Raw genomic sequence first — 71,864 nt, forward strand, 5'->3', positions numbered from 1 at the left:
TTGAGTTCTTGCCGAGCAACTTGAATAAATAGATTTGTTTGAAGGAGATGTTTAGAAGGCAATATAAAATAGAAATTAGAGAGCGAATTTTGCTTTTCAAACAAAGCAAGTATGTAAATCAAATTTTTTAAAAGCACTATTGATGTAAATAAAGGACAACATTTAGAATGTTGGGCATTTAACACCGACTTTGGTTCCAGCGCGGTGCTGAAAAGAAGTTGGCCAGTAAGCCAATCAAATTGTAAAACAGAAAAAAATTGTCATCTGCAAGTGAGAAAAAAAACTGAACAATCACAGTTGTATCTCTACCGATTACAAGACAGAGGGAACATACAGCAATCTGACAACTTTGAAAGTCAAGTGGTATGAACTTGGCTTTACTGGGAGACTTAATGGCACGGAGCCATCATTATGTTATTAACTTCACCTGGACTGTTCCTTCGATGACAAAAAAGCACACCACATTGACTTTAGCATTATCAGCATTGAGATATGAGATATATATATATATATATATATATATATATATATATATATATATATATATATCATAGCTGACTCTTTGCATTCATCATTGTGCAAAAAGGAAAGCAAAATCTCTAACCATACTGTTAACAACAAACAAAGATTGATATCGTCTTGTATGTATCTTACACAGCATTTGAACCTAACAAAAGAGCTGCCTACATAATAATGGACTTCTGTTCTCACTGGAGGGTGAGACAAAGATTTATAGTTCAACATTAGCCAGCACTGTCAGCAGCATAAAGATGTGCATAATCGGTTTCCCCCTGCATAACCAACAAGTGTAAATACTGCAAAGCAGACAAGACTAGAAGTAAATAAATCTTCTAAAAGGGCACCAATATTTGAATTTATGGCCACCAAGTACCTGCACCTGACCTGTATCTGCAGGGGCAAAACCCCGGCACAAAGCAGCCATTTACAAAAGATAAAACATTTATCCAAGTGGTGCAAAAAAACAGCTAACACGTGGCCTTGAGAGGGCTGTGTTAGCTTGTATCCATAAGCTAACGTTAACCACAGGGCCGTTAGCTTAGCTGGTTTATACATTTAGCCGAGGCACCGTGTTTCAAGACACACAAACCGTGTGGTATGTTTAATAAAAATGCCAAAAGCACACAGAACTAAATAGGCTTTGGTGTCCGCGTGTCTCACGTGAGCATAGCCCACAGCAGGAAGCTCGTAGCTAACGTTTTAGCATGCTAATTAACGTTAGCTAGCTAGCGTTAGCTATGTGTTAATGTCCCAAATAAACACATTAACAGTTACATTAATTATGATATTGTTAAACGTCACCCCCGGACATTGACAGAACAGGGACAAGTTCACTAACTACTGAAATATGCCAAATGCCCGGTAGGCAAACTGCTCACCTGTCTCTTCCTGCGCTCCCGGGCTGCCTCCGCTCCGCCGCACCTGCGCTGCGCCAACCTGGGATAGGTTACGTCATCCGTTTCGGGAATACTTGGCACACGTTTAAACCCACAGAAACACTCGCCACAGCTCGGAAGACGTTTCCAGAATCCGCTCGGGGTTCAACAATCCCTCCGCTGCACGTAAAAACGTTTAGTTTTGTCGATATTTCTCTAATTATGTCTGCTAATTAAAAACAAAGACCGTGACCGGAAGTGTCATCATATTACTGATTTGTGAACGTGAACTTTACGCGTTGTCGTATCTGATGCGTTTCAATACATTTACGATATCTTTAATTAAATTACTTTTGAATAAATATGTTATACGTTAATGTTTTCATATTTAATCTAACATGCATTCAGCCTTGGTCCTGTTCCCGGACCTTACTTATCATGCAGCTAGGGACAAGGCCAAATGGAAGGAGCAGACCATTAATACCGGAGATGTCACTCATCCAAGTACAGTGATTACCGATGAAGCTGTGGGGTTTATTATCGACTCAGAGAATAGTACGTTGACTACTAAACAATCTCAATTGTTGACCTTGAGTTGGATTTTAGTTTTGTTTTCAAAATAATGACCTTATTTAAAATGAATTAGCAGACAAAGGATGGTTATCAAAAGAGGAGAATTATCCTGCAATCATTTAGACAGCTATAGCTAATTATACTATTGTATAATTGACATGGTTGTATAAATACTTTTATAAATCCTGCAAAACAAAAGATCATTTTATCGTATTCATTATTTGGACACAGCCTGGCAACAGTGGATACTTCTATTTTCAATGGAAGTATAATTATTGCAGATCACAACCATGTATGTGTGTATTTCCTGCAAAGAATGGATTATAATTTGGCATTTCAAAGCATTATCGTGGCTATTACATTTCATTATGTATCTGTTCCCAGTCATTTCCTGTGATTTGCTCAAAACAGCTTGTCTGTCTCAGGTCCCAACTCGACTTTTAAAGGCGCCAGGTGTGAATATCTTCTGTTTGAGTGGAGATAGGTCACTCGAGTTTCACTGTTAACCCTTTCTGTGACCTGGCTGTGTCTCCCGGCTGTGTCTCACTGGTGTGTCCCTGTCTTCCCCTCTCGTCCCGTGTCTTCCATATTCCCGGTTTGCCTGTCTGTGTGTGTGAGAGCCTCGTTCCCATCTTGCCACTTCACCTGGACCAGCACACCTGGCCACCTGGCAATCGGCTCATGAACCCACAGCAAAACACGGCAAGAAAAGTATAGAGCCAGACAGAAAAGAAAAGTTGACCGTTGACTGATCTCAAATATTGGAATGCAGAAGCTGCAAAGCTAAAACAATGTAGCAAAGAAACTGAAGTTTAGCAATAAAAAGCAATGACTTGACTGAATGATAAGCCTCGAGATTCCCTGCGAGGCTGCGTCATGTCTGTCGCGCTGAAGTTTATAGCTGAGCCAGTTTTAACAGATGGCCAAATGGAGAGCTGCGTACACTCGATTGTGCACACAACTTAAAACACTCAGTGCATCTCCGATCGCCCCGTTCCATGAGAAGCAAGGAGGATTTTCCCCATTGTAGGAGCATACAAGCATTGACCAGGCCTCGAGGGAGTTGACATTCATCCAGGGTAATTTCACTGATTCGTTGTCCCTCCCGGGGTCAAGGTATGTTAATCACTGAAATCACCCGTGGTGAGCCTAAAAGATCAAAAAGAAACAAAGCATTCCTCTTTTCTTCTGTGACGTCAAAACTGATGCCGCTCACTTTGTGGCTCTGCAGCGGAAGAGAAAACGTTTCATAATGTTTTCATAATCATAATTATTCTATATTATTTTGTGACAGTGGAACGAGCTGAAAACATTGACATATTGTCAACTCATGAAGTTAAGTTTGCTTGCTTACACATATACATGATTTATATTAAACCTTTTGATTTGTAAGAGAATGCAAAGGAGGACATTTTCTCTAGAGACATTAACATTCATACGGAGTCATGTGGAAACTTCACAAGTCCAAAATTCACTCTGCTTTTATGTCCGTTTTGATCTCTGTTAGGCCCCCAAGGAAAATATCTGGCCCCTCAGCTGGTCGTATGTCTGCCTGCTGATTGCTACTGGGCGAGTATAAACAGTGGGTTCACGGGGCAAGCACCACAACAATGAGCTAAAAGAGGAAAACAAGCTCCATTAAACCGAGGCAAACTTCTCAGTGAGTCCACCAGGGACGTAAACTCGGGTTACGACACTTACAACGGGCCCAGGTCTCCACATGCCTTCCTCTGTAGCCCGTCTCCTCTCCTCTTGGCCTGTACCTTGTGGGGAAAGAAGTGTGGCACTGATGGTGAGGACAAGATGCCCTCCATCGCAGACAGCAAGACCCCAACGATGCAATTCAGTATTCCCAAGTTCTCAAAGTTATTCAAAGCCAAGTGTTGTGTCTCTCAACCCTCTCTGTATTGCAGACACGACTGACTCTGACTCTCCATATATGCTTTGAATATCTTTTAATTGCCATCCATCGCATGTGCGCGTTCATTTGCACGCTATACATGCTGTCAATAAAGTATTTAGTGAACTTTCAGCCAGGCAGAATGTTGAGCTAATTAGACACCCGCCCACATGGGAATTGAACAGAGGGCACACTCGCTAATGCCAGACTTGATGAGTCCTTGGAAGACGTGTAGGATTATATATCACTGAGAAAGAAATTGGCTCAAACGTCATGACGAGACTCACATGTTTGCACAACATTCCCCTGATAGGCACCCCGCTCAGGACTTCATTCCCACAATGCAACAGAGTGAATGTATCCGGTGATGCCTTCACAAGATATAGGCTACACGTCTGGAACCGGAGGGTGACTCTGCAGTTGCATGCTCTGTGTTTAGAGGGCTCAGCGGATTTGCTGCTGCTGAATGAGATCCTGCAGTTGCTTCAGCAGAAAGCCGTTCCTAATGTGACTGGGTTCTGTGTGTGTGTGTGTGTGTGTGTCTGTGTGTGAACCACACACTCACAGGCCAGGTAGCCAGTTCCCCTGTTCAACCAGCCACGAGTACCAACACTTATCCCCGTGTCATGTTTCGCCACAGTTCACTCGCTGGCCACGGTGCAGGATAGGCAATCATGGAGAATTTCTCGGCTGTCGGTGACACCGGTCCCCATGAGCCGCGGTGGAGGGAGGTCTGCCTTGAACAGTCGCAGGCTGAAACGCTGTCATGTGCCTTACTGGAACAAGAGTGTGAAATGTCTTGAAGAGGATCATACATTATAAAAGGGGAGAATTAGAGGGGCGTGGATGAATATAATTTATTGTCCCTTGTGTGTACTGGTTTCAAGCTTTAATGTTGCTAAAAATTATTTCTTGTAGCATAATCCTCTCTGGACTGCAGGGATCTGTGACGTCTCTGCTCTCTGCAGTGCGTTTTCAGAAAAAATCTCATCGTCATCTCGCAAAATGGCTGTGACATTTGACATTCAACATTATGAAATGACTGACATGGGAACACTGTATATGTGCACTTCAACATTGGAGTGCATAGCCTTTTCTGAAATATGGTGCACAGAGCGATATCTATACTTGGCACAGGGAGGCTTACAGGAAACATTTATCTTAAGCATCTCAGATGACTTTTCTCAGACGTCTGACAGCATATTAGAGAGGAAACAGGGGTTTCCTCCCTCCGAGACGGACTTACAGATATCTACTGTAATGTTGCGGAGTGATGGATATCAGAAATATTCAAGCATTAATGCAGAAGGCTGCTCTGTATGCCCGCAGGAGGAATCTTCTTTGAGATCCCTCTCTGCCACGACCCTTTTCAGGCAATGTAGAATAATTGAAAATGCAATAATATGATAACGAGGAGTACTGTCTGCATACGGAAAAACATACAGCAATATATGTGCTGGTAGTGTTATATGAGCAGAGAAGACAACACTGCAGATATTTGAATCATATGAAAGAGGTAGAAATAGATAATCCACGTTGTGTGCCGAGTTCTTTGTCTGGTGGCCTCTTTCTTGGTTTTCAAAGTGGACAGTAAAAAACATATTCATATTTTTTTTAAACTACAGTCAAAAGCTTTCAAACCCTAAGTGAGAATATAAAAAAAAACAAGAAACAAGGATTGAATGTTGAGATTGTGATAAGAAATAAAGGCCTCTTTCTCTTTGCTATGCTGGATGCTCTCCTCCTGTTAGTCACATGGAGCACTTCATCCACACTGATGATGAGAAGCCGACCGCTGAAATCAGTCACTGTTACGACTTCAAAGCAAGGGGGCAGCGCTGTGGGATGATGCCAGAAAACAAAGGTCAGCGCGGCCTCGTTTATGCAGTCAAACGTCTTCTTGTGTAACGATGGGAGCAGAAATACAAAATCAGCTGTTACTGTATTTCAAACAAGTTGCTTATTCAAGGCAGTCTGTATTTCTAACGCAATCTAACTCGTCTTGAATGAATCTCCTTCTTTAAGTGCACGCTTATGCCGTTCCTCGCCAAGAGTTAGATGAGAGGGCCGACCCTATGACGTCATTGTGGGATAAATACGAAGCCGGAAGCCACGAGACACGCTTAGCTTAGCTTAGCTTAGCTCAGTGCAAAGACAGGAGATAAAAGGGGGCAAAGCTATGGCTCCGTCCAAAAAGTAAAATAATCTGCCTTTAAAAACAATTAACACATTATATTGTGTTTGCTTCATCCTGTGCACACAAAAAACAACGAAAACTCCTGGAAGTCATCAATTCCAACCAGGAACACATGACACTCAGGGGGATGAGTGGTCGTCCCGAAACCGCAAGGTACCCGGTTCGATCCCCAGTCCCCCCATAGCTCACATGTCGAAGTGTCCCTGAGCAAGACACCGAACCCCCACCTGCTCCCCGGGCGCCTCAAAGGGCTGCCCACTGCTCCCTAACCAGGGATGGGTCAAATGCAGAGAAGAATTTCCCCAAGGGGACTAATAAAGTGCATGTTTCTTATCTTTTTTCTTAAAAACCGCGACTTTCGTTTCGGACAGAGCCTTGCTAGCTAGTATCTTCTCATCTGACTCTTACCAAGAAAGAGAAGAAGCGGGTTTCCTATGCTCATGATTATAAATGAGTCAGTTGATTTAATCAAACAGAGTCCAAGTCAAAGTGTAGTTTCCATTCGGTCGGTGCGAAAGAACTTTGTTGGATAAAGTACACGTGGAGATCTCTTGTCACTTCATAAATTATGTGTGCGCGTTTTGGTTCCAGTTGCTTTTTTTGGTGCGTGAATAAAGTGGCAAACATCCATGGCGTGTGATTTCAAAACTACACTTTCTATGTAAACGACACTTTCCCGCACTTCGCTGAATCAGTGGAAGGAGTCCCAGACGTTTCACATGAGCAAAAAATGATAGACATCAAAAGATGTGGGGAGTAAAAGGGCCCATTACATTGAATGACATTTGTAATGGAAATTGTCAGTCAAGTCACGGCAATATTCTTTATACAGCCCTATATTACAAATCGCTGCCTCTGTCCCTTTTGACCCCCAACTGCTCGGGAAAAAAAGGGGATAAAACTCCTTCCAATGAAATGTTTGACTGGGGGGAAGAAATGGAAGAAACCACAGGAAGAGCCACTGAGGAGGGCTTCCTCTCCCACCAGGACGGACTGACCTGCAATAGATGCCGTGTAGTAAAAGGACATAGAATGTGAAACACAATATAAAGAGGATGGATCAGGTGGGAAGTCAAGCGGCGCCCAGGTGTCGCCTAACTGCCACGGCCCGAGCCTCAGCTCCTCCTCTGCTGTCCAGCAGTCAGCCTCCTCAGAAAGGACACGACACTTCCACATCCACCGGCACATCCTGTTTGCCTTTGTGCGCCAAAAATGACACACACACACACACACACACACACACACACACACGTAATAACTCTATGTCAACAAACATCCTTCCTTTTGCATGTCTCATAAACTTGTTATCTTCTCTCTTTCAGTCAATCACACACACACACACACACACACACACACACACACACACACACACACACACACACACACACACACACACACACACAACATTGTGTATAACATTTTTTTATTGATGTTACACTGATTACTGTGGATCAATAAATTAATTATAAAGCAAATGCTTTTTAATCTTGTTTGTTGTGTGTGTGTGTGTGTGTGTGTGTGTGTGTGTGTGTGTGTGTGTGTGTGTGTGTGCGTGTGCCCATGTGACAGCATGTGTGGCCGCGTATGGTATGTGTGTGTGTGCTGACTTTCATAAGCATAATCTGTTTGTGCAGTTGAGTGTTAGTCATATGTTTCTCTATTTTGAGTTTGTATGTGTGTGTGTGTGTGTGCTCTGACTTTGTTGTGTGTGTGTGTGTGTGTGCTCTGACTTTGTTATGTGTGTGTGTGTGTGTGTGTGCTCTGACTTTGTTATTTGTTTGTGTTTGCCTTGCCTCAGTGAGTGTACGAAGAGTATGTGCGTGCATGTATGTGTGTCAAAATGAACTTTAGGACCTTTCCATGATGGCCGGGCTAAATAAAGACACATCCCCCCCCCCACTCTTTTCAAATTGGGCGACCTTGCTTGTGAGTCTTACAATACTTCACATAATCTCCTCGGTTGGGTGTCGATCCGTCAGCGCATCAGCTGTGAGTTTTATGGCCGTTTCTCAGCCAGCATGAGCACACTTCAATCAGATGATTCAGCTCTGATTTGGATTCCCGCCAGAGTTCTGGCTAAGCTTTTGCTTCTTTTTCCGAAGAAACACTAATGGAGTTATTACAGCTGGGCCTGATGCTCCCCATGATAATAATGTGACAATTTGGCCTCGCCATTCTTGTCCCTTACCAACACCAGGAGGCACAATAACGCATCAGTGTTTATGTCTTATGGAAAAACATGAAAGTAATTGTGTCCATAGGGAAAGCAGAAATGAGCTTCATTCCCAATTCAGTGGCAAGGCAACGCAAGAAAATGTGTCTGAACGTCACACCACACTTCCAGCTGCGGAAGATGAACGGACTGGCTTTTATTTTGACACGTCTTTTCTTCCTCAATTACTTTTATTTTGTGTTTTCTTTTGTAATCCGGTTTGGTCAAACCCACACAAGTGAGGACTCTCATGGTAGCAATGCTCTCTCTCAGGCATACAAACGGTCATGTGTGGAGCCTGACATACTTTACACCTTTGATTTCATTTGATGCAAAGTTCATGTTTGGAGAAATTTGCGATATTGTAACTCTGGCAGTTCAATTCAATACAACTAGTCATCCCTGCAGGGGCTCCATTACATTAAAACAAACTTCTTTTGGCATTGAAATGATGACCTGGTATGTTATCAGCTAAAGCCGGAAGGAATCCCCCCCCCCACACACACACACACACACACACTGTTAGTCAGAAAAGAAAAACATTCAAAGGCTAAACAACGTTATGAATAATATGAATATGAAATTATATTTAAACAGGCAGCAATGATGCAGGCAGGAAGGTTAAATATGTATGATTTACTGTAGTTTACACACCTGTGCAAATTATTATTATTATTATACTTGCCATGCAGGGTAACAGCTACGGGGGGGGGGGGGTTGTGGGTTAATAACTTAACCCACAACTCTTTAAACACACACACACACACACACACACACACACACACACACACACACACACACACACACACTAGTACCACTCCTAAAGCGATTCTAATCATAATCGCCCCCCTTTTTCCACACACACACACACACACACACCCCAAAATGGTGTTTTTATCGCGCACAGCGCAAAGTGCATTTTATAATGCCTCCACCTTTATGCGCGCCGCTCTCTCGTTTCTCATCCTGCCTCTTGGGCGTTATTCAACAGCCAAATTACAGAGAGAAGAAATCTATCCGCCGTCAAAACGTAACCAGGAGATTGGAAATTGGGAAGCGCTCCACGCTGGAACGCCCTCCAAACACATCCATATTCATACTGCAGAATGCCACATCCATCAAACATTCCAAAACAGAGCTCTACTGTGCGTCTTGTTTGTTGTTCTGCGTGTGTGTGTGTGTGTGTGTGTGTACCCATTCTTTTGCGTCGGAGCCGTGTGTGTGCGGTTTCTTCCCAGAGGCTACTGTACCGCATGGAAATAAAAGCCTAATGAGTTTATGTTGCGCCTCGTGCCGACTCTCCGGAGGGTCCAGTGCCACCGGTCCGGCCTGCTTTGTATTCCAGCTGAGGCTGTGGAGAAGGAGCAGCGCGTGGGGCCTCTGGGCTGTGAGCACACACACACACACACACACACACACACACACACACACACACACATCGCCTTGGCCATGATGAGTTATCTATTTGCCTCCTCGCGCACCTTGAACCACCCACTTATGGAAATGGTAATGAAACCGCAGGGAAGGTGGGGCATCACTTTGCGTGTGTGTGTGTGTGTGTGTGTGTGTGTGTGTGTGTGTGTGGGGAGGGAGGGAGCTAGATTCAGTGCTTAAAAACCCCTAGAGTAGCCTAACCATCAACATAAATCAATTACAATTCACCATAGGCCTGCTGACCTCAAATATAACAAGCTGTCACTATGTGTATGTGTGTGTGTGGATTGAGTCTGTTTCATGACTTGAATACAGTATGACACTTGGTGCAGAAGGAGATAGTCAACGTGTGTGTGTGTGTGTGTGTTTGTGTGTGTGTGTGTGCATATGTGATATTTGGCAACATGCTCCAACCCCTCATGGACTTCCTCTTGTGTTTGTTGGCAGCCGGCGACATCGCTGCCGCTAGCCTACTTCTCATGTGTCCCACTGTGGTCGGACATTTTCCAACGACATCTTGAACTGCCATCAGCGCCCGATGTCGCGGGCTATTTTCCCGTGAAGTCGCGTTGCCGTTCGCTGGCTGGGGATTGCCTTGTGTCCGTGAAGACTCTCGTGACACCTACTTGTTTGTTAATTCTCCTCCACGGTCTCGATGTCGTGCCGCGTGGAAACACGCATGAAATAAACAAGCCTGGGAAAACGACTCATGCTTTTTCAAGTTGCTTTATTTGTCTGAACTGGAGAGGGTTTGATGTCAGAATGGAGAGGGGGGGGGGGGAGGGGGGAGGGGACACTGTAAAGCTCGGACCATGCAGTGTGGTCCAAACGCAGCAGGAGAAGAGACAACACAGGCAGTTTCAGAGGACGGCGACCGAGAGGCGGATTACTGCGTCTGCCGCCTGTAAGCCATAAGTCATTCTTAATATAATAAACAAAGCAGCAGTCTCAACACATAAAGCCATGGCAAGGGAGGCGTGGGGGGCAGGGGGGGTCGAGCAGCGTTGCATCTCGGATTTATTGGAAACGGCCGTGAATCGATGGCCTCTGTAGCGTCGCTGTAGCTGTTGGGAGAAAACAACCAGTTGTAGTCGGGGCTCTCGCTCTCAGCCATTTTGTTTCAGCCGGGTTATTTGAGTCTCCGAGCATCTCCTGCGCGGTGGTATGGATCGTAGCCTCGATGTCCCGCAAATCATCCGACTGAAACTGGCTACGGGTCCGCTGTTGGCACTGTTCCCGTTCGATTACTTCTCCAGGAAAAAGTTTCCACAACAGTGCCGAGGAGAGACTTTTTCCTGCTGCGGTGTGCTCGATATAGATTGTACATCCACGAATGTGCTTGTGTCTCTGATTGAACCCTTTTTTCTCCTTCTTTTTTTTTTAACCGCGCTACAACTAGATGAAACAAAACAGAGAAATCGTTGCATTGTAGTTTCTGCATTATGCACATAACTCAAACATTCACGTTCCTGCGGGTTCAACACAAATGCGGCTCAAATACAGCTCAACCTCTGCAAAGCAAGAGCTCCGTGGAGTCCATTTTGTTCTTATATTCAAGGGGTTGTGCAAACATCTGTACAGTGTTCTCGCTCTTTGATATCTGTTTTTACTTCACTTTCAGAATAAAAGCACAATGTAACTGAACAATAAATAGGTAACCGGACAGAAAACACACAAAATAAACCTCTTTTTGAAATAAATAATACAGAGTTTTCAATCTTTGCCTCCCGCCACAGGTCACAGGTCACACCCGAAAAACACAAAGTGACACGAAGCGGACACGGAGCCCCGCGTCACTGAGTCGGGCCGGTGTCCCGCGAGGCGGTCGCTGAACGGACTCTCGGTTCAGCGACATCTGTCCGTCAAGTAGAGACATTCACAAAGTGACGCCTGCACCAGGAAATGACTCCATTCTTATATTCTTATATCAATATTACAGTATCTGTAGCACACACAGCAGCCGGAGGAGGCAATGACACTCTCTACAGGAAAACACCAAAGTCAACACACTCACACACACGCATACGCCCACACACACACACACGCACACACACCCACTCATACAGGTCAGCAGTATTAGACATTTAGTAAATTGAAGTGTCTCTGCTGACAGCCCTTGTCCCATTGAGTCGATAAGCCTGTGTGCTGTTCACATTCACAGACACATTTTTCTTCTTCTTCTTCATTTTTTTCCTTAGGGCGAGGAAACCGGCAGAGAGCCTCGGTCTCATGGCGAGAAAAAAAATGAAGAAACGTACAATTCATATACTCTCGCCCCTCAGCTATAAACCCACTGCGCCATGTGGAGGCCCACTGCAGGCGGTGGTGAAGAGTGACTCAGCCATGCGGCTTTCGCAGTAACCCCTGTGTAGGCGTAATTAGGACTAACATTACACATCCGTAATTGCATTGTTCGTCCGTCCTTTACAGGCAATGTAAATGTCCACCTGCTTCATCAGGTTTCCGGAAATCAATGTGGAATAAGAAGAGTTGTTTTTTGTTCCAGCGGACGCATCTCCCGTTGGATTTAACCATGGAGCTCTTTCAAGAAGCTCAGAAACAGCTTGGGATGTCTCTTAAATGTCCATTTAAGAAACAAGAGAAAGGTTCCGTCCAGTCCAGTGTGTGTGTGATAGTCCGGGTGTAGTGTCTTTCATTAAAAGGCCGAAAAGCTAAGAGTGTCATTACAAACAACCTGAGTTGACGCCCGCCAAAAGGCTGACGTGTGCCAGCCCTCCTCATGAAAGTCCCACGAGTTCAGCTGTTCACTTTTTTTTTCTTCTTTTTCCTACACTGTCACATTTGTTAATCGTCAAGAAACCTTGTTTGGTTAAAAATAGAGGGAACACATGTTTGCCACGCGGCGAGTGCAGACGTGAGAAATCGCCGCTAACTTTGTGCTCTTGTATTGATGAATAAGGTCACTTTTCCTTCTCTGTACTTGTTTTCTTCCCGCATTGGTCCACAGCTAAAAGAAAAAACCCCTCTTCATATATCATACATTGAACTGTGTTCTCGTTCAGGAGTTCATTCTCAGGGGGTTTCTGTCATCGTTCTGCACATAGTCAGCATTATCTGTGGTCAAATGTGATCTGGAGATCAAACTATGCAATCAAAAGAGTTAAGTGCTGAGCAATCTCTGACTCCAAGTCATGTTGTCCCCGCACAACCTGTAAACAAGTATGTGTGTGTGTGTGTGAGTGTGTGTGTGAGTGTGTGTGTGTGTGTGTGTGTGTGCTGCAAGCTGCCATTTCAGTCAAAGTTGCCTGTTTCGTACACACTGTGGCTTGTAAAAAAAAAAAAAAAAAAAAGAGTCTCTCAGTACAGCCCTTTGAGTTTTCCGCAAAAAAATAATGTATTTTTTACATGCCTCAAAAATTGCATTTCGTTCCTCTGTGTGTCCACGCGCGTCCGCGTGCGCGCTAAAAGAAAGTCCCCTTGGTGGTGCTGCACAGAATCTTTTTGAAGGCCTTTCTGAAGTCTTTGTTGAAGATGGTGTAGATCACCGGGTTGAGGCACGAGTTGCAGTAGCCGATCCAGAAGAAAAACGTGAAGAGCGCCTTGGGGATGGCGCACGTCTCCGGGCACACCGCGCCCAGCGAGTAGGAGAAGAAGAACGGGAACCAGCACACCACGAACACGCCGATGACCACCGCCAGCACGAACGTGAACCGCTTCTCCCGGTTCACCATCGCTTTGCGCCTCGCCGCCCCGGGGTTGCTGTCCGCCGGGTGGGACTTCCTCCCGGGCACCAGCCGAGTCCCCTTCGAGGTGGCGATCATGTCCCGGTAGCGCTTGACCGAGGCCGGGGAGTGGACCCCTCCCGGTGACCCCGGCATGCTGCCGCTGCCTCGGCCTCCTCTCCCGTTGCTGTGCTCCATGTCGCTCTCCGTGCTCGAGCTGTCGCCGTTGTTGTTGTCGGCCTTTTTCCACTCCTTGCCCTTCTTCCCCTTCTTCCCCTTCTCCTTAGCCTTGGAGGAGGAGGGGGGCCCGCGGGGGGAGGCGTCCAGGGAGGTCGCGACAGAGCTCACGGCTAGAGAAGGAGGGTGCAGCAGGTTGTTGGAGGTGGCACTCGGGGTGGACTGAGCGTCTCCTATGTGAGGGGACGGGGTGATGGCGAGGCTGGGGGGTCTGGCGTTGGAGGTCTTGTTGGATGAAGGGGGCGTGCTCTCCTCGTCGTCCTTCCCGTTGGCCTCCACGCGTCGCGGGGGCTGGCTCGGCGTGGCGCTGCCCACCCCGTCCTTGCGCGGCTCTCCCGGCGGGCAGCGCGTCCTCTGCTTGGCGATCTGGTAGATCCTCACGTAGACCAGGATCATGATGAGGCACGGCGCGAAGAAGGAGCCGATGGTGGAGTAGAGGATGTACCAGCGCTCCTCGTTCAGCGCGCACAGGGGGCCCCTGTTGCTGCCCTCCTCCATGGCCTCGCTTTTGTTCAGCGAGAGCAAGGGCGGGAAGGAGATGATGGCCGCGATGAGCCACACCACCACGATGGCCCCCTTGATGCGTTTGGGGGTCCGCTGGCGCCCGTACGTCACCCGGGAGATGGACAGGTAGCGGTCCAGCGAGATGGCGCACAGGTGCACGATGGAGGAGGTGCAGAACAGCACGTCCAGCGCCAGGTAGATCTCGCACCACCGGGATTTGAAGTACCAGTAGCCCAGCAGCTCGTTGGCCAGGGAGAAGGGGATGATGAGTGTGGCCACCAGAATGTCCGCGGCGGCCAGAGACACCAGGAAGAGGTTCTGCGGGCCCCGGAGAGCCCGGCTGGTCAGCACCGCGATGATGACCATGATGTTGCCCACGATGGTGAAGAGGATCATCAGGGTGATGGCGGTGGCGAAGGCCGCCGTGGCTTCCGGGGAGTACGGGGCGGGCTTCGGGAGGCTCTGGTTGCAGGGCACGGAGGCTCCGGCGCTGCTCGCGCTGCTGCTGTTCCAGCCGCTCAGCTCCATGGAGCAGCTGCTCTCCAGAGCCGAGGCCATGCTGCGAGGAGAGGCTTTCCCAGGAGTCTTTACAGGATGAAGACAAACACACATGTTCTGTCTGAATAAAATGTGGCATTAAAATGTATTTCCCCTGTTGTTTTTATTATAATAAGTGTGTCATGAGATTAGTTTTATTGTGCACAATCCATGAGATTATCACACATGGATGTGATAATCTCATAGAGTGTGCACAATAAAACAAATGATTTGCATTTTTTAATGAATATCATTGCTCATAATGAGGTATAGTGTGGTATTTACCTCAGTTGCTCTGGTTTTGTCCCTGTGTCGTCTCCAAACAGAAGCTCTCTTGCATCCTCCACGGCAGCTCTTTCAAGTCCATTTTAAGCCCATGAAGCAGTCCTGGGTGATGCCTCAAGACAAGGATCACTATTTTTCCATTTAAAAAAGAATGACACCTCGTAGAACAGACGCCCCTCCACCCAAAAACAAGTATGTCTGTGTGTGACGCTGCCTGCTGTGGAGTAAAAACAATAAAAAGCCAGACAAACAACTTCTTTTGCGCACGAAGTTTGGTCCTCTTTCCTTCCCTCCGCAGTGGATAGACTGCTGTCCTAAAGGTGGGGAGACTCAGTTCATAATGGTGGAAGTCTGGGTCATGTACAGCGGAGCGACAATGAATACAAGAGACCGGATGAGAGGAAATAATCTCGACCCCCGTGCGATCGCCGTGCGTCCGCGTTTGGAGACGCGCGCTTAACCCACAGTCTCATCTGAACAGCGAACGCAGGGGCGGCTCGGATGAAGTGAAATAAAGTCTCTGTGCGGTTCACTGATGAACAGGCGCTGGTGTCCGCCCCCCCCCCCCCCCTCCCCCCCCACACACACACCCTGCGAAGGGCGGTCAGACCCAGTCCACCAAAACAGAAAGCCCGAAGTTAAAAAAAACCTCGAGCTCTCCGGCTCTGCGCGCGGGGAGACGGGAGTCCAAAACGCGCTGTGTTTTTTCCTCCGGCGTGGACACGAGCCTCGCGGGAGCAGCTTTCAGTCCGCGCGTCTCGGGAGCTGTCTCCCGGTCTACTCAGAAGTTAGATACCAACAAAAAAACTGCTGCTCCGTCGGCGCACAAGCCCAGGCGTCCTCTAAGAGGCGCAGCATCACCTTCACTCTGGACGGGACCTCCCCATCTGCCTCTTGCGCTTCTCTTTTAGACCCGGTGATGTCACCGTGGAGCTGTGGGCGTCATGGGATCCGTATCCTCCCCCATATCTCCCTCCTTACTGCTAACATTAACATTAATGCATACCCAACGTTCGATTAATTAACTCCACGGGTGTCAGCTGAGTGCTGAGACAATGCCATCTGCTTTGCAGGAAACATCCCAGGGACTCCACTGCACATGTATAATACTGGGTCATCATCATCATCATCATCATCATCATCATCATCCCCATCATCATCATCATCATCATCATCATCATCGTCCTCTTCGATATGGGGCACAGCACACTTGGCTGATCAATGGGTTCCAATCTGTGCAGTATTCGTGCCCATTCTGCAGAGTTGTGATGTTTGCTTCCAGACTATTGGACAGAAAAGATCCAAAATACACATTTAAGTGTTTTTTTTTACTGCTTTTTATCTTTGTGTCTGTTGAGTCCTCCTATAAGTTAGCATTAGATAATGCCTCATTTGCTTATTTAAACACAAAACGTGTCATAGATAACAGTAGTGATGGCATGAGGATATTTATTAGCCCCCCAATTCACATGTAGTCCTCAAAGTGGAGGGGATTGTACAATCAATCCAAGGCCGATGTCTCAACCTCTGAGCCAGAACTCTCCACTTCAACTGTGCAGCTTCATCTATATATATATGTGTTTGTGTGTGTGTGTGTGTGTGTGTGTGTGTGTGTGTGTGTGTGTGTGTGTGTGTGCCAAAGGTTTTTACAGAGGGTTCAAGGTAACATTCATTGTCATTGTGCAACACAACGAAAAACATCTTATTTTACTGCAAAACATGAACAAAAAACTCATAACCTGCTTTATGGAACATTTATTCCCCACAAACATATCAAGCAAACAATTGATTATTTATGACAGTGTTTATTTATTTATTGAAGGGATGCAGAGAGATATCCACAGTCCCCTCGGTTAAAACCCACTGACTCAAACGTGTCAACAAAATACAACATGAACTTTGAACCACGGCTTTATCCAATGTTCAGACTGATGTGCATCATCACTTGACTTCCATTTAACTCCCCCCGCCCCCCCAAAAAGGAGCACAGACATCCCGCTGCGATGATTATTGTCGCCTACCTGAGATCAAGTGCTCGATTGTTCAATTACCAAGTGGCAGCCTGCGTCACGCTGCTGCCTCCATGCGCCATGAACCTCCGCGCGCAGTCAGTTTGAAGGCGGGTGGGTGGGCTCTCCGCGCTGCAAACTCACAACAAAACAAACACAAACACACACACACTCGCCAGCCTACACATGCACGCACACACTCTCATGAATGGCGTGTGGGTGGGTGGTCCTGTTTACTTGTATGTTTTGTGCCCCCGCTTTAATGAGAGGCGCCGCCCCGTGGCATTACATCTGCGTGACCCCAAGCAGCGGCAGCCAATAATGTTCCGCTCCACGGTACACATTCTAAATATATATTAAAAAACGAGGGGGGAAAATAGAGAATAAAGCTTTTAGCGGGAGAGTGCACTCCAATCAAGTGTCTTTAGTGACGCGCTGCTAAATGCATTCTGGGGGAGAGGGGTGTGTCCCGGATGCTGAGGTGATGGAGACCCGCGCGCCGCTCTCCCGAAGTGCTTGTTGCGTAAGAAGAGAGAACACGTGGTATGCACACGCGCATGGATCACGCACGGTACTGCTATAGTGGGCATTTAACACCGGGTCTGCTTTGACGTGGCAGAGAGGAGAAGATGAATTGTCTTTAAAACAAAAGTTTCCCAAGCGGGAGGCGGGTAAGTGCTGGTCAGCACTCTGTGGTGGGAGCGTATGCATTATGGTCCAGGTCCAAATCAATTATCGCACACAACTGCCCCCATTTAGATGCGTTCAAGTAATATATATTTATGAGTTATTGGCTTATGCCTCCTGTTTGTTTTCTGTGCTTGTTTTGTGGGAGTTTGGGGGAAATTCGGGTCAGCAAAGATTTTATTTCGGGGTTAAAATGTGAATAAAAGTTGAGGAAAAGTGAAGTTGCTGGTTGGGGTTCTGGGATGTTTTGGTTGGGGTTGAACACAGAGGCAGCTGCTCACAGCCTGTTTGGGCCTTCATAAAAGAATTAATACCAACATGCAACCGTTTGTCACAAGTTGCAGTTGCGAGCGGCGCCACCTAACAGTGATGTTCTCTTGTCAGTTGTCAGGTCCAGTATTTGAAGGTTAGAGAGGCCTTCACAAAGTAACAGTATAAAAAGTCTGTATATATTTTATCTTATGTTTCCACTGGATTGATTGGAGTGCATTATATCAGTGAAGGTCCTCAGAGGCATAGTACAGCAAGTGTGTGCGTGCGTGCGTGTGTGTGTGTGTGTGTGTGTGTGTGTGTGTGTGTGTGTGTGTGTGTGTGTGTGTGTGTGTAGCCGGCAAACAATTACAGCGATCTCTCCCACATGGTCACACTGTCATCTTCCTGACTGCGTTTGCAATGATGACAACTGCCGCTTGTGTGTGTGCATGCAGGGCCAGCACGCGTGTGTGTGTGTGTGTGTGTGTGTGTGTGTGTGTGTGTGTGTGTGTGTGTGTGTGTTATATCACCACATTGTAATTCCCCTGCTAACAATATCACACATATTGCTCATTTGAGCTGTTGGCAGTGTTCTGCGACTGGGATTTCTTGTGTTTGAGTGACACAGTCTTCAGCTGTGAATAGCAAACACCCTATGTATGCATGCACACACACACACACACACACACACACACACACACACACACACACACACACACACACACACACACACACACACACACAGCCTAATGTAATGTGATCGATTCTGACACCCAACGGTTCGAGTCGGTTTTCATCAGCCGGGCCGACAGAAGAGGAAATTAATGCAACAAACGAGATGAGAGAGACGTTTAAATGAAAGGAGGTGGAAGAGTCTGCTTCCAGTGATAAATAAATGAGAGAGTGATATGATGTATGTGTGTGTGTGTGTGTGTGTGTGTGTGTGTGTGTGTGTGTGTGTGTGTGTGTGTGTGTGTGTGTGTGTGTGAGAGAGAGAGATGTGGCTTCTCTGTGTTATCTGTCACAAAAGGCCCTCACAGTTAACAGTCTGCTGGCGTCCTCTGCTGGATACTTTGGAATCATCTCGGTTTCTGGTCGTTCCCCAAAGCCGCCACTAGAGAGCGCTGTCTGACTAAAAACCAAGGTCCAGTACATCGTAGCAGCGTTTTTATTGAAACTACCTGCAGTGTTGTAAGAAATACACGGTAAAAATACACAATAACGAGAAAACTGTATGTATTCCTGTCAAAAACCTACGTAATATGGAAAAACAGAGGAATTATGAGCTGAGTTAAAGTAAAATAACTCATATATGATGATATATGACTTCATTAGATTGTTAATTGTGATGCATGAATGTAGCATTTCACTGTTGGAGCTGGTTGGGTGGAGCTAATTGTGTAAAGTCTGTACTGGAAATACATTTCGGTCCACTGGTTCCCACCAGAGGGTTTGAGCCTTTCCAAAGGTCACAAGATAAATCTGTGTTAGAAGTTTTTTATAAACGTGTTTCTAATCTTTTATTATTTTGTGAAAATATTGGAGGAATTTACCACTTCTGGTACATCTATTTGTCATTCATTGTATTTTAATAAAAATGAATCATACATACAAGTAAAGTACAAATATCTCAAAATTGTACTGTAAAAATGTACATTTTGTTACTTTTCACCACACGTACAGTCTGATAACATGCACTAAAACCGGCCTATAATATTATATTCTCCCTTTCCTTGTCATTTTTATTTCATGACTTTTATGGAAAATGAAAATGTACTGAAAGGTTTCCCTATACGAAACATATTTATAGTGGAAATGTTTGCATAGTGTGACGTACAGTAGATATATCACAGACTAGACGGTGTAGGTGTATTTTCCTATACACTGAATCTTAGCCCCCTCCAAAACCTTTATATAATTGAACAGGTTTCTCTCTCTCTCTCTCTCTCTCTCTCTATATATATATATATATATATAGAGAGAAAGATTTATATTCTGGGCCTTCATCAAAACATGGAAACCCCAAGGTGCATTTCTCTGCTGTGCGACTGGGAAGCTGTGGGTAATGGAAGGAAGAAGTCGGGTGAATACCAGATATGCTTGTGTACATTTTAGGCAATGGATACTTGCAAATAAGAGGAAGTGGATTGTTTGAGCTGGCAGGAGCGTGGGAGGCACCATTAGCATCGGGGATGAGGTATAGTGGTGGCAGCTGGTCTCTAATGCGGTGTGTCATCACTGCTTTTACACTGTTCATCATAAAAGATAAGTCAACCATACAAAATGGTGGGACTCCAGTGGAAATTAATGACGTGAGATTGGTGAACCGTCTCTGATGTTGGTGTTAGTTCATGGACCAACAAGAAAATATGAGGAAGCAGTGTTTGGTCAATGTAAAACCGCGTGAGACAAGAATGCGTCGTATTCTTTGTTTGACTTTCCAAACTTCCCGACTACAAAAACGACCTTTAGGGCTTTCTGCTCTCTTCTTCAGTAAAAAAAACAAAAAACAACCCTCCTTGTAACCATTACCCAAAGTTGTTATCGCAACTCGAGCGAGTGGATGTGAAATGTAATGCCGCTGGTTGTTGAGGTCAAAAGCACTGAAACCCATTCTCTGTGGATAATCTCCCTAAAAACACTCACAGCAACGCAGCACTTAAAAACCCTCCGGTTCAGCAACAGTGCACTGCAAGGTCAGTGTGTGACCTTGATCATTTGTAATGAGGACTACGTGTGGGCTGTGTATGAAAGAAGGGAAATGCGTAGCACAACACGTACGGAACGAGCACATTATACAGAGTAAACAGACCCCGTGTGTGTTTTCCAGCATGTTTTTATTTTGGTGGTTAAAAAAAACAAAACCACAGCAGGAAATCAGCCAAACCTTAAAGTGCAGTAACAGACAGTAATAATGCTCACAATGTCATAACCGATGTTGAATTAATAAATACATTAAAAAAATATATATTTACATAATAAAAAATACTTTCCAGCTTGAGTGTGATCCATCTCAGGATACAGAATGACACGGCACCCATTAGTGGGTGAGATACCACCAGTATTGCTTTAAGAGGAGAACACAGTGGTGTCTCCTCTGCGTCATGTCACAGTGGTTCGGGAATTTAAAAAAAAAAGAAAAACATCTAGAACAGCCCTTGTGAAAGATCAGGCACGTAAGGCAGACAAAGAGACACACACTGATATATAAAATGACAGGGAAAGGAGTTCATAGCTGCTCCAACTTGCTGGATTGAGAACAAATTGTATAAAAATCAGCAACTGTTTGTCCGTTTCTCCGGGAAAAGCAGAAGCAGATCCACCGGTCATGCGATGCCAGCAGCACATAGCCGGTATTTTTTCACGAAGAATACATTTGATTGTGCCAGTTTCTACAGTGCAAACCGTCCGTTTGAATGAGTCCCGACAGGAAGATGGATCCGTGAGCACGGTCATGTGAACGTGGGGGGGGGTTCCTCACCCCCGGCAGAGAACGTCGGTCTCGAACTGCAGCAGCTGGCCCATGAAGGCCAGGTTGGGGGAGATGACCTGCCGCCGGCGCTTCACGAAGTCGAAGGCCTCGTCCAGCTTGACGCGCTGCGTGTGCATGAGGTAGGCCAGGCAGATGGTGGCGGAGCGGGAGATACCTGCCTGGCAGTGCACCAGCACCCGACCGCCGCTCTGCTTCACCGAGTCTGTGGGCGGAGACGGAAAAGAGAGATCAGCACGCTGCACGGTCCGTTTAACACGCCACGTTCTGTGACGTCAGAGTGGGCTTTTGAGAGCAGAAATGCATGGAACGTTTTAAAATTGAGTCCAGCCAGCAATTAAAATGCAGGCATGTATTGCCATTAGTTAAGTCAGTTCTCATGAAGCAAACTTTACAAGGTTAAAGAGGTCAAAACGAGCAGCTTAATCCATCTGTTTTGTAATCAGAAGATTACACTGTTGGAACACAAGTCCAGGCTGAAGAATGGATTACGCTGTACAAGCTGCTTAGAAATAAATGTTTTGGATATTTCACATTTCATTGAGTGTAAAAAGCTTAGCTGAGACTAGACTAATTGGCTGTGGGTTCACTGGCGCCCCCCCACTGGCCTTTCACCTCACGGGGTCGGGAGAAGAGACTCACCGATGAAGGCGATGGCCGTGGAGAAGCAGGCTCGGATGTCAGCAGCCAGGCTGTCCTCCACGGTGAGCCGCAGGTACTGAAAGTCTCCCTCGTAAAAGTTCGGGCACGTGGAGGAGACGTTGAGCACGGCGGTGATGCCCGCCGCTGCCAGGGTCTCTCTGCGGGCGGAGTGGACGGCGCTGCCCAGAAACAGGAAGGGCAGCAGCTCCACGGGACCACCCTGGAATTTACACACAGCAAGAATAAGCACGATGCAGTTTGGCCAATATATATTTGTAATCACATAAAGAGCCTTTTTTGTTGTTGTATTCTGTATTGTCTTTTGGTGTATTGCTTACCTGATCATATGCCGGTGTCATCCGACCGGTCACCACTGGCTCTGGCTCCACTGCAGAGAGGTGGTTGCTGGCTGAGATGTAACAGAGCTCTGGATAGGCCTCGGTAAAGCCCTCAAAGCCACCTAAAAGGAGGTCACATGTTAGCTGAGCCCAAAGCTTTCACCAAAGTCCTCCTTAAAAATGCATTTGTATGAACAATAACTGATATGTGTGTGTGTGTATATATATACATACATACACATATATACATACACACATGGTTCTTACAGTCATGGAAAACCTAGAAAAGTCATCGAAATATGCTATATTCATGTCGTTCATTTACGCTGAGTTTGAAATAATTAATATACTTTAAAAAGAAAGACGCTCAAAATGTGAGCAGGCATCTACATAAATGTTTATTCTCTTAATCAAACTATTGTCTCATTCATTTGTGTCATTTAAGGTTTACTGTATGCTTTGGAATTCTCATTGTTAGTTTAAATACTACATTTACTCACTTTTTTTTTTATGTATACACCGAGATTTCACAAAATGTTTGGTCATGGAAATTTGGTTAAAAGTCATGGAAATTTGGTTAAAAGTCATGGAAATCCATTGGTCAAAATGTGCATGAAACACACACACACACACACACACACACACACACACACACACACACACACACACACACACGAGAAAATGTAGTATTTAAACTAACAATGAGAATTTCAAAGCATAAGAGAAGATTAAGAGAATACACATTTATGTAGATGCCTGCTCATATTTTGAGCGTCTTTCTTTTAAAAGCATTAATTATTTCAAACTCAGCGTAAATGAACGACATAAGCATATGAATATAACACATTTCTATGACTTTTCCAGGTTTTCCATGAGCGTAAGAACCATGAAAATTAAGCTAAAAGTCTCGTTACCTTGAAGGAAGCAGGTCTGCGTCTGCACCTCGTTCTGCAGGGCGCTGAGCAGCATTTGGCCCACGCTCTCCGCCTTCAGCTCGGCCACGGAGCGGCTGCCCTCGTCCAGCACCACCACCGGGGAGAAGTCTCCGCGCCGCAGCCGGGCCAGGAGGGCCTTGTCCGGGACGAGCCACTCCAGGGCCGCCACCGCGCCCTTGGACCTGCGGCGCATCACCGAGTTCCAGTTCACGTTATAAGACTCGCGGATGTGCGCGAAAGTAAAATCGAGGAAGGGTCTGCAGTCCAGCACCACGTGCCCGGCGGAGGCGTACTGGTCTCGGGGAGTCCGGAGGATGTGGACCAGCTCGTTGCCGGCTATCTCCAAAGGCGCACTGCTTGAAGTCATGGCGGAAAATACTTAAAAGTAATAAATAATAAAAAAAAAACAGCTAAAATAAAAATATAGTGTTAAGTGGGTTTTTCCAGTACAGTAGGCTCCGCGTGGAGATGACTTTAACCTACTGTAGCCTGCTTGTTTAGAGTAAAAGTTCCACTTGTTCATTGATAACAGCCGTGAGAGTGGGCGTGGTCACGGCGGCCCCGCCTTCTTCTTCTCTTTTTTTTTTTTCCACAGAAGGAACAGCGTCACGAGCGGAACAACCATATATGGCCCGGACGTCACTCCTCATATGGACATTGACGTCAAGTCTGACTTTCCTCCCCTGCGCACGTGGTGGTTTGGGGTTACCCCGTGTTTATGTGATTGGATGACGTGTGTGCATCTGTAGCTTTCTTCTTCTTTGAGACGTTGTCGCCTATGTCACTTTGCCAAATCATCACATCTCTGCCTCAAAGAACACACTGTGCGCTGTGCTGCAGATACACAGATTGTTTCTGCTAAGGCCTGTGTTAGTTATGGATCACATTTCATTTTGCACAATGCAAAGTCATTTATTATTATTTTTTTCCATCATTGTAACAGAAAAACTTTTATTTCCGACACTCAAAATAAGGTTGTTGATGCTCTCTGTTTATGTCATTGTGAGCAAATCTTATGAAAGAACCAGAACCAACAATAAATACAAGGATAGGTAGTCTTTAAGCAAACGTTACTCAAACAGTGCATTAGTTTGGGACTATTTTCAGCTGCGGACACTCAACATAAACCACGGCGTACTCCTGGTGCACCACAATGTGGCTCATCGACGTAGTTTCCGGACAATAAAGTGGGATTGTTTACAACAAGAGAAACATATAATATGTTTAGGAGTAAAGATTACACGTCGCAATTGGTGTTTGTAAAACAATAATGAACGCAGAGATGGTTTGCAGGGTGTTTTCCTCATTGAAGTTACAGCTGCCATGTTGTGACCTTAAAAAGCCCTGAAAACCTGTTTCTCTTTCTAAAGGTACTGATACAGCTCCAACAGTCATTTTTCACAAGTGATTTCTATATCATTCCTGAGTGTTAAACTCTTAATAAACAATAACAGCGGATGTGTTTAATAGTCTTGAAAGACTTGAAGTGTTAAAGCCTTTTTTGTGCTTATTCCTTGGAGTCATTTTCACCACCCATTGTCTCAAATCGACACGGTAACATTCAAGTCCAGTGCTTCTATTGGAGTAGATTGTAGACGTCTCATTGTCCTGGAACCCGCAGACACACACAATACTTCATGTGCAGTGCGGGAGAGTTTAAATCTACATGTGATCTGACGTCTTTGCCTTCATTTCCTCACGACCCCACTGTTCAAATTAGTCTTCCTTCCCACGTACGTCTCCCACTCAAACCTCTGACTCCACTTTCGTCTTGTTCCCACTTCCCCTCCCTCGCCGCTGCCGGCCGGCCCCTCAGCAGCGTTCCCACTTTGTCATGCTCTCCCACTGCTGAGGCGCCGTTTACACACACACACACACACACACACACACACACACACACACACACACACACACACACACACACACACACACACACACGGTGTATAAACCCACGGTGAAGAGATGAGTCGAGCTAGAAGACTTCTCCCCCTCAACCTTCGCCCCCGTCTCGGCAGCCCGGCAGGAAACGACACCGCACACGCATCCTGTCGTCATGCATGCAGGTCTCGACGTTCACACACACACACACACACACACACACGCCCCCTCGCAAGCTGTGTTACGCATGCAAGGCTCACGACCCAAACTGACCCCCCCCTCCCCGTGCCCTGAAGTACCTGATCAATGATTAATGAAGCCTTAGCAGCCTGGTTCCAGGAAGCGGTGACTCGTACGTTAAACGATCGATCACTCGCTCTAGTTTTAGTTTTAGTTTGGTGCGGGTGTTTCCTCATCTGTCCTACGCTGCGCATCAGAGCGTTTTTGGGGGTAATGCCGAAAGGTGAGAAAGAGGTGACAACGTGACAGGCGTGTCGACGAGGAAGGGGGTGGAGGTCATGACAGTGTGAATATAGGCCGACTATTTGACATTTTTCCAATCAGCTGCGCGTCATCAAAGTGTACAGAGGGCGAATGGAAGCAGAGGTAGAAGAAGTGGGGACTTCAGGATGATGAGATCATTATCGGCAGTGTGATGAAGAAACACACCGGTGAATAAAACATGAGCGGAAACCCTCATGAGAACGTCTGCTAGCTTTTTACCCGTCCACGTCCCTCCCCCGCTCCTCCCACTAGGAGATTATCCAGGATTAATTGGATGGCTGGGGCTATTAATCTCTGAAAACCCTCCACTGTAATCCAAGAGATTGACCTCATCCCTGATTCCTCTCATAAACGCCCACGTGACAACGCCAACACTCCACTCAAGGGGAACGTGACCCACGGGGTCAGATCGCTGGTGCTTAACATTACGGAAAGTTGAGCGCTTTCTGGGGGATTTTCTGTGTGTGTGTGTGTCTGTGTGTGTGTGTGTGTGTGTGTGTGTGTGTGTGCTGTACGCTCTGCTTCCATTACACCACAAACCTTCGCTTTTATTGGTGAGATCTGGGTGTTTGATTCACATGCACGGCTCTCGGTTGGTTGTTGAGGACAAACAATATGTATTGATCAGAAGTGTTTTCTCACTTCTGTGCATGACCTAGACTCTGTACAGTGTTCTTCATCACACCGGGTTTCGTGTGGCTCCGCCTCCTCCTCCTCCTCCTCCTCCTCCTCTTCCTCCTCCTCTTCCTCCTCCTCGGCTGCTCCTCTGTCTCATCATCATTCTATGAAGATACAAAACAAAAAAAGTATTTATCATTTTAAGTCGCAGCTGAACACAAACATATAAGAGGAAAACCCCGTCCATCACCTGTTGATTTTTGTGCTGTCACTTCCTGGAAAAAGTGACGGTATTTTCAGGGAAAACAGCTCAATGAGGTGATCGGCTCAATTGTGAACAATGAATGTATTTATACATTTATTGCAGCTTCATCTGACATATATATAAACCCCATAAATCATGATTCCCTCCTCTATGTGCGACTACACAACCACTTCCTTCATCTTTTCTTTCCACTGTCATGCTCCGCGTCACCTCTTTAACATCCACCTCTTCCCGCTGTCTCTCGCTCTCTCTCACCTCAGGACGACCATGAGGCCTACGCTCGCCGTCAGACTCAAAGCCGTAACCAGGGCGACGACCGGCACCAGCAGGATGTCGGTGAGTTGAAGAGGCAGGGAGGGCGGAGCGATGACGGGCGGGCGAGTCTCGTCAGGCGAAAGGGCGACTGTGAAGGAAGGAATGAAAACAGCGGCGAGAGATGAGCTCATGGAGTTGTTGTTGTTGCCAGGCCAAGTTAATAGTTTAAAAAGCATATTTTAACCCTGTGATCTTTGTATCAAAAGCCATGCAGCAACAAGTAACATGTACGGAAGAATAAGCGTCATAAAATAAAAGAAAGCCCACACAGCGACATAATAGAGAGGAAAGAAAAAACCCACTTATTAAAGAAATTTGACACACCCTACATCCGTCCTCACAGAGGCAAACCACAAACACCCACACATATATATATATATATATATATATATATATATATATATATATATATATATGCAGGAACTAATTCTAAGTCTTTGGTTTACCTTTTGAACATGCATTCATTGATCTCCTTTAACAACCCCATGGCCCCGAGGAGAATGATTTAAGTAGCGCTTGTATTACAAAACCAAGAACCAGAGACGTTTGATCGTCAAGTGTTTCATTTACTGAGTTGACATCATGTTTATTGGGGTGTTTGTGGCAACCGTTAAAAAGTGCCAAATTAACTCAGATGCGGTGTCGCCGTGTGAGTTCAATTATCTGACAGTTTTTCTTCTTCTGTGATGTCACGCCTCAGGGCGTTACTCTTACCAGCGAGAGGGAAAGTGACCCGGCAGAAGACGGTTCCATCGTGGCCCTGCAGAGAGCAGCGGTACGTCCCTTGTTCGTCCGGGCGTATCTGATTTAGGACCACGGATGCGTCTTCTGTCACCACCAAGGCTTTGAAATCACTCTCGTTGAGCTGCGCGCACACACACAGACACACACAAAGGACGTGATGGTGAGCTTTTCAAGAGTCACGATGACACCGTGCAGCTAAATAAGGGACAGAATCGAACACGTGGGAATCACGGGAAGTATGCAAAGTGGTTTTAAAGTGCTGTGATATGACTTCGGTTTCCGTTTTGAGCGCACGTCTGAGGTTGAGACCTGTTTGGTGCCTGGTGCGCCGCGGGCCCAGGAGTAGTGGTACTCTGGCCTATCCAACAGAAGACGATGCCATGGGAAGAAACAGTTCAGCACGGCCTGGCCTCCCTCCTCGGCCTGCAGTGGGAGCTCTGGAGAAAGAAAAAGAAGAGAGACGCTTCATTCATTTGCGTCTAGATTACTTGAATAATCGTTTTCATTAGCCGCGCACATGCCTGGCTTAGGGACACATTCACACACTCGTGACAGCACGCGATCCGTGTAGTCTGAAGAATGGTGCGCTCCCAGTTCACCAGCTTCACAAGCAACACGCACACAAACAATTAAATATATAAGTATATCAGTAAATATTAATATACCACCGCAGTCCTCACGGCCAAAGGGAGTGTGACAGAAGAACACCTTGTAACGGCAGGACAAGCAATTCATCACTCGCCGCTTCAAAAGCCCTGCACACACACACACCAAACACACACACACACACACCAAACACACACACGTGCAGTGAATACATTGCAGGTACACATTGTGCCTCTTCGAGGATTCACACAGCGACAGAGGGAAGGATCACACGGAACAGACTTACCACACTTGTTGGGGCACAATCCTAAGGGAGAGAATAAGAAGTCATCTGTAACTAATGCCTCTTTTACGCGACGGGGATTGACACAAAGTGCCCCGCCTCACACTGTGCAGACCACTCGCTGGTATTCATGCCAATTACCGTCACGGATAAACGTGTCCAAGTGTTTTTCTAAGATCTTCCTGCCCTTCTCCATGATCTGAATGGCCTCATGTGTGAAAGAACCTGAACAAAAAACGAACAAAAAAAGAGCAGGATTTGGCTTAAAATCCGGCGGATGGAGAGTTTGTTCTGATAACCGTGTCATGTCTCAATATATTCAGTGATGATGCAAGGGAACACGTTATGTTTCTCACCAGAGTGCTGCATTTTCAAGAAGCGGTCCAACTCACTCTGGTACTCAGTTCTGATTCTGTACAGAGTGGTACGATCTGAGCAGTGGGAAACACACAATAATTGGGGGAAAACAAAATGAAAACAAGAGGCCGTATTGTTTTTCGTGCCAAACCGGGTCTCGAGCTCACCAATGACTCCCTCTCGCTTCCGGCTGGTGTCCTTGTAGGTCGCATAGGCGTGTCTGCGGATCTTTTTCAATTCGATCTGGTCGGACACGGTGGGAGCGGACAGGGAGAAGTCCTCGTGCAGCTGCCGGATCTTGCGGTCACACTGCAGACAGGCTTTGGCTGCAGGGACACAGCAGAGCAGGGACAGCAGCATCAGCAGCTTCCTGCCCATCGGGACGAGTCACTTTGGCTCCTGGGATCCTGAAACAGAGTCGGCAAACATTGTCTGAAACTAGCATTTACAGTTGTTATTGATTAGTCTGCCAGTTATTCTGCAGATCAATCAGTTAATTCAGAAAATAATGTTCATATTTGAATGTAATTTGTTCTTCTTAATTCATGCTTCTTCTGTTTTGCAATATTTTCTCTTCAAATATTGCAATGCACCAAAAGAAATTCCTTGTCTTATCAATAAACCTGTTTCTGATTTCCGAATATTGAATTTCCCAAAGCCCAAGGGGACATCATCCGAAAACCAGTTCTGTCCGGTTTAACAGGGAGAAACCCAAACACTAGCAAATGATGGTCATTTTGCAAGAAAAAAATCAAACAATTAATTGATTGTTTTTAGAAATAGTTCATCATAGAAAATGCATATTTTAAATAAAAACAATTGCCGATTATGATACTGTGCATCATCTACTCGATTAACAGGCTTAATTATATATATTTAACGAGCTGTAACCATGTAACTTAAGAACAATGAAGAAAAATACATGTTGATCCAGGCCTCCTCCTAGAGGCCTAAAGATTAAAGAAACAACATTGAAATTACCAAAACCAACTGACCTGACTTTGCTCAGCTGGAAACCAGCCGTGGTTTCCTCTTCTACTTATCTTGATGTACTGTCTTGTGTTTACAGTAATTAGGTTAGCCGCATAAAAAACAATGTCCCTGCTTCTGCTTTACTGTGAGTGCTACTAGCATACTGTCACTGCTAAACAAAATACTGCTAGTTGCGTTAGCGTTAGCTAGCCAATTTATCGTTAGCTTCATTCAGGAGTTGGAGCCACAAGCACCACGAATGTCTCCATTTAAATAAAGAAAAATATACATAGGTCTACTAGATAAATGACTCTACCCTCTACACAAGTTACTCGCCAACAGATATCAAATGGAACAACAATTATGACAATATCCACATGGAAAGAAGGTAACCAAGGACACACCAGAGCTGAGTTTCCAGTGGTCTGCCTCCTGTTTGTAGCTCGTTGCTGCCACCCAGTGGTGGCCGAGGTGACATGATACTGTCGCAGTACAGGGCTGTGTGCTCGGGACGAGGAGTCTCGTGCCAGCTGATTTTTTTCAACGGTCAGCTTCTTCAGGTCATTGAGTAACTTTATCTATAATTATATTAACGTGACATACAACTGCAACGATCTACTGGTCTGTTCGCCCTTCATCAAGGACAAATAGTGAGTAACAACAACAAAAAGCGAGGTTACATTACACAGCTATATTCAAAGTATCTATACAAGCCAATGGAAGATACAATACGTTTGAAAATACTGCTCAATACTATTAATACTTAATCCATTTGATCTAACGTTCGTCTCTTTTGGGAAAAAGTTCCGAAGACAACATTTCCCAGAAGCGCATTGGGCGATGAGTGACAGATAAACGGACGAATCGTTCGTCGCTGGGCGGTAACCGTTGGAGTTCAAACCGCTCTGCGGCTGCGCAGTGGGCTACTGCGCTGACAGCTGTACACATGAACCGCGAGAGTCCGATGCGAAGGTAAGATAACTCTGGTTTACGACCACAGCGCAAACGACGACAGTTTTAATGTATTTTCAAACTCATGTATGCGTTATTGACATGGCCAGCATAGCTTTTCACTTCGTATGTGACCGTCCCCGAGCTCAAGTTCGTGGGAACCGGTACAGCCGGTTATTGTATGTCCCGATAGCAGCCAGTCAATAGTTCATGTCGACGCGTGCGTGTTGTGGGTTATCGATCGGGCTGTGACGCGTCGGAAACACTCTATCGGTTAGTTTAATGTCACCTCGGCTCTCTCGTGCTCTCGGGGTCAGACGACAGCGTCTCTTTTAGTGTAATAGTTCGGGCATTAAGCTTAAACTAATGTGAACACACAACAACGTGCAGTAACTGTGGAGTAAACTCGTTTAATGCAGATTATTGCACTGCACTGACCAGGATAGACAGTTGAACTGCTGTGCAGCACTTTGCATTGAATATATTTGTTCCCCCCCATAAGCAGCAACAATAATGAGCCTATTGTCCTAAACGGCTCCTAACAGAATGGCCTTTTCTTCATGCATAATAAAACATTGTGTGTGTGCAGCAATGCTTGTAAAACCACTAAATTAATGATGGTTTCCTCACAAGGCAGTTGGTGCTGCTGCTCCTTGAGAAGGTAAAGGATTGCGCAAGATGTCTTTTGCAGGGAGTGCATTTGCAGGCTTTTCCTTCCCCTCCTGCTGCATTGCCACAAAACCCTTCATCAGAACAAGACGAGAACGTTGAGCTGGAGCGTCATGATAACCTGTTGGGAGGTTAAATATGGTTCTGATGTGGATGATTGGCCCGTGCTTTGTCTGAAAACTCTAGGCTTGCTGCAGTGCCGTTATTTGAGGGCTCCTGGCCTTAAATGTTATTTACTCGTGGCCGAGGTGCTCCGAACGTAATTGAACCCGCGCTGACACGGCGTCTGTACTTTCTCTGATCATAGCCTGTGTTTTCATGGTGTCATTGGTTCTGTTATACCCTTGGTGCCGATGTGTGGCGACAACAAGATCTACCCACCATTTACCAGATTAAAGCTTCTGTGCTCTTGCACACAGACCCAGTACAGAAACACAGAGCGCTATTTTATAGCTACAGATACTGGAGACTGTCGGGGTAATAAGTAGAACTGGATTGTCAAACAAACACACTGTCTGTCTGGTCGATTTTATATCCACAATGCCGTCATGTATTCTCCCATCCCGTCTGATGTTAAGGTTGATTAGTGTTTGATGTGATGATATCTAGTGGTGAACTGGATGATGATCCCTGTCCGCCTCCGTCTTGTCTCGCAGATCTGGACAAATCGGCCCCCCCATTCAGAAATGGAGACTCTGCTGAAAGTCGCCCGGTAGACAACATCCCTTCGTCTCTGCTGCTGCCAGTGTGAAGAAGACATCATCTTCCGTTTTCAATGACACTGACGGCGAGTGAAAGCTGAAGCCGTCCACTCGTCACACACACACACACACACACACACACACACACACTTTGGTATGCAGTACATCACGGCTGTCGGCAGAGCCAGCTGAGCGAGCATTTACATATAGCCTCAACCACACACACACACACACGGTGTATAAACCCACGGTGAAGAGATGAGTCGAGCTAGAAGACTTCTCCCCCTCAACCTTCGCCCCCGTCTCGGCAGCCCGGCAGGAAACGACACCGCACACGCATCCTGTCATCATGCATGCAGGTCTCGACACACACACACACACACACACACACGCCCCCTCGCAAGCTGTGTTACGCATGCAAGGCTCACGACCCAAACTGACGCCCCCCTCCCCGTGCCCTGAAGTACCTGATCAATGATTAATGAAGCCTTAGCAGCCTGGTTCCAGGAAGCGGTGACTCGTACGTTGAGCGATCGATCACTCGCTCTCGCTCTAGTTTTAGTTTTAGTTTGGTGCGGGTGTTTCCTCATCTGTCCTACGCTGCGCATCAGAGCGTTTTTGGGGGTAATGCCGAAAGGTGAGAAAGAGGTGACAACGTGACAGGCGTGTCGACGAGGAAGGGGGTGGAGGTCATGACAGTGTGAATATAGGCCGACTATTTGACATTTTTCCAATCAGCTGCGCGTCATCAAAGTGTACAGAGGGCGAATGGAAGCAGAGGTAGAAGAAGTGGGGACTTCAGGATGATGAGATCATTATCGGCAGTGTGATGAAGAAACACACCAGTGAATAAAACATGAGCGGAAACCCTCATGAGAACGTCTGCTAGCTTTTTACCCGTCCACGTCCCTCCTCCGCTCCTCCCACTAGGGGATTATCCAGGATTAATTGGATGGCTGGGGCTATTAATCTCTGAAAACCCTCCACTGTAATCCAAGAGATTGACCTCATCCCTGATTCCTCTCATAAACGCCCACGTGACAACGCCAACACTCCACTCAAGGGGAACGTGACCCACGGGGTCAGATCGCTGGTGCTTAACGTTACGGAAAGTGGAGTGCTTTCTGGGGGATTTTCTGTCTGTGTGTGTGCGTGTGCGTGTGCGTGTGTGTGTGTATGTGTGTGTGTGTGCTGTACGCTCTGCTTCCATTACACCACAAACCTTCGCTTTTATTGGTGAGATCTGGGTGTTTGATTCACATGCACGGCTCTCGGTTGTATGTTGAGGACAAACAATATGTATTGATCAGAAGTGTTTTCTCACTTCTGTGCATGACCTAGACTCTGTACAGTGTTCTTCATCACACCGGGTTTCGTGTGGCTCCGCCTCTTCCTCTTCCTCGGCTGCTCCTCTGTCTCATCATCATTCTATGAAGATACAAAACAAAAAAAGTATTTATCATTTTAAGTCGCAGCTGAACACAAACATATAAGAGGAAAACCCCGTCCATCACCTGTTGATTTTTGTGCTGTCACTTCCTGGAAAAAGTGACGGTATTTTCAGGGAAAACACCTCAATGAGGTGATCGGCTCAATTGTAAACAATGAATGTATTTATACATTTATTGCAGCTTCATCTGACATATATATAAACCCCATAAATCATGATTCCCTCCTCTATGTGCGACTACACAACCACTTCCTTCATCTTTTCTTTCCACTGTCATGCTCCGCGTCACCTCTTTAACATCCACCTCTTCCCGCTGTCTCTCGCTCTCTCTCACCTCAGGACGACCATGAGGCCTACGCTCGCCGTCAGACTCAAAGCCGTAACCAGGGCGACGACCGGCACCAGCAGGACGTCGGTGAGTTGAAGAGGCAGGGAGGGCGGAGCGATGACGGGCGGGCGAGTCTGGTCAGGCGAAAGGGCGACTGTGAAGGAAGGAATGAAAACAGCGGCGAGAGATGAGCTCATGGAGTTGTTGTTGCCAGGCCAAGTTAATAGTTTAAAAAGCATATTTTAACCCTGTGATCTTTGTATCAAAAGCCATGCAGCAACAAGTAACATGTACGGAAGAATAAGCGTCATAAAATAAAAGAAAGCCCACACAGCGACATAATAGAGAGGAAAGAAAAAACCCACTTATTAAAGAAATTTGACACACCCTACATCCGTCCTCACAGAGGCAAACCACAAACACCCACACATAGATAGATATATAGATATATATATATATATATATATATATATATATATATATATATATATATATATATATATATATATATATATATATATATATATATATACACACACAGGAACTAATTATAAGTCTTTGGTTTACCTTTTGAACATGCATTCATTGATCTCCTTTAACAACCCCATGGCCCCGAGGAGAATGATTTAAGTAGCGCTTGTATTACAAAACCAAGAACCAGAGACGTTTGATCGTCAAGTGTTTCATTTACTGAGTTGACATCATGTTTATTGGGGTGTTTGTGGCAACCGTTAAAAAGTGCCAAATTAACTCCGATGCGGTGTCGCCGTGTGAGTTCAATTATCTGACAGTTTTTCTTCTTCTGTGATGTCACGCCTCAGGGCGTTACTCTTACCAGCGAGAGGGAAAGTGACCCGGCAGAAGACGGTTCCATCGTGGCCCTGCAGAGAGCAGCGGTACGTCCCTTGTTCGTCCGGGCGTAGCTGATTTAGGACCACGGATGAGTCGTCTGTCACCACCAAGGCTTTGAAATCACTCTCGTTGAGCTGCGCGCACACACACAGACACACACAAAGGACGTGATGGTGAGCTTTTCAAGAGTCACGATGACACCGTGCAGCTAAATAAGGGACAGAATCGAACACGTGGGAATCACGGGAAGTATGCAAAGTGGTTTTAAAGTGCTGTGATATGACTTCGGTTTCCGTTTTGAGCGCACGTCTGAGGTTGAGACCTGTTTGGTGCCTGGTGCGCCGCGGGCCCAGGAGTAGTGGTACTCTGGCCTATCCAACAGAAGACGATGCCATGGGAAGAAACAGTTCAGCACGGCCTGGCCTCCCTCCTCGGCCTGCAGTGGGAGCTCTGGAGAAAGGAAAAGAAGAGAGACGCTTCATTAATTTGCGTCTAGATTACTTGAATAATCGTTTTCATTAGCCGCGCACATGCCTGGCTTAGGGACACATTCACACACTCGTGACAGCACGCGATCCGTGTAGTCTGAAGAATGGTGCGCTCCCAGTTCACCAGCTTCACAAGCAACACGCACACAAACAATTAAATATATAAGTATATCAGTAAATATTAATATACCACCGCAGTCCTCACGGCCAAAGGGAGTGTGACAGAAGAACACCTTGTAACGGCAGGACAAGCAATTCATCACTCGCCGCTTCAAAAGCCCTGCACACACACACACCAAACACACACACACACACACCAAACACACACACGTGCAGTGAATACATTGCAGGTACACATTGTGCCTCTTCGAGGATTCACACAGCGACAGAGGGAAGGATCACACGGAACAGACTTACCACACTTGTTGGGGCACAATCCTAAGGGAGAGAATAAGAAGTCATCTGTAACTAATGCCTCTTTTACGCGACGGGGATTGACACAAAGTGCCCCGCCTCACACTGTGCAGACCACTCGCTGGTATTCATGCCAATTACCGTCACGGATAAACGTGTCCAAGTGTTTTTCTAAGATCTTCCTGCCCTTCTCCATGATCTGAATGGCCTCATGTGTGAAAGAACCTGAACAAAAAACGAACAAAAAAAGAGCAGGATTTGGCTTAAAATCCGGCGGATGGAGAGTTTGTTCTGATAACCGTGTCATGTCTCAATATATTCAGTGATGATGCAAGGGAACACGTTATGTTTCTCACCAGAGTGCTGCATTTTCAAGAAGCGGTCCAACTCACTCTGGTACTCAGTTCTGATTCTGTACAGAGTGGTACGATCTGAGCAGTGGGAAACACACAATAATTGGGGGAAAACAAAATGAAAACAAGAGGCCGTATTGTTTTTCGTGCCAAACCGGGTCTCGAGCTCACCAATGACTCCCTCTCGCTTCCGGCTGGTGTCCTTGTAGGTCGCATAGGCGTGTCTGCGGATCTTTTTCAATTCGATCTGGTCGGACACGGTGGGAGCGGACAGGGAGAAGTCCTCGTGCAGCTGCCGGATCTTGCGGTCACACTGCAGACAGGCTTTGGCTGCAGGGACACAGCAGAGCAGGGACAGCAGCATCAGCAGCTTCCTGCCCATCGGGACGAGTCACTTTGGCTCCTGGGATCCTGAAACAGAGTCGGCAAACATTGTCTGAAACTAGCATTTACAGTTGTTATTGATTAGTCTGCCAGTTATTCTGCAGATCAATCAGTTAATTCAGAAAATAATGTTCATATTTGAATGTAATTTGTTCTTCTTAATTCATGCTTCTTCTGTTTTGCAATATTTTCTCTTCAAATATTGCAATCCACCAAAAGAAATTCCTTGTCTTATCAATAAACCTGTTTCTGATTTCCGAATATTGAATTTCCCAAAGCCCAAGGGGACATCATCCGAAAACCAGTTCTGTCCGGTTTAACAGGGAGAAACCCAAACACTAGCAAATGATGGTCATTTTGCAAGAAAAAAATCAAACAATTAATTGATTGTTTTTAGAAATAGTTCATCATAGAAAATGCATATTTTAAATAAAAACAATTGCCGATTATGATACTGTGCATCATCTACTCGATTAACAGGCTTAATTATATATATTTAACGAGCTGTAACCATGTAACTTAAGAACAATGAAGAAAAATACATGTTGATCCAGGCCTCCTCCTAGAGGCCTAAAGATTAAAGAAACAACATTGAAATTACCAAAACCAACTGACCTGACTTTGCTCAGCTGGAAACCAGCCGTGGTTTCCTCTTCTACTTATCTTGATGTACTGTCTTGTGTTTACAGTAATTAGGTTAGCCGCATAAAAAACAATGTCCCTGCTTCTGCTTTACTGTGAGTGCTACTAGCATACTGTCACTGCTAAACAAAATACTGCTAGTTGCGTTAGCTAGCCAATTTATCGTTAGCTTCATTCAGGAGTTGGAGCCACAACCACCACGAATGTCTCCATTTAAATAAAGAAAAATATACATAGGTCTACTAGATAAATGACTCTAACCTCTACACAAGTTACTCGCCAACAGATATCAAATGGAAAAACAATTATGACAATATCCACATGGAAAGAAGGTAACCAAGGACACACCAGAGCTTAGTTTCCAGTGGTCTGCCTCCTGTTTGTAGCTCGTTGCTGCCACCCAGTGGTGGCCGAGGTGACATGATACTGTCGCAGTACAGGGCTGTGTGCTCGGGACGAGGAGTCTCGTGCCAGCTGATATTTTTCAACGGTCAGCTTCTTCAGGTCATTGAGTAACTTTATCTATAATTATATTAACGTGACATACAACTGCAACGATCTACTGGTCTGTTCGCCCTTCATCAAGGACAAATAGTGAGTAACAACAACAAAAAGCGAGGTTACATTACACAGCTATATTCAAAGTATCTATACAAGCCAATGGAAGATACAATACGTTTGAAAATACTGCTCAATACTATTAATACTTAATCCATTTGATCTAACGTTCGTCTCTTTTGGGAAAAAGTTCCGAAGACAACATTTCCCAGAAGCGCATTGGGCGATGAGTGACAGATAAACGGACGAATCGTTCGTCGCTGGGCGGTAACCGTTGGAGTTCAAACCGCTCTGCGGCTGCGCAGTGGGCTACTGCGCTGACAGCTGTACACATGAACCGCGAGAGTCCGATGCGAAGGTAAGATAACTCTGGTTTACGACCACAGCGCAAACGACGACAGTTTTAATGTATTTTCAAACTCATGTATGCGTTATTGACATGGCCAGCATAGCTTTTCACTTCGTATGTGACCGTCCCCGAGCTCAAGTTCGTGGGAACCGGTACAGCCGGTTACTGTATGTCCCGATAGCAGCCAGTCAATAGTTCATGTCGACGCGTGCGTGTTGTGGGTTATCGATCGGGCTGTGACGCGTCGGAAACACTCTATCGGTTAGTTTAATGTCACCTCGGCTCTCTCGTGCTCTCGGGGTCAGACGACAGCGTCTCTTTTAGTGTAATAGTTCGGGCATTAAGCTTAAACTAATGTGAACACACAACAACGTGCAGTAACTGTGGAGTAAACTCGTTTAATGCAGATTATTGCACTGCACTGACCAGGATAGACAGTTGAACTGCTGTGCAGCACTTTGCATTGAATATATTTGTTCCCCCCCATAAGCAGCAACAATAATGAGCCTATTGTCCTAAACGGCTCCTAACAGAATGGCCTTTTCTTCATGCATAATAAAACATTGTGTGTGTGCAGCAATGCTTGTAAAACCACTAAATTAATGATGGTTTCCTCACAAGGCAGTTGGTGCTGCTGCTCCTTGAGAAGGTAAAGGATTGCGCAAGATGTCTTTTGCAGGGAGTGCATTTGCAGGCTTTTCCTTCCCCTCCTGCTGCATTGCCACAAAACCCTTCATCAGAACAAGACGAGAACGTTGAGCTGGAGCGTCATGATAACCTGTTGGGAGGTTAAACATGGTTCTGATGTGGATGATTGGCCCATGCTTTGTCTGAAAACTCTAGGCTTGCTGCAGTGCCGTTATTTGAGGGCTCCTGGCCTTAAATGTTATTTACTCGTGGCCGAGGTGCTCCGAACGTAATTGAACCCGCGCTGACACGGCGTCTGTACTTTCTCTGATCATAGCCTGTGTTTTCATGGTGTCATTGGTTCTGTTATACCCTTGGTGCCGATGTGTGGCGACAACAAGATCTACCCACCATTTACCAGATTAAAGCTTCTGTGCTCTCGCACACAGACCCAGTACAGAAACACAGAGCGCTATTTTATAGCTACAGATACTGGAGACTGTCGGGGTAATAAGTAGAACTGGATTGTCAAACAAACACACTGTCTGTCTGGTCGATTTTGTATCCACAATGCCGTCATGTATTCTCCCATCCTGTCTGATGTTAAGGTTGATTAGTGTTTGATGTGATGATATCTAGTGGTGAACTGGATGATGATCCCTGTCCGCCTCCGTCTTGTCTCGCAGATTTGGACAAATCGGCCCCCCCATTCAGAAATGGAGACTCTGCTGAAAGTCGCCCGGTAGACAACATCCCTTCGTCTCTGCTGCTGCCAGTGTGAAGAAGACATCATCTTCCGTTTTCAATGACACTGACGGCGAGTGAAAGCTGAAGCCGTCCACTCGTCACACACACACACACACACTTTGGTATGCAGTACATCACGGCTGTCGGCAGAGCCAGCTGAGCGAGCATTTACATATAGCCTCAACCACACACACACACACGGTGTATAAACCCACGGTGAAGAGATGAGTCTCGGCAGCCCGGCAGGAAACGACACCGCACATGCATCCTGTCATCATGCATGCAGGTCTCGACACACACACACACACACACACACACACACACGCACACGCCCCCTCGCAAGCTGTGTTACGCATGCAAGGCTCACGACCCAAACTGACCCCCCCCTCCCCGTACCCTGAAGTCCCTGAGCAATGATTGATGAAGCCTTAGCAGCCTGGTTCCAGGAAGCGGTGACTCGTACGTCAAACGATCGATCACTCGCTCTCGCTCTAGTTTTAGTTTGGTGCGGGTGTTTCCTCATCTGTCCTACGCTGCGCATCAGAGCGTTTTTGGGGGTAATGCCGAAAGGTGAGAAAGAGGTGACAACGTGACAGGCGTGTCGACGAGGAAGGGGGTGGAGGTCATGACAGTGTGAATATAGGCCGACTATTTGACATTTTTCCAATCAGCTGCGCGTCATCAAAGTGTACAGAGGGCGAATGGAAGCAGAGGTAGAAGAAGTGGGGACTTCAGGATGATGAGATCATTATCGGCAGTGTGATGAAGAAACACACCAGTGAATAAAACATGAGCGGAAACCCTCATGAGAACGTCTGCTAGCTTTTTACCCGTCCACGTCCCTCCCCCGCTCCTCCCACTAGGGGATTATCCAGGATTAATTGGATGGCTGGGGCTATTAATCTCTGAAAACCCTCCACTGTAATCCAAGAGATTGACCTCATCCCTGATTCCTCTCATAAACGCCCACGTGACAACGCCAACACTCCACTCAAGGGGAACGTGACCCACGGGGTCAGATCGCTGGTGCTTAACGTTACGGAAAGTTGAGCGCTTTCTGGGGGATTTTCTGTGTGTGTGTGTGTGTGTCTGTGTGTGTGTGTGCTGTACGCTCTGCTTCCATTACACCACAAACCTTCGCTTTTATTGGTGAGATCTGGGTGTTTGATTCACATGCACGGCTCTCGGTTGGTTGTTGAGGACAAACAATATGTATTGATCAGAAGTGTTTTCTCACTTCTGTGCATGACCTAGACTCTGTACAGTGTTCTTCATCACACCGGGTTTCGTGTGGCTCCGCCTCTTCCTCTTCCTCGGCTGCTCCTCTGTCTCATCATCATTCTATGAAGATACAAAACAAAAAAAGTATTTATCATTTTAAGTCGCAGCTGAACACAAACATATAAGAGGAAAACCCCGTCCATCACCTGTTGATTTTTGTGCTGTCACTTCCTGGAAAAAGTGACGGTATTTTCAGGGAAAACAGCTCAATGAGGTGATCGGCTCAATTGTGAACAATGAATGTATTTATACATTTATTGCAGCTTCATCTGACATATATATAAACCCCATAAATCATGATTCCCTCCTCTATGTGCGACTACACAACCACTTCCTTCATCTTTTCTTTCCACTGTCATGCTCCGCGTCACCTCTTTAACATCCACCTCTTCCCGCTGTCTCTCGCTCTCTCTCACCTCAGGACGACCATGAGGCCTACGCTCGCCGTCAGACTCAAAGCCGTAACCAGGGCGACGACCGGCACCAGCAGGATGTCGGTGAGTTGAAGAGGCAGGGAGGGCGGAGCGATGACGGGCGGGCGAGTCTGGTCAGGCGAAAGGGCGACTGTGAAGGAAGGAATGAAAACAGCGGCGAGAGATGAGCTCATGGAGTTGTTGTTGCCAGGCCAAGTTAATAGTTTAAAAAGCATATTTTAACCCTGTGATCTTTGTATCAAAAGCCATGCAGCAACAAGTAACATGTACGGAAGAATAAGCGTCATAAAATAAAAGAAAGCCCACACAGCGACATAATAGAGAGGAAAGAAAAAACCCACTTATTAAAGAAATTTGACACACCCTACATCCGTCCTCACAGAGGCAAACCACAAACACCCACACATAGAGATATATATATATATATATATATATATATATATATATATATATATATATACAGGAACTAATTATAAGTCTTTGGTTTACCTTTTGAACATGCATTCATTGATCTCCTTTAACAACCCCATGGCCCCGAGGAGAATGATTTAAGTAGCGCTTGTATTACAAAACCAAGAACCAGAGACGTTTGATCGTCAAGTGTTTCATTTACTGAGTTGACATCATGTTTATTGGGGTGTTTGTGGCAACCGTTAAAAAGTGCCAAATTAACTCAGATGCGGTGTCGCCGTGTGAGTTCAATTATCTGACAGTTTTTCTTCTTCTGTGATGTCACGCCTCAGGGCGTTACTCTTACCAGCGAGAGGGAAAGTGACCCGGCAGAAGACGGTTCCATCGTGGCCCTGCAGAGAGCAGCGGTACGTCCCTTGTTCGTCCGGGCGTATCTGATTTAGGACCACGGATGCGTCTTCTGTCACCACCAAGGCTTTGAAATCACTCTCGTTGAGCTGCGCGCACACACACAGACACACACAAAGGACGTGATGGTGAGCTTTTCAAGAGTCACGATGACACCGTGCAGCTAAATAAGGGACAGAATCGAACACGTGGGAATCACGGGAAGTATGCAAAGTGGTTTTAAAGTGCTGTGATATGACTTCGGTTTCCGTTTTGAGCGCACGTCTGAGGTTGAGACCTGTTTGGTGCCTGGTGCGCCGCGGGCCCAGGAGTAGTGGTACTCTGGCTTTTCCAACAGAAGACGATGCCATGGGAAAAAACAGTTCAGCACGGCCTGGCCTCCCTCCTCGGCCTGCAGTGGGAGCTCTGGAGAAAGAAAAAGAAGAGAGACGCTTCATTCATTTGCGTCTAGATTACTTGAATAATCGTTTTCATTAGCCGCGCACATGCCTGGCTTAGGGACACATTCACACACTCGTGACAGCACGCGATCCGTGTAGTCTGAAGAATGGTGCGCTCCCAGTTCACCAGCTTCACAAGCAACACGCACACAAACAATTAAATATATGAGTATATCAGTAAATATTAATATACCACCGCAGTCCTCACGGCCAGTGGGAGTGTGACAGAAGAATAACTTGTAACGGCAGGAGAAGCAATCCATCACTCGGCGCTTCAAAAGCCCTGCACACACACACACACACACACACACACACACACAGCGAATACATTGCAGGTACACATTGTGCCTCTACGAGGATTCACACAGCGACAGAGGGAAGGATCACACGGAACAGACTTACCACACTTGTTGGGGCACAATCCTAAGGGAGAGAATAAGAAGTCATCTGTAACTAATGCCTCTTTTACGCGACGGGGATTGACACAAAGTGCCCCGCCTCACACTGTGCAGACCACTCGCTGGTATTCATGCCAATTACCGTCACGGATAAACGTGTCCAAGTGTTTTTCTAAGATCTCCCTGCCCTTCTCCATGATCTGAATGGCCTCATGTGTGAAAGATCCTGAACAAAAAAAGAAAATAAATTCCGGCGGATGTAAAGTTTGTTCTGATAACCGTGTCATGTCTCAATATATTCAGTGATGATGCAAGGGAACACGTTATGTTTCTCACCAGTGTGCTCGGTTTTCAAGAAGCGGTCCAAGTCACTCTGGTACTCAGTTCTGATTCTGTACAGAGTGGTACGATCTGAGCAGTGGGAAACACACAATAATTGGGGGAAAACAAAATGAAAACAAGAGGCCGTATTGTTTTTTGTGCCAAACCGGGTCTCGAGCTCACCAATGACTCCCCCTCGCTTCCGGCCGGTGTCCTTGTAGGTCACATAGGCGTGGTTGCGGATCTTTTTCAATTCGATCTGGTCGGACACGGTGGGAGCGGACAGGGAGAAGTCCTCGAGCAGCTGCCGGATCTTGCGGTCACACTGCAGACAGGCTTTGGCTGCAGGGACACAGCAGAGCAGGGACAGCAGCATCAGCAGCTTCCTGCCCATCGGGACGAGTCACTTTGGCTCCTGGGATCCTGAAACAGAGTCGGCAAACATTGTCTGAAACTAGCATTTACAGTTGTTATTGATTACTCTGCCATTTATTCTGCAGATCAATCAGTTAATTCAGAAAATAATGTTCATATTTGAATGTAATTTGTTCTTCTTAATTCATGCTTCTTCTGTTTTGCAATATTTTCTCTTCAAATATTGCAATCCACCAAAAGAAATTCCTTGTCTTATCAATAAACCTGTTTCTGATTTCCGAATATTGAATTTCCCAAAGCCCAAGGGGACATCATCCGAAAACCAGTTCTGTCCGGTTTAACAGGGAGAAACCCAAACACTAGCAAATGATGGTCATTTTGCAAGAAAAAAATCAAACAATTAATTGATTGTTTTTAGAAATAGTTCATCATAGAAAATGCATATTTTAAATAAAAATAATTGCCAATTATGATACTGTGTATCATCTACTCGATTAACAGGCTTAATTATATATATTTAACGAGCTGTAACCATGTAACTTAAGAACAATGAAGAAAAATACATGTTGATCCAGGCCTCCTCCTAGAGGCCTAAAGATTAAAGAAACAACATTGAAATTACCAAAACCAACTGACCTGACTTTGCTCAGCTGGAAACCAGCCGTGGTTTCCTCTTCTACTTATCTTGATGTACTGTCTTGTGTTTACAGTAATTAGGTTAGCCGCATAAAAAACAATGTCCCTGCTTCTGCTTTACTGTGAGTGCTACTAGCATACTGTCACTGCTAAACAAAATACTGCTAGTTGCGTTAGCGTTAGCTAGCCAATTTATCGTTAGCTTCATTCAGGAGTTGGAGCCACAACCACCACGAATGTCTCCATTTAAATAAAGAAAAATATACATAGGTCTACTAGATAAATGACTCTACCCTCTACACAAGTTACTCGCCAACAGATATCAAATGGAAAAACAATTATGACAATATCCACATGGAAAGAAGGTAACCAAGGACACACCAGAGCTTAGTTTCCAGTGGTCTGCCTCCTGTTTGTAGCTCGTTGCTGCCACCCAGTGGTGGCCGAGGTGACATGATACTGTCGCAGTACAGGGCTGTGTGCTCGGGACGAGGAGTCTCGTGCCAGCTGATATTTTTCAACGGTCAGCTTCTTCAGGTCATTGAGTAACTTTATCTATAATTATATTAACGTGACATACAACTGCAACGATCTACTGGTCTGTTCGCCCTTCATCAAGGACAAATAGTGAGTAACAACAACAAAAAGCGAGGTTACATTACACAGCTATATTCATATTATCTATACAAGCCAATGGAAGATACAATACGTTTGAAAATACTGCTCAATACTATTAATACTTAATCCATTTGATCTAACGTTCGTCTCTTTTGGGAAAAAGTTCCGAAGACAACATTTCCCAGAAGCGCATTGGGCGATGAGTGACAGATAAACGGACGAATCGTTCGTCGCTGGGCGGTAACCGTTGGAGTTCAAACCGCTCTGCGGCTGCGCAGTGGGCTACTGCGCTGACAGCTGTACACATGAACCGCGAGAGTCCGATGCGAAGGTAAGATAACTCTGGTTTACGACCACAGCGCAAACGACGACAGTTTTAATGTATTTTCAAACTCATGTATGCGTTATTGACATGGCCAGCATAGCTTTTCACTTCGTATGTGACCGTCCCCGAGCTCAAGTTCGTGGGAACCGGTACAGCCGGTTACTGTATGTCCCGATAGCAGCCAGTCAATAGTTCATGTCGACGCGTGCGTGTTGTGGGTTATCGATCGGGCTGTGACGCGTCGGAAACACTCTATCGGTTAGTTTAATGTCACCTCGGCTCTCTCGTGCTCTCGGGGTCAGACGACAGCGTCTCTTTTAGTGTAATAGTTCGGGCATTAAGCTTAAACTAATGTGAACACACAACAACGTGCAGTAACTGTGGAGTAAACTCGTTTAATGCAGATTATTGCACTGCACTGACCAGGATAGACAGTTGAACTGCTGTGCAGCACTTTGCATTGAATATATTTGTTCCCCCCCATAAGCAGCAACAATAATGAGCCTATTGTCCTAAACGGCTCCTAACAGAATGGCCTTTTCTTCATGCATAATAAAACATTGTGTGTGTGCAGCAATGCTTGTAAAACCACTAAATTAATGATGGTTTCCTCACAAGGCAGTTGGTGCTGCTGCTCCTTGAGAAGGTAAAGGATTGCGCAAGATGTCTTTTGCAGGGAGTGCATTTGCAGGCTTTTCCTTCCCCTCCTGCTGCATTGCCACAAAACCCTTCATCAGAACAAGACGAGAACGTTGAGCTGGAGCGTCATGATAACCTGTTGGGAGGTTAAATATGGTTCTGATGTGGATGATTGGCCCATGCTTTGTCTGAAAACTCTAGGCTTGCTGCAGTGCCGTTATTTGAGGGCTCCTGGCCTTAAATGTTATTTACTCGTGGCCGAGGTGCTCCGAACGTAATTGAACCCGCGCTGACACGGCGTCTGTACTTTCTCTGATCATAGCCTGTGTTTTCATGGTGTCATTGGTTCTGTTATACCCTTGGTGCCGATGTGTGGCGACAACAAGATCTACCCACCATTTACCAGATTAAAGCTTCTGTGCTCTTGCACACAGACCCAGTACAGAAACACAGAGCGCTATTTTATAGCTACAGATACTGGAGACTGTCGGGGTAATAAGTAGAACTGGATTGTCAAACAAACACACTGTCTGTCTGGTCGATTTTATATCCACAATGCCGTCATGTATTCTCCCATCCTGTCTGATGTTAAGGTTGATTAGTGTTTGATGTGATGATATCTAGTGGTGAACTGGATGATGATCCCTGTCCGCCTCCGTCTTGTCTCGCAGATTTGGACAAATCGGCCCCCCCCCCATTCAGAAATGGAGACTCTGCTGAAAGTCGCCCGGTAGACAACATCCCTTCGTCTCTGCTGCTGCCAGTGTGAAGAAGACATCATCTTCCGTTTTCAATGACACTGACGGCGAGTGAAAGCTGAAGCCGTCCACTCGTCCCACCCATCTGCATCCCTACGCGCCTCGCTCTGTCCGGAGGTCTTCAGAATGTATCAGATCGTCCCCGTGGCTCCCGGGGAGCATCAGACGTCAGGGGGAGCCGGCGGCTCTCCGCTGAAGAAGAATCGGGCTCACGAAGGCCGGCCCATGGTGCTGGCAGGCTTGTTGGGCTGTGTGCTGGTTCTGGCTGCCGTGGTCGCCTGGTGCTACTACTCGGTGTCCCTCCGCAGAGCCCAGCTGCTGAAGGCTGAGCTGCTGGACCTCGACAAAGACGGTTTTGTTATTCATAACCAGGCGGGGGCTGTCATCTTCAGCATGGCCTTCAGGTGGGTTTGCTGTCGGGATTTTTTTTTCATCGTAGATCAATCGGTTTGTTATTGTTTGGATTCATCTTTTTGTCTATAAAATGTCAAACAAATGATGACGAATAGCCATCGCCATTTTCCAGTCATCAAGGTGACATAGATTAAAATGCTTCAGTCCAACACCTGAAGATATTCAATTCACAATAAAATAAAAATCGATTAAAGAAGAACATTTAGATTTTAGAAGCTTGTACCAGAGAATATTTGGCATTTACTGCTTGGAAAGTGAGTCAAATATTCAATACATTATTAAAATATTTAAATCATGGCGTACAAAAATATTAATAATTAAATAATAATAACACTATCACCTTTTTTGGGCCTCAGCACAGTTCCACTTTGCATGCTGAGCCATAGTGAAACACTGCCTCTCTGTGGATGGATAATGCACAGACACATTTAGTCCTTTCATTTATCAGCAGGACTCCCATCGACAGGACGATCTTTGCTTTTGCAGAGAAATAGAGTAATGCACTGGAGCACACAGTTCTGTATTATGATTGCGTTTTCTCCTCTGTTGTGGTACTCTTGCAGTCTAATAATCATTCTATGCTCGTAATGCTTAGTTGGTGCCGTGCCTGACCAGTTCATTTATATCTTTTTGACCCTCCCAAGTTCTGGCACTCTGGATCTGGACTCCTGCTCAAAGGAGGGGAACATTCTGAGCTGCACCCGGTCCAATTCTGGCAAGCTCAACTTCTTCATCCAGACGGTTCGACTGAAGGACACGGTGATGTGCTACCGCGTCCGCTGGGAGGAGCTGCAAAGCAAGCGCTCGGTGGAGCACGCCATGGCCTACAACGACTCTCATTGGTACGGAGGAGCGGAGACGACCACCCAGTACTGGCCTATCAGGATGCAGGGCGAGGAGGAGCCGCAGCCTTTCGTCACCAGCGACGTCTACGCCAATCGTAACGCCTTCGGGGGGATCCTGGAGCGCTATTGGCTGTCCTCGAATGCGACCGCCATCAAGATTAATGACTCGGTGCCGTTTCATTTGGGCTGGTCGGAGAAGGACAGGACACTCCGGTTCCAGGCCCGATACGAGGACTCTCCCTTCAGACCACCAGAGGGCCAGCAGGCCTTACCTGAACTCAGCTATAGAGTGTGTGTGGGGTCGGATGTTACCTCGATTCACAAATACATGGTGAGTATAGACAAACTGTGTGACTTTGTTTTGATGTATTCGTTTAGGTGTAGTTAAGTTTTTAAGTGTGAATTGTTTATACGCACCAAATAACTGCACAAGAACTCTTGAAATCTTAGGCGTTGGTTCTCTGCCAGGCAAAGTGTTGTGCACTTAAAAGATTGAGGCCAAAGAATAAGTGTAATGGAACATAACATGGTTTTAACTTAAGTAGAAAGTTGGAGGGAAGATGATAAGGAATACCTGCGCCAAGTTTCAGTCTTGGCTGGACGGTCATCTGATTTCATAATGTTTTCCTAAAGACAGAAAATTAATCCAGAACGGTTCTGTCAGTTGTAAGTAATTTATCAGCCATCCGGAGTTCCATTGTGAAAACTATACACATGAAAATGTAACCTTGCCCGATAAAGAAAACAGACTAGTATCAATGATTTGAATCGGATTAGTTTCGGTTCCACACCACTACCGACGTCTCGGTAAAGTAGTATTTGAAGCAATAGTTTGATATTTTTTGGGGGAAATATGCTCGATTGTTTTCTTGCCAGGACTGAGAGGAGATGATCTAGATCACTCATAAATCTGCGTTACATGGCCGCTTAGCATAGCTTAGCTTAGCACGACAACTGAAAGCAAAGGGAAACAACTAGCCTGGTTCCTTGTTATTAAGTGAAAATAACAAATTGCGGTTTAATGAGCGGTGGGACTATTTCTTGGTTGCCCCCTCCTCCTTATTTCCAGTCATTATGCTAAGCTAAGCTAACTGTCTGGCCCGTATCTTAATATTTAGGACGCATACGAGAGTCGTTCCTGCCTTTATCGTCTCACTCTTGGCTAGAAGGCGAATAAAAGGGACAAACTTTTTCTTGGTTGACGCTGTTCTTAATGCATGTGTTGTGCTCAGGTGCGTCGGTATTTCCCAAAGCCCACCAAGGTGCCGTCTCCCGAAGTCTTTGAACAGCCACTGTGGTCCACGTGGGCCCTCTACAAGACGGCGGTGACTCAGGAGAAACTGCTGCGCTACGCCGCCGACATCACCAAGTACGGCTTCACGTGCTCCCACCTGGAGCTGGACGACCGCTACACCGCCGACTACGGCGAGTTTGACTTTGACCCGCAGAAGTTCCCCAACGCTAGCGGCATGTTCGACAAGCTCCGAGAGGACGGGTTTCAAGTGTCGCTCTGGACGCACCCTTTCATCAACTACGACTCCATTAATTTCGGCGTCGCCGTGGAGAAGGGGCTGTTCGTACGGGAGCCGAGCGGCGAGCTGCCCGCCCTGGTGCGCTGGTGGAACGGCATCGGCGGGATCCTGGACTTCACCAACCCGGACGCCCGCGAGTGGTTTTCCTCGCACCTGCGGATGCTCAAAACCCGCTACCACGTGACGTCCTTCAAGTTCGACGCGGGAGAGACGAGCTACCTCCCGCGCCAGTTCAGCACCCTGGTCCCGCTGTCGGACCCCTCCACCTTCACCCGCCGCTACACGGAGATGGCCATCCCGTTCAGCGAGCGCGCGGAGCTCAGGGTGGGGTACCAGAGTCAGGACGTCTCCTGCTTCTTCAGGATCATTGACCGAGACTCCGTGTGGGGTTATGAGCTCGGCCTCAAGTCCATCATCCCGACTGTTCTCACCATCAGCATTCTGGGCTACCAGTTTGTCTTACCTGATATGATCGGAGGGAACGCATACCCCAACCGCACCGCAGGTAGGGCACTCCAGAACACATGGCTTTGAGTTGGCTCTCTCAAAGACGCGATGTGGTTTTGGTCTACAGTCTGACATCTGTGTTTGTATGTTCAGCTGGTTTAGATGGCAAGAACGTTCTGCCGGACAGGGAGCTGTACATCCGATGGTTGGAGCTGTCTGCGTTCATGCCGGCCATGCAGTTCTCCATACCGCCGTGGGCCTACGACAATGAGGTGAGCAAAGTCATCCAGTTCATCCTCGCTGAACGCCAGTGCCTTCACACTGCTTCATCAGAGAATCAGGGTTACATCTAGGGCTGCAACTAACGATTATTTTAATAATCGATTAATCGGTTGATTATTTTTTCGATTAATCGATGAATCGGATAAAAAAAACAAAAAAATCCAAAAATCTTTAATTTCCAACCCTTTATTCAAAAGCAGAACTGACAGTGCTAAACATCTTCAATGGCACAAACAGGTTGCTCCTTGAACATCCCTGAGCTGTTAATTTAAAAAATCAAATAAAAATGGACTAACACTAAAAACATACACATGTATGCTTTACATCTGCCAAATGTGAGCTCATTTTACTGTAATTTGTCTTCTTGGAGCAGAGGCTGCATTTAGCATACCCTGCTTTATCAATATGTATGAAACACTGAGACAGAGGGAAGCTGTACTGCTCCTCTCCTGTCTGTTTGGACCTCCACCTGCCTTAAACCCTTTCATTCACATCCTCGTATCAATATCTGGGTCTCTTATGATCTAAACTGTTCTCAGAATGAATATGAAAGTAAATTAATGGAGACAACTAATACTGATTTATGTTACTTGTCTAGACTTCATTGCCATTAGATGACGTGCTCCTCTGTGGCGCTAACACTGTACCTTTTTTGTGTATTAACCTCCAGGTGGTGCAGATAGCGCAGAAGTTCACGAGGCTCCACCAGACCCTGGTGGCCCCGAGGGTTCTCGAGCTGGCAAGCAAGGTGCTCGACACCGGGGACCCGATCATCCGGCCCCTCTGGTGGATCGCCAACAACGACGAGGCGGCGTACAAGATCGACTCCCAGTTCCTGATCGGCGACAGCCTGATGGTGGCGCCGGTGTTGGAGCCGGGGAAGCAGGAGAGGGACATCTACCTGCCTGCAGGGCGCTGGAAAAGCTACAAGGGGGAACATTTTGACAAGGGGCCCATGTACCTCACCGACTACCCCGTGGACCTGGACGACATAGCTTACTTCACGTGGGTCCACTGAAAGCATTAACGGCACATAACCTTAACTCGGGCACACACACGCACACACACATACTGTCTGTACAGTCTAGTGAGCACACGCACAAGCCAAGAAATAGCAGGAGATGTTTGTTTTTCAAAGGGAAATGACCACTAAAAGGGATTTTAAAATGTTTCGGTAAAGATTAACCTCACGTCTCCTCTGACCTGCTCTTTCTTTGGACTTCTGCCGATTACCGTCCGCCCAAAGAATTAGAATGAAAACCTTGTGTTCCCTTCTGATTCTCTCGCTCCATGCTTAAGCCGATCCTCATCCTCATGTGCCTTCCACAGCCGATAGTTAGACCGATCTCCGATTGTAGCGTCACCGCAGTCTTCCACCTTATGGCCATCTGGAGTGCTCCACGGCCCACAGCTCCAGTGGTTTTCCTTTTTTTTTTTTTTTAAGGCTGATGAAGGGGTAGATGAAATACCTCTTATGCGTTTATGTGTTATTTTTTTAATGTGGGCTGACCGGGTTGGGCACTGAACCGGCAATAAATTTGCACATATGCACTCCGAGGGCGGGCCTACCTATGGTTGAAGTTACCTTGCATTCATTGGCATTGAGGGAAGAGTGTGTGTCACTTTGTCTTTTTATATTTATGAAGGATAGTTTTTGAGTATACGAAGTAAATTGCCGTGACTCTGGGTGTAAATTTGGGGTACTTGTCATGATCCAGCAGAGTGCAAATATTTGTACGTCTACAATCCTGTGACCTGTTCCTGGTCGTGCCATGCTGCCATTTCAGTGCCAAAATGTACTTCATTCATTTCCGTCTTCCATCCATCTGCTCAGGGGAAATTTTAAATACTTTTTTTTTTTGGCTCCACGGCACGAAATGGATGTATTGCACCGATGCTCCTGGTTTGCCTTGTTAAACGGGTATTGTTCTTAAAGATGCCGTGTTCTAACGTCCCGTCCGTGTCTGCCTTGTGACTTAATTTGCCTTATCAGCTGAATTAAGCTATGCCGTCCTGACACACACTGACATGCGCTTGATGCTTTGCACCTTTTACGTTTCTCAGCATTCAGATTGCAAAGTAATGTCTGTCTGCTCTTACAGTGATTTCTGTCGTGGAAGTAAAAACACACTACTGGTTCAGTCATTGAAATGCTTTGCTTGAAAAATAATAATACAATATAAGCTAGAGTGAGCACTGCTATTTTGAAATGTTCAAGTCACTATGTATAGAACGGTTATGGGATTAGAGTATCTTCCAAATTGTTTTTACGATGATTTTTGTTTGTTGAAAAATGAAATGGTTGTGAGTCTGAGAAAGTCTTTGTTGTTTTATTGCAGTTGTGATCCTATACCACCAGGTGGCGCCTGTATCACAAATGTTCCAATCTTCAATGCAGTGGCTTTGACTTGTAAACTAGTATGCAACATTTCTTAAATGATAACTGCATGATTTTGATCATTCTATGCGTATGCTTTTGTGGCAGACATGTAGAGGAACTAGATTAATTAATGTGACAAAGAAGTGTCCGATGTATTTTAAGGGATTCATTTTAAAACACTAGAAAAAAAAAAGCCCAATATTTCACTGTGGCAGTTATTTGGTGAAATCCATCTGTTGTGTCACAGTGGAAATATACAGTTTTGAAACGCTAAAGGGAGCCGGCCTTCTTATACTTCCTTTATTGGGAACTGACAATGAAGCCAAAATGGATGTGAAAAGCTTGATATTCATATTTTTACATGACGACAACATTATTATCCAGTCTACACACATTTGTCTTTGTATAATAAACTAAACAAACTAAACAAAAAGATTTGACCAACTATGTGCTCTCCACCTCGTAAAAGAAAGTGTAGCCACATTCTGTCTTGGATGATGGAATATTTATGCAAGAAAAAAAAAAATTGACAGCTGCTATACTTCAGCATTTATTTTGGTGATATGCTTAAAAGGTCTGGACTCAAAGCAGGAAGTGCTGAATCTTAAGGTGTGCTGATATGCCTCAGTAATCCTCAGCATCAACATCTAATCATGTCATATATTCATTTGCTCATAGTTTAAGTCCTATTTTGTCACTGAAGTTTCTAATTATTCAAATGATTCATAACAAAGCTATTTGTTTTGCTGTAACCTACATGGTGATGTGAAATGCAAAAGAATTAAACAATTCAATACATTGTGTTTTAATTGTTTTCTTGCCTGCACATGTGTAGCATCTCGGTCCACATGCTGTCCAGAAATACAGAATATAACACACACACACACACACACACTACATGTTGCAACAGCAGTTTGCAATTCAGGGTGTCGCAGTCTTTTCTTCCTGTTTTTTTTGTTGGTCTTACTGGTTTTAACGTCTTACATAACAAACATAAACAAAAGGACAGTTGGTGGTGCTTCAATGTAGGCTATTGTAAAATCTGATTCATTTTAGTGGGAGATTTATTTCCCAGATTAGTCTTCCTTCTCTCAGATTTATTGAAATAATTGACGTAAATATCGTAGACAGACATTAACTAAATGTTAGACCCAGTGACAGCATGAAATGGCTTGCATAATACTTAGTAAGGAGGCCATAATAATTTTTGACTCATGGCTGAAGTTAAGTTTCTCCAGCTCTCCCCAGGTTGGCAAAAAAAGCATCTCAAAATGCATCAGATTGATGCTTTAAAATATGGAATATTAAAAATGTTCTTACGGGGTAGCATGCCCCCGGACCCCCCTAGAGGGGTAATATCCTTCTCACCTTTTTCCCCCCTGACCCATTTTCATGCCTGACATATATACGTGTTGTATTATGTTCCTGAAGCTAGACAAGGAATTATTAATGGTGCATGTTAATGAAGTACTAATGGTGCACCTTGCCTGTAATTTCAGTAATTGGGTGATGTAATGTCGTGGTGATCCGTCTCGTGTAAAACTCTTGCGAGTGTTCAAGGTGACGACTTTCCATTTGGAAGGCAGAATTGCGGTTCGATGGTCTCTCTAATTTTCCGATTTTGTGCCTCCTCGATTCTCCGGTTTGTGACCCAGAAATCTATCTCAGAGCTCCATCTTGAAGGACATCCCAATGTCTACAATGCTGCTCGAGGATTGAGGAGGCACAAGATTGGGAAATAGGAAAGACCCTCATTAATCTAGTATCTACACTTGTTGGACGGTAGCTTTACCCGTATTCCGAAAGTGGTTCAGTAACGACAAACTAATGTTGCTTCTAGTTTAGCCGTCCGCTAACTTTGGCGGCAAACTCGCAGAGAAGGCCAAACTAAGTGAGAGTTTCTAATTTAGGCTTCCACCATCTGAAGGGACGTGCATTTGCATTTGTGGAACAGCCAGTAGGAATGGCCTCTCTTTGCAATAAACTGTGTCCAAAGTCCCCCGCCCCTTTCACCCCACATTTTGTACAAGCACACTGCTGGTATTCCACAATAGCAACAGGACACAACATTGAACTGTCGCCATTCTGCCCAATGTGTTGCCCCACTTTACCTGTAATCTGAAATGTCGTGTTTTCTCAAATGTCTTTGACTTTTTTTAAATGTTGTACTTTTTACATTCGTGCATTAGCTGGGCTATCGGTTACACTAACAAAGTACACACACAACCACGCACAAACAATCGGGGGGAGTAAACATGAAGTGCCCCTGAGGGTGCCCCTCCAGATGAGAAAACATGAGGAAGCTCCTCCTAGGATACCCTTCCAGTTGAGAAAGCATGACTTATATCCTCTAGGATAGCCTTTCATTGGAGAAAACATGACTTAGTTTCCTCTAGAATACTCTTCCATTGGAGGAAATGTGACTTAGTTTCCTCTAGGATACCCTTCCATTGGAGAAAGCATGACTTATATCCTCTAGGATACCTTTTCATTGGAGAAAACATGACTTAGTTTCCTCAAGGATACTCTTCCATTGGAGAAAATGTGACTTAGTTTCCTCTAGGATACCCTTCCATTGGAGAACGCAAGACTTAGTTTCCTCTAGGATACCCTTCCATTGGAGAAAGCATGACTTATATCCTCTAGGATACCCTTTCATTGGAGAAAATGTGACTTAGTTTCCTCTAGGATACCCTTCCATTGGAGAACGCAAGACTTAGTTTCCTCTAGGATACCCTTCCATTGGAGGATGCATGACTTAGTTTCCTCTAGGATACCTGGAGGAGCCATTGGGTGGCACTTTATTGTGGTAGTTTATATATGGGGCACAGGTATAACAGCCAAGTGGGTGGTGATGCATGGGTGACGGGGAGATCTCTCGTTTTTTACCGCAAGCACAACACTTCAGGAGACCAGGAATGTACAAGTTGTATAATCATGAAATATAATTACATGGGAACCTCACCCAACGATATACAAACGGCCTGGACTTTTATCTGAAAAAGCGAGTAAGAAACAGGAACTTCTCCCGCGCAGAGGCCGAGTGACTTGACGGAGATCAGTCACTACAATACCCTTTCATTGGAGAACGCATGACTCTAGGATACCCTATAATCCCATTTAATTTAATCCTGGACATAATAAGGTTCATTACACTTATTATACTTATTATATTCAGTACATTTTATTGAATTCCCCCTATATGTGTGTGCATTGTGTCTATCTTCACTTTAAGGTATATATATATACATATTTATATGTATATATATTCCTTAGAAGAGGTAATTTAGATGTATTTAAATGATAGAGACAGAATTCAAATGACTTCTGCCTCGTTTTGATCAACATATTGTGTCAACAGAGGTTAATATGAGAAGAATATTGCATTATTTCTTTGCTTTAAAAACTTCCAACCCTTTTTTCTCATTTGATTTAATCGAAAGCAGGGTTTTAAAGTGGTGTTTGGCTTCATTTGCCTTATCAGCTGAACTATACTGTCTTTTTAATGCAGTGAACCGTAGAGTGATGAAACACATCTGTCTGCTCTTGCAGAGGGATTTTTGGAATGAAAGTAAAGCACAGCACTAGTTCAGTCATCTACATGCCTTGAACATAGTAATAGTATATAAGCTAAAGTGAGCACTGTTGTTTTAATATGTTAAAGTCATTATATATAGAATTGTAAAGGGATAATAGTATATTTCATGTTTGGCTGTATTTGTTTCTGTGAACTGGAGGTTGTTAAGTTTCTGTTTTGCATACTCAATATTTTGGGCAGGTGGAAGTGCATGATGAAACCATTTATTTGACAGTTTCATGCAGCTTGATATCCGACACAGAGCACATCAAACATTCTACATTTTATTTGTGCCTGAAGTGAGATAGTTTGTTGACCTTTGAATGGTCTGCACTTTAGTGATAAGTGTAAACAGCAGGAAGTGACTCAAAGCAGGAAGTGCTGAATCTTAAGGTGTGCTGATCTGATCACTAATCCTCAGGATCAACATCTAACCATGTCGTGGATTCAATTGGTCCTGATGGTTCATAGTTTGTCGTATTTTAGCTCTCATTTATTATTACTATACATATTATGATTCATAACAACGCTATTTGTTTTGCTGTAGTCTACATAGTGATGTGAAATGCAGAAGAATGAAACAATTCAATGGTCAATCATATATTGTGTTTTTATTGCATGCAGCTTTTACATCTTGAGACTTTGTTTACTCTTCTTGAGTTGTACACATTGAGTATGAATGAAGATGAATGTTGTTAAGCTGTAGCTGCTCCAGTGGCTCACAGGAAGAGAGTGATGATGGCTGAGGATGCCAGCAGGAGGAGGACACTGGAACCAGTGGGAATGGCGCCGTTACACAAGTTCGAGGAACAGCACTTTATGGGGTCAGCACATAGTCTACTGTTCATGCAGGACCTGGTGATGACATCTGATGGAAAGAAAATCAGTTTCAACAACAATGAAAGCCACCAGGCGTTGAGCACAGCAACATACCGGCTCAGATAATCTATTTCAAATGTTTGTTTTTTGGAAGAACCACTCACCGTTCACTGTGACGGTGGCACAACGGTCAAAGCCGGCGGGACAAGTTAACTTCTCAGTGCAGGTTTTGCCTGCACAACTGTAGCAGCTGATTCCACATGCTGAACAGAAATACAGAATATCACACACACACACACACACACACACACACACACACACACACACACACACACACACACACACACACACACACACACACTTTAAACATACTCCAAATCTAATGCTCATTGTTTTATGCATAAAAAAAAATACAAAATCTTACTGGAAACAATTCCAGCAGGAAAACGAGCAAAGAAACTTGTGAGGAAACGCCAACTATGAAATATGATGATATACCCTAAATCACTCAAAAAGAAAAAAATAACTACACCCGACAAAAAAACTAACAAATTACATTACAAGGCGAGGCACATGACTAGACTGATAACTGTTCTTACCTGCAGACACAGTCACCAGCAGGACCAGAGCTCCATAAAAATGCATCTTGAACAGACAGAAAGAAACTGATGTTTATTCAACTGGTACTGGAGAAGATGTCCCCTCTGCCAGAGCTTTCCCTTTATAGTCCAGCCCACCCTGCAGTACCAAAACCAGGTTGCATTTCTTTAGAAAGTCTCCTCCCATCTGTCTGAGCAAATTATCTTATGAAACAGCTGTAAAAAAACAAAACACAACTGAAAGTGACATGAAAATTGTCTTTGGAAAACATCTCTTTTGGGTTTTACAAATCAGGCTTCAAATGCTGCAGTAGTTCACTGCAAATGATTACTTTGATTTTTGCAACAACAACAACAACAACTGACATTTTTAACATTGATTTTGCAGCCTTTGATGTTAAGCCTGCCAGAAAGCAGTGTGATCCTACAGCCAAGAATTAACTTAAGTTTAAACAAAAAAAAAGTATTATGAGAAAGTAATGTACATAAACATTGTGTCAAGTTTTTACTTTTTTTATAACCCCCTCTCTCTACTTTATTGTTGTATTTTGGCATTTTGCACTTGAACAATGTTGAATGAACGTGTTTGGACACAGGAACTGAAATATGTGTCAACCCGCTGTACTTTTCCAGCACCTTGCGGCAGGATATTTATTTATTAGACATTTAAAAAATGACGCTAACAAAGTGTCAATGTTTAAAATAATTAAGTTTGGTACAGATAAGTGACATTAGCATTCTAAATGTGTTGAATAAAGCAAAAATGCCCTACAATTTTAGTCACTGTAATTTATTTTATTAAGTTATTCCAAATCATTTTAACCAGATATTTAGTAAGCTGTTATCAATTTCACCCCAATAAGCAATACATATAAATACATTTCATCCAGATATTCAGTAAATACAAATCAAATTTCCTCAGATAATTAGTAAATATAAATCAATTTAAACCAAATATTGAGCAAATGTAAATCAGTTTTGCTTGAGAAATGGATTTGGACTCACTTATTATTTTTGTTAAAAGTTTGTGAATTTATTAAATAGTTTTGAATCAAATTTGTAGAAATTAAAATCTATTCAATTATATGACATGTCACATTGTTAGTAAACCTTGTTTAAGTGACCATTGCTCACATTCTCTAGATAGGTTGATAGATAGATACTTTATTAATCCCGCAAGGGGAAATTGTTTCGGGCGTTAGAGTGAAGTAGCGTATTGAACAAACACGACACATAAGAATCAATACAATCAATACAGTTGAGCCAAATGCTACAGAGACAAGTGCATGGTGTTTTGATAAAAGGTGTGGTTAAGATAAAACGAGTGGTTCAGAGCTGCAATCTGAATGTAAGTAAAGTAGCTTTCACAGCTCAACTTCTTTGTCTTCTTCCTTCAAAAGTGAGAACATTTTCCGATACAGTTATGAACTCAGCTGCAAATAGAGGAGAAAAAGTGACATGAATCATCTGCAGTAGCAGATAGTATCATCGTTGCTGACATTTAATTTACAACCTGTACAAGTCCTCACTTTGGCGCCATCTGGTGGACACCGGGTGGCAGTGGGACTTTGAAGCGCTCAAGTGGAAGTGTTGAAGTGTCTCACTTCACACAGGGAACACCTGTACAGGGCATCTCCATTAGAACATACCTGCAATGTTGATCATGGGTCCACCACTTCTGGTCCAGACTGAAATATCACATCAACTATTGGACGACCGTATTATTTTGCACAGACATTCATGATCCCCAGATGATGTCTCCCAACGACTCTGATCAACCTCTGGCTCTTCCTCTGGTCCCGTCATGACTTTTTGATTTGAGTCAAATATTTCGCCAACTGGTGTAATGGATTGTCATGATTGTTTCCAAATGCTGAGCATAGTCCCCAGGGGATGAGTCAAAGGGAATATGGTGATTCTATGACTTCTCCTCTAGCGTCACCAGCTGGTCAAGAATTAAGTGACAGATTCATGACAGATTCATGCAGCTTGATATCTGGCACAGAGCACATTAAACATTCTACATTTTATTTGTGCCTGAAGTGAGATAGTTAGTTGACCTTTGAATGGTCTGCACTTTATTGAAATATGTAAAAAGTAGCCACCGGACTCCAAGCAGGAAGTGCTGAATCTTAACCACACCTTTTATCAAAACACCATGCACCTGTCTCTGTAGCATTTGGCTCAACTGTATTGATTGTATTGATTCTTATGTGTCGGGTTTGTTCAATACGTTACTTCACTCTAACGCCCTAAACAATTAATAAAGTATCTATCTATCAACCTAATCTAAGGAATGTGAAAATGTTTACTAACAATGTGACATGTAATATAATTGAATAGAAGTTCTACAAATTTGATTACAAAATATTGAATAAATTCACTACATTTCAAGTAAATCCAAATCCATTTCTTAGGCAAAACTGATTTACATTTTCTCAATAACTTTTATTATATGTGATTAAAATCAGAGAGAGCTGGAGAGAGGAAACACTTTTTACAACATGTAATGAAGAGTAACCATAATGATATTGTGGGTTATTTTATAGTTATGTCGCAATCTAAATTAAAAAACATACCCACGTAAATAATTAATAAATAAGACGCATATTCCGCGGGTAGAAATCGATCCTGCGCGTATAAGCAGGACACAGAACACAGTATAAATACCACACACTGTGTATAAATACCACACACTGTTGAACAGGTAACAGACGACGGAGAAAACATCTCCACTCTGACAGTGATGATTACTGTGTCTTTATTAATATAAGTAGTAGTTTAACACCATTAAATCAACTGAAAACAAACGATCATTTTCATCAATATTTTAAGTGTCTCATGTCTCTTAAAACATGTTTCCTCGTGTCCTCTCTCCTCGCTTGGTTTCCTTGCGTCTCTCCATGTATCCCTGGTGGGAGGGACTAAGACGCAAGGAAACGACGCAAGTGAGGGAAACGGGGAAGCAATTAGGAGACTTGGGATGCACCCTATAAAGGCCATACTTTGGAAGAGGGGACATCTTCTCCAGTACCAGTTGATTAAACATCAGTTTCTTTCTGTTTGTTCAAGATGCATTTGTATGGAGCTCTGGTCCTGCTGGTGACTGTGTCTGCAGGTAAGAACAGTTATCAGTCTAGTCATGTGCCTCGCCTTGTAATATCATTTGTTAGTTTTTTTTTGTCGGGCGTGGTTTTTTTTTCCCACTTTTATTTCTTTTTGAGTGATTTAGGGTATGCCATCATATTTCATAGTTGCTGTTTCCTCACAAGTTGCTTTGCTCGTTTTCCTGCTGGAATTGTTTCCAGTAAGATTTTTTCATTTAATCTTTAAGCACACAGCAATAGACGTTACACTTGGTGCGTGTGTTTCTGTACAGCATGTGGACTGGTATGCTACTCATGTGCAGGCCAAACCTGCACTGACAAGATAATTTGTCCCGCCGGCTCTGACCGCTGTGCCTCCGTCACAGTGGGCGGTGAGTGGTTCTTCCAGAAAACAAACATTTGAAATCGATTATCTGAGCCGGTATGTTGCTGTGCTCATCGCCTGGTGGCTTTTGTTGTTGAAACTAATTTTCTTTCCATCAGATCTCACCACCAAGTCCTGCATGAGCAGTGCATTATGTATTAATGCCATGAAGTGCTGTTCCACGGACTTGTGTAACGGCGTCATTCCCACTGGTTCCAGTGTCCTCCTCCTGCTGGCATCCTCAGCCATCATCACTCTCTTCCTGTGAGCCACTGGAGCAGCTACAGCTTAACAACATTCATCTTCATTCATACTCAATGTGTACAACTCAAGAAGAGTAAACAAAGTCTCAATATGTAAAAGATGACTATTTTTGGTTCATTCTTCTGCATTTCACATCAGTCAGAATCAGAAACCGTTTATTTGCCAGGAATGTTTACGCAAACAAGGAATTTTTCTCGGCGGAAGGTGCATACATTAGACATGAGACGTTAGACGAGACAAACAACAATCAACGACAATGTGCAATGGGTATTAAATCAAGTATAAGATAAAGTGCTCAGACAAACAGATAATGTTAAATGTAAGTGTCTGTTAAGTGGCATGAGTGTTTAAATATGAAGTGTGCAGGGAAGTGACTGGTAAGAAGAAATAAATTAAAGGGAAAAGAAAGAAGAAATAGTCTGAAAAGTAGTCCTGGGTGTGACAGAGTCGGTCAGTGGGGGACCCGGGCTCTGTTGATGAGCCCGACTGCCGACGTGGCTGCAGCATGCCAGACGGAGATGCAGGAGCAGAGGATGGACTCAACAATGTAGACTACAGCAAAACAAATAGCTTTGTTACGAATCATAATATGCAAAGTAATACAAAATCTGTGCTAAAATAGGACAAACTATGAACCGTCGTGAGCAAATGAATACATGACATGGTTTGCTGTTGCTCCTGAGGATTAGTGACGCAGATCAGCACACCTTAGCCCTCTGGGGTCTTGAGTCTTTTTATTGATTTTACATTATTTCTTAAATTTAGGCACTTGCATATGAGATGTATACCCATGTGTTGCGTCTACATTTGCACAACAACCTCAGCTCTTGATATAATGATGTCCTAAGCACAAGTGTAAAGGGATAATATGGCCCAAAAGCTGAAAAATTGAAGCTTGATTTTTGGAAATTCTTCATATCTCTTGTGATAGCTTTACTCATGTGGACAAACTGTTTTGGTACTTGAAATTGGTTCACCAAAGGTCTTACGTTCACAAAAGCACAAAAATATATGAATACAATGGAAGATACATGTAAATGTCTAAAACCAAGTTTTTTTTTTTTTTATCGTTTTGAGTAGAAATGTTGTCTGTCACACCCTTCACCAAAATGATAAAAATGGGACTGAGAAATGACTTCATACTGCAGATCAAGCTTCATGGGGCTTGTGAAAATGAAAATGACCATTACAAAATGTTTTGTTTTCAAACAAAATATAGTATTATACACAAAACAAAATATTTACCCAATATACATATTCAGAAGTAGAAAACAGAAAAAAACTGTTCACACATTCAGACTATTTACAATATGGTTTGCCACTTGGTGGCGGTAATGTGTTAGTTGTTTAACAGGCTCCAACATGCAAAAGAAGACACTCAGCCAGCCGTTATAGAAGTATTTAAAATGAAAACATGAAGATGAAAGTGCTGTCGAACCCTCCCACCCCCCAAACATCTAAATGTTTGTGCATGTATAGTCCTGACTTCACGAAGTAGGGCTTTGTGAACTGAGGTAATGAGGCGGAGCCCTGAGCCCAGTGTGTGAGGGTTAACGCTAGCTAAAGCTTCCCTCGCTAGCTAAAGCTTCCCTCGCTAGCTAAAGCTTCCCTCGCTAGCTAAAGCGTCCCTCGCTAGCTAAAGCTTCCCTCGCTAGCTAAAGCTTCCCTCGCTAGCTAACGCTTCCCTCGCTAGCTAACGCTTCCCTCGCTAGCTAACGCTTCCCTCGCTAGCTAACGCAGCACTGAAGGCGTCACAGCTAAAGCGATATCTAGACACCAAACATCCAACGCTCGTGGGAAAGCCGGTGGGATTTTTCAAGAGAAAGGACGATGGGCTCCAGATGCAGAAAAGGTCTGCCTGTCACTGACTGGCGACTCCAAATGTGCTGTGAAAGCCAGCTGTCACAGATATGAAGAGCAACTTCTGGTTCTGCAAAAATGACGACGGCTGAATCATTCACATCATAAGGCTATAATTTCGGGGCGACCGTCGCGCGGTGGTGAGCAGAGGTCGTCCTCCAATCAGAGGATCGGTGGCTCGATCCCCGGCTCCGCCAGCCCATGTCGATGTGTCCCTGAGCAAGACACTTAACCCTAAATGTCTCCCGTAGCTGCGTCTACGGTGTGTGAATGTTAGATAGTCCTGATGTGGCACCTTGCATGGTAGTTCCTCTCATCAGTTTCTGAATGATTCCTATGTAAAGCGTCTTTGAGTATTCAGAAAAGCGCTATATAAAATCAAATGTACTATTATTATATTTTAATTTGTACTTTATTTAAATGTGTGGCAGTGGGGCGGGGTTTTCGCTCAGCTGCAGAGGGAACGGAGAGGGGGTGGTTCAGGGAACAGGTGCGAGCATGAGGTGTAATTGGCCTTAGCTGGGGGCAATCTGTGTTTGTGTCTCTCCCCAATATAAACAGTAGTAGCGGCTGTGAAACGGGAAAACTGGAAGCGGAGTGGACACGGCCGAGACAGCCGAGACGACATGGCGGGTGCCCTAATAATTGTGCAGTGTATTTATTTTATTACCACATATTATTTATCAAATTTAAATTTTTTTCTCGGTGTTTTTGAGAGTCTCCCTTGTTTTTGTTGAAAAATTGAATTATTAGTTATTTTTGTGTTAATATGCCTGACTTGAGCCTTTAAATGAGTTCTTGTATTAGCTTGATTTGTTCCATGACTTGTTGTCTGTGCAGGTTTACATACACATAATCAATAAATGTCTTTGTGATGATCACATTGTATCATGCCATTTATTGACGAGGTCTTTGCTTGTTAAACTGTAGGTAGATTTGATTCAGTTATTGAATACAAGTCAAACCAAGAGTGCGATCAATTAGTTAATAAACCAATACAGTGTTAATAAAAAAAAAGTTGGTTAAGAACCCCTGCAGTAAAGGACTACTGTCGTACCGGTATTGAATGCAAAAGACGAGCCCCAAGCCCCAATGTGAACTGGAGGTCGTTGAGTTTCTGTTTTGCTTACTTACTGTCAGGACGAAGGAAGAAGACCTAACCATTCAAATCTTATTAAACGGCAACATTTTGAAAACAATAAATATGTATTTAAGATCTCACAGACAAACTAAACAAAAATATGTTACCAAATATGAACCTTTCACTTGTAAACCTTGGCCTTTTACGTAATCTGTAGATTGTCTTCAGTTTATTCTCCTACAGAGACTGTTATATTATCAGTGTGCCGTATACAAGCCACATTTCTTGATTCCCTGTTGTTTGTTCTACCTCTCAAAAGAAAGCAGAGGCTCATTTGGTCTTTGACTCATGATACAAGAATATTTTGGGCAGGTGGAAGTGTATGATGAAACCATTTATTTAACAGATTCATGCAGCTTGATATCTGACACAGAGCACATCAAACATTCTACATTTTATTTGTGCCTGAAGTGAGATAGTTAGTTGACCTTTAAATGGTTCACACTTTAGTGGTTTGTGCAAAAAGTAACCACTGGACTCAAAGCAGGAAGTGATAAATCTTTGGGTGTGTGAGACTTTGTTTACTCTTCTTGAGTTGTACACATTGAGTATGAATGCAGATGAATGTTGTTAAGCTGTAGCTGCTCCAGTGGCTCACAGGAAGAGAGTGATGATGGCTGAGGATGCCAGCAGGAGGAGGACACTAGAACCAGTGGGTGTGACGACGTTACACAAGTCCATGGAACAGCACTTTATGGGGTTAACACATAATGCATTGTTTATGCAGGACTTGGTGGTGACATCTGATGGAAAGAAAATCAGTTTCAACACCAATGAAAGCCACCAGGCGTTGAGCACAGCAACATACCGGCTCAGATCATCTATTTCAAATGTTTGTTTTCTGGAAGAACCACTCACTGTTCTTTGTGACGGAGGCACAACGGTCAAAGCCGGCGGGACAAGTTAACTTGTCAGTGCAGGCTTTGCCTTGACATGCAAAGCAGTTGACTCCACAGCATGTGGAGTCAACTGCACACACACACACACACACACACACACACACACACACACACACACACACACACACACACACACACACACACACACACGCCCACCCAGCAGTACCAAAACCAGGTTGCATTTCTTTAGAAAGTCTCCTAACATGACTGAAATATGTGTCAACCCGCTGTTCTTTTCCAGCACCTTCGGCAGGACATTTATTTATTAGACATTTAAAAAATGACGCTAACAAAGTGTCAATGGATATTATTGAATCCTGATAAGAATTTAAACTTGAATTTAAAATAATTAAGTTAGGTACAGATAAGTAAGATTAGCATTCTAAATGTGTTGAATAAAGCAAACATGCCCTATGATTTGAGTCACTTGTTGACTGTGGTTTGTGGTTGAAACTCTCACCTCAGTGGGATTTTGCTAAAGCAGACATACTCTACAACCGCCTCATTTCCTGTGAGGGTATATGGGCATTGCATTGTGCACAAAAGAAAACACTAACAAGCTGCCAAATATGAATTAGATAAATAATATATATATATTTGTGAGTTTGTGAATCTATATTCACAAACTCCTTCTTGAGCTGGAGCAAAGTGGACATGCACATGTTCCAGACAAGTGCATGGTATTTTGATAAAAGGTGTGGTTAAGATAAAACGAGTGGTTCAGAGCTGCAATCTGAGTGTAAGTAAAGTAGCTTTCACAGCTCAACTTCTTTGTCTTCTTCCTTCAAAAGTGAGAACATTATCCGATACAGTTATGAACTCAGCTGCAAATAGAGGAGAAAAAGTGACATGAATCATCTGCAGTAGCAGATAGTATCATCGTATCTGACATTTATTTTGCAAACTATACAAGTCCTCACTTTGGCGCCATCTGGTGGACACCGGGTGGCAGTGGGACTTTGAAACGCTCAAGTGGAAGTGTTGAAGTGTCTCACTTCACACAGGGAACACCTGTACAGGGCATCTCCATTAGAACATACCTGCAATGTTGATCATGGGTCCACCACTTCTGGTCCAGACTGAAATATCACATCAACTATTGGATGACCGTATTATTTTGCTCAGACATTCATGATCCCCAGATGATGTCTCCCAACGACTCTGATCAACCTCTGGCTCTTCCTCTGGTCCCTGGCCAGAAGGAAACATTGCACATTGTGTGTCAAAAGATGTTAATATAGGAAGAATATTGCATTATTCGTTTGCCTTAAAACTTCCAACCATTTTTGCTTATTTGTTTTAATCGAAGCAGGGTTTTAAAGTGTTTGGCTTCATTTGCCTTATCAGCTGAACTATGCTGTCTTTTTAGCGCAGTGAACTGTAGAGTGATTAACGTGTCGTGAAATACTGTATGCTTGATGCTTTGCACCTTTATTGTTTTAAGCGCTGACATAATCTTCCATCTGAATGTGTCTGTCTGCTCTTACAGAGGGATTTCTGGAATGAAAGTAAAGAACACCACTAGTTAAGTCATCTAAATGCCTTGCTTGAAAATAGTAATATATATAAGCTAGAGTGAGCACTGTTTATAAAATGCATTTTTTATGTAAAAGTCAAAAAGGGATTATAATATATGTATTTGTTGCTGTGAACTAGAGGTTTTTTGAGTTTCTGTTTTGCATACTATACTATCATTCAAATCATATTTGAAAACAATAAATATTAATATTTATTTAAGATCTTGAGACAAATTAAATTAAAATATTTGACCAAATACCTTTCACTTGTAAACATTGGCCTTTTACATAATCTGTAGATCGCCTTCAGTTTATTCTCCTACAGAGACTGTTATATTATCAGTGTGCCGTATACAAGCCACATTTCTTTTCTTTTTTCTACCTCTCAAAAGAAAGCAGAGGCTCAATTGGTCTTTGACTAATGATACAAGAATATCTTGGCCAGTGGAAGAGTATGACATAACCATTTATGTCATACTCTTATGACATAACAGATTCATGCAGCCTGATATCTGACACAGAGCACATTAAACATTCTACATTTTATTTGTGCCTGAAGTGAGATAGTTGGTTGACCTTTGAATGGTTCACACTTCAGTGATAAGTGTAAACAGTAACCACTGGACTCAAAGCAGGAAGTGCTGAACCTTAAGGTGTGCTGATCTGATCACTAATCCTCAGGATCAACATCTAACCATGTCATGTATTCATTTGGTCCTGATGGTTCATAGTTTGTCGTATTTTAGCTCTCATTTATTATTACTATACATATTATGATTCATAACAACGCTATTTGTTTTGCTGTAGTCTACATAGTGATGTGAAATGCAGAAGAATGAAATAATTCAATGGTCAATCATATATTGTGTTTTTATTGCAGGCAGCTTTTACATCTTGAGACTTTGTTTACTCTTCTTGAGTTGTACACATTGAGTATGAATGCAGATGAATGTTGTTAAGCTGTAGCTGCTCCAGTGGCTCACAGGAAGAGAGTGATGATGGCTGAGGATGCCAGCAGGAGGAGGACACTGGAACCAGTGGGTATGGCGCCGTTACACAAGTTCGAGGAACAGCACTTTATGGGGTCAGCACATAGTTTACTGCTCATGCAGGACTTGGTGATGACATCTGATGGAAAGAAAATCAGTTTCAACAACAATAAAAGCCACCAGGCGTTGAGCACAGCAACATACCGGCTCAGATAATCTATTTGAAATGTTTGTTTTCTGGAAGAACCACTCACCGCCCACTGTGACGGTGGCACAACGGTCAAAGCCGGCGGGACAAGTTAACTTCTCAGTGCAGGTTTTGCCTGCACAACTGTAGCAGCTGATTCCACATGCTGAACAGAAATACAGAACATAACACACACATGTTTTATGCATAAAAAAAATACAAAATCTTCCTGGAAACAATTCCAGCAGGAAAACGAGCAAAGAAACTTGGGATGAAACGGCAACTATGAAATATGATGATATACCCTAAATCACTCAAAAAGAAAAAAATAACCACACCCGACAAAAAAAATGAAACAAATCCCATTACAAGGCGAGGCACATGACTAGACTGATAACTGTTCTTACCTGCAGACACAGTCACCAACAGGATCAGAGCTCCATAAAAATGCATCTTGAACAGACAGAAAGAAACTGATGTTTATTCAACTGCGTACTGGAGAAGATGTCCCCTCTGCCAGAGCTTTCCCTTTATAGCCCGCCCCACCCTGCAGTATCAGCTCCTTTCTTTAGAATGTCTCCTCCCATCTGCTTAAGCAAATTATTCCATAAAACAGCTGTAAAAAAAAGAAAAGAGAACCACAACTGAAAGTGACATGAAAATGGTCTCTTTTGTGTTTTACAAATCAGGCTGTATTCTGTTGATTTTTTGACAACAACAACTGACATTTTTAACATTGAATTGTAAGCCTGTCAGTGGCAGTCCTTAAATTGAAGTAAAAAAAAAATGTATATATGTAAATTGCACGTACAAGTAAAAGTACTTTTTGGACACAATCATCCTTTTCAGAGCGCTTTAGTAAGTGAGCAAATTCTCTCTTTTGCCACCAGGGCCTGTTATTTCTTACCTGTTTGTATGTATTTCTATATATATATATATATATATATATATATATATATATATATATATATATATATATATATAATTCATAATGTTTTAGGACTCACAAACAGCATGCATGTAGATGTTAGAGCTGGTGGAGGTCAAGCACATTTTAATGACGTTATATACTGTTGATACTTTCCAACACTACCAGAAACACATCTGAGTGGTTCTGTTATAAATTATACATTTGTGTTAGAAACTGCATTCGTCTGATTCAATAATCATCGCTACTTTAAAGAGGACGTCTGTTTGAAAGGCCTTTAACTTTCCGTTTCATGCAGTCTGGTGTTGCGTTGTATACGTTGACAGCATGACGCAGGTCGGGGTGTCACTCAACCTGGTCATCTCGGCCCTCTTGACCGTTGCATACAGCTGCTCGATATTGCCCTGCAGCGACCACTTTACCGCCATTCCCATTATCTACTTCCCCATTTCCTCCATTAGTCATTTCCAGTCACGCACTGTAGCCTGGTGTTCTCCTTTGCATCAGTCTCAGCTTCCCAGGCCTCTGATTCTGCCTGACCTAATTTCAAGAATCAAGTTTCAAGCTCGATCATTGTCGTAGCCACAACCGTTACAGAGAAGCAGCCGTTGGCAACGAACATCTTTGATCTTCGGGTCCCAGCAACCCACGCTAATTCAATATGTAGAAGAAAACCAAGCAAGTACAAACAAAACGAGAATGTAAGCCATGAAATAGTGCAAGTTAAAGGATAAGTTTGTCTTTTCTGATTGCCACCCTTCTCATTCAGGTAAAGTTACGTTTTATCTTCAACTCTGATAAAGAAAATGGCATCCAGGAGGCCAACAGTTTCCCTCACAGCAAGTCACATTGTTCACATGCTGAGCTGTTTTGACACCTACCACAAACATTTAGAAAACCAGTTCATACACGTCAAGACTTGTACGATCGAAACTTTAACGTGAGAAAATCAACAGTAGGTGGTTTCCTGTCACATGAGGTTTGAGCCAAAATTCTCAAGCTCGTTGCTCTACAAATGTCCACTGAACAATGGAGTGGTCTAGAACTGCAATCTGAATGTAAGTAAAGTTGCTTTCACAGCTCAACTTCTTCCTCTTTTTCCTTCAAAAGTGAGAACATCATGTGATAAAGTTGCACTCAGCTGCAAACAGAGAAGCAAAAAGTGACATGGATCATCTGTATCATCTGACATTTATTTTCCCCAGATGATGTCTCCCAACGACTCTGATCAACCGCTGGCTCTTCCTCTGGTCCTGTCATGACTTTTTGATTTGAGTCGGGGTCCAGAGCAGCTGTTTTGTAAAAAAACATGTGCTTGGAAATACAAATTTAAATGTAAGTTTAAAATGAGGCTGAATGGCGGTACCCAGTGAATATTGGTGAGGTTTCAAAAGCTGGAGAGGTGAGATCATTTTATTGTTAACTCGATGACGAGCAAACACACAAACAAAAAGCTGCATATATTTTTGTCCCCACAGTCCCTCAAACAGCCTGAGTCCACCATTGGCCTGGACATAAGAAGGTTCACTATACTTATTATACTCATTATATTCAGTGCATTTTATTGCATTTCCCCTATATTTGTGTGCATGTTGCCCATCTTCACTTTAAGATAAAATAATCCTATAGTCCCGTGCAATCCTGTTACACTGTGGTGAATGCATGCATGAGGACCCTATGGCGGCGCAGCAGTCCAACAATGGAGGATCTAGTGAGAGAGTTGGTGTGTATTTCTTCTGAACAGCAGACTACGCACATTGATACAGGAGCAACGACAGGAGCAACGACAAGAGCAACGACAAGAGCAACGACAGCAGAACAGCAGACGTTCCTCAAGTGTTCACTGGCTTCTCCTCGTCTGTGCTGCTGTATGGGAGACGCAAAACCTCCCAAATCTACCATGTTAACCTTGTGAAAAGGTAGTACAGCCAAGATATGCTTCTGTGTTGTGTTTCCTTTGATGTGTTCCCCTCTTCTCCAGAAAGTGGAGCTACTGAAGTAGCATCCTGGCTTATCAAAAGCACAGCTACAACAAAACCGGGAGCTGGTTCTGCAGCATTTGGATGTGTTCTTTGCACAACCTGATGGAACAGGGTCACATTAACACAGAACCAGGCCAGAAGGTAGAACTGCACCCATACAGGATACCCGAAGCAAGAAGGGCAACCGTTGAGCAAGAGGTCCAGAAAATGTTGTCTCTAGGCGTGATAGAAGAATCCTACAGTGAGTGAACCAAGTCCTGACCCCTAAACCAGACAAAAACAACAGATTATGTAATGACTTTAGAAAATCAAATGAAATTTCAAACGTTTGATGCTATGCTATGCCCAGGGTGGATGAGCTGATCGACCGGCTCGGAAGTCCGTTTCATCAGCACCTGGCCCTGATAAAGGGACAGTGGCAGGTACCCCCTGGTGGAAATGTCAAAAGAGAAGATGGCCTTCGCCATTCCATCGGGGCTGTATCAGTACACTGTACCTTTTCATTATAAATCAATCTCTGCTCAGTAGATAATCATAATGTCAGGCTAAAAACACAGGGAAAAGAATAGAAAAGCAGATTGAGCAATCAAGATCTCTCTTAAATAAATAGCATAATGCGCCTCTGTTGTGGCTCTAAATCCACAGCGACGGAAAACAGCTAGGCATTTATTTTCAAAGAGAATAACTGTAGCTTTTTAAAAAGACAATGGGTTGTAAAAAGGACCCAAATGCAGATGCGTGGTGAACAGTGGCGGTGCGTCAATAGAGGGCGCTAGGGCGCTGCCCTTCTTAAAATTTTGCAATGAAAAATAAAAAAGAAGAAAAAAAATAAATAATATATACTGTCAAAAAACACTATGTACCAAATAATTTAAATAAGAAATATACCGTGTTGACGCGCTAAATGTGTGTGGGAGACCGTAAGCCCCTGTCAACAACCACTTAAAACCAGTTAAATGTGACCAAATACATTAGGCTCGTTCGTTAGAGCTGCGCCTCGCCTGGAATCCAGACGAGAGCAGCGGCCGCAGCAGGAGGCGTTGACAAAAAACTGCGACCAAGTCGGACAGTTGTCAGTTGTCAGCTGTGTATACGCAGGAAGTCACAGAAAAAAGTACTTCCTGTTAGTTCCGAACTTTTGTTTACTTGTAGTTTACAGATCACGTTTGGATTTATTATATGTGTTTATAAATATATATTTATGTAAAAATGAGTGTGTAGCTGCATCCTTTGGTCTTTTGATGTCTGCCTGTGAAATACATTACTAGTAGTTTTGATGTGTGTTGTATAAATACGATTTTGTATTAACAACCACACAATAAA

At 44.3% G+C, this 71,864-nt stretch overlaps 6 protein-coding genes across 6 annotated transcripts; 1 reads left to right on the forward strand and 5 right to left on the reverse strand.

Moving 5' to 3' along the window:
* Positions 1-13,132: 13,132 nt before the first annotated feature.
* Positions 13,133-14,692, reverse strand: adra2b (adrenoceptor alpha 2B; the record flags this gene model as incomplete). Its single annotated transcript, XM_079222156.1, has 1 exon — positions 13,133-14,692. The coding sequence occupies one exon, from the start codon at positions 14,690-14,692 to the stop codon at positions 13,133-13,135; it is 1,560 nt and encodes a 519-aa protein (XP_079078282.1).
* A 6,038-nt stretch (positions 14,693-20,730) lies between these two features.
* dusp2 (dual specificity phosphatase 2) lies at positions 20,731-23,676 on the reverse strand (the record flags this gene model as incomplete). The annotated part of the gene is made up of 4 exons (XM_079221652.1): positions 20,731-21,599; positions 22,037-22,256; positions 22,375-22,496; positions 23,289-23,676. The coding sequence occupies 4 exons, from the start codon at positions 23,674-23,676 to the stop codon at positions 21,382-21,384; spliced, it is 948 nt and encodes a 315-aa protein (XP_079077778.1). The 3' UTR covers positions 20,731-21,381.
* A 4,414-nt stretch (positions 23,677-28,090) lies between these two features.
* On the reverse strand, positions 28,091-29,303 carry izumo1 (izumo sperm-oocyte fusion 1). Its single transcript, XM_079222611.1, has 5 exons — positions 29,047-29,303; positions 28,879-28,953; positions 28,664-28,747; positions 28,526-28,546; positions 28,091-28,388 (listed from the first exon to the last, which is right to left on the reverse strand). The coding sequence occupies exons 1-5, from the start codon at positions 29,255-29,257 to the stop codon at positions 28,099-28,101; spliced, it is 681 nt and encodes a 226-aa protein (XP_079078737.1). The 5' UTR covers positions 29,258-29,303; the 3' UTR covers positions 28,091-28,098.
* Positions 29,304-33,502: 4,199 nt separating this feature from the next.
* LOC306740179 (uncharacterized protein) lies at positions 33,503-43,451 on the reverse strand (the record flags this gene model as incomplete). Its single annotated transcript, XM_079222284.1, has 15 exons — positions 33,503-33,600; positions 33,957-34,104; positions 34,786-34,936; positions 35,125-35,252; positions 35,708-35,728; positions 35,846-35,929; positions 36,037-36,446; positions 41,062-41,209; positions 41,837-42,031; positions 42,187-42,303; positions 42,388-42,468; positions 42,741-42,761; positions 42,879-42,962; positions 43,073-43,147; positions 43,241-43,451. 15 exons carry the CDS (start codon positions 43,449-43,451, stop codon positions 33,534-33,536), a joined length of 1,941 nt encoding a protein of 646 aa, XP_079078410.1. The 3' UTR covers positions 33,503-33,533.
* Positions 43,452-46,534: 3,083 nt separating this feature from the next.
* LOC306739652 (myogenesis-regulating glycosidase-like) lies at positions 46,535-50,946 on the forward strand (the record flags this gene model as incomplete). The annotated part of the gene is made up of 5 exons (XM_079221690.1): positions 46,535-46,812; positions 47,467-47,998; positions 48,900-49,704; positions 49,809-49,918; positions 50,599-50,946. The coding sequence occupies 5 exons, from the start codon at positions 46,535-46,537 to the stop codon at positions 50,944-50,946; spliced, it is 2,073 nt and encodes a 690-aa protein (XP_079077816.1).
* Positions 50,947-67,312: 16,366 nt separating this feature from the next.
* On the reverse strand, positions 67,313-68,153 carry LOC306740024 (three-finger toxin MALT0070C-like). The gene is made up of 3 exons (XM_079222127.1): positions 68,039-68,153; positions 67,699-67,797; positions 67,313-67,583 (listed from the first exon to the last, which is right to left on the reverse strand). The coding sequence occupies exons 1-3, from the start codon at positions 68,082-68,084 to the stop codon at positions 67,435-67,437; spliced, it is 294 nt and encodes a 97-aa protein (XP_079078253.1). The 5' UTR covers positions 68,085-68,153; the 3' UTR covers positions 67,313-67,434.
* Positions 68,154-71,864: the final 3,711 nt, after the last annotated feature.

The sequence above is a fragment of the Taurulus bubalis genome (assembly GCF_910589615.1).
Source record: "Taurulus bubalis genome assembly, chromosome: 8".
NCBI lineage: Eukaryota > Metazoa > Chordata > Actinopteri > Perciformes > Cottidae > Taurulus > Taurulus bubalis.

Excerpts from the sequence above, each read along its gene's own strand:
- izumo1 (XM_079222611.1), bottom strand. The coding sequence starts at position 29,257 with ATGGGCAGGAAGCTGCTGATGCTGCTGTCCCTGCTCTGCTGTGTCCCT. Across the intron at positions 28,748-28,878 it reads CTTGAAAATGCAGCACTCTG|GTTCTTTCACACATGAGGCC; the intron begins GTGAGAAACATA and ends TTTTTTGTTCAG. Across the intron at positions 28,389-28,525 it reads ATTGTGCCCCAACAAGTGTG|GGCTTTTGAAGCGGCGAGTG; the intron begins GTAAGTCTGTTC and ends GTGTGTGTGCAG.
- LOC306740024 (XM_079222127.1), bottom strand. The coding sequence starts at position 68,084 with ATGCATTTTTATGGAGCTCTGATCCTGTTGGTGACTGTGTCTGCAG. Across the intron at positions 67,798-68,038 it reads GTTGGTGACTGTGTCTGCAG|CATGTGGAATCAGCTGCTAC; the intron begins GTAAGAACAGTT and ends ATTTCTGTTCAG. Across the intron at positions 67,584-67,698 it reads TGCCACCGTCACAGTGGGCG|ATGTCATCACCAAGTCCTGC; the intron begins GTGAGTGGTTCT and ends TCTTTCCATCAG.